This window comes from Glycine max, chromosome 12 (genome assembly GCF_000004515.6).
Source record: "Glycine max cultivar Williams 82 chromosome 12, Glycine_max_v4.0, whole genome shotgun sequence".
Lineage (NCBI taxonomy): Eukaryota > Viridiplantae > Streptophyta > Magnoliopsida > Fabales > Fabaceae > Glycine > Glycine max.
In genome coordinates this window covers 14,770,273-14,842,361 of record NC_038248.2, presented here as the reverse complement: position 1 = coordinate 14,842,361, position 72,089 = coordinate 14,770,273, and the positions used below count along the sequence as shown (strand labels likewise).

The 72,089-nt window shown below is 33.6% G+C and overlaps 5 protein-coding genes and 1 pseudogene across 5 annotated transcripts; 5 read left to right on the top strand and 1 right to left on the bottom strand.

Annotated features, from left to right (window-relative positions):
• Positions 1-14,598: 14,598 nt before the first annotated feature.
• LOC100817873 (ervatamin-B) lies at positions 14,599-17,070 on the top strand. The gene is made up of 2 exons (XM_003539966.2): positions 14,599-15,025; positions 15,238-17,070. The coding sequence occupies exons 1-2, from the start codon at positions 14,599-14,601 to the stop codon at positions 15,822-15,824; spliced, it is 1,014 nt and encodes a 337-aa protein (XP_003540014.1). The 3' UTR covers positions 15,825-17,070.
• A 14,441-nt stretch (positions 17,071-31,511) lies between these two features.
• Positions 31,512-33,369, top strand: LOC100817340 (ervatamin-B). The gene is made up of 2 exons (XM_003539965.3): positions 31,512-31,938; positions 32,151-33,369. The coding sequence occupies exons 1-2, from the start codon at positions 31,512-31,514 to the stop codon at positions 32,735-32,737; spliced, it is 1,014 nt and encodes a 337-aa protein (XP_003540013.1). The 3' UTR covers positions 32,738-33,369.
• Positions 33,370-41,746: 8,377 nt separating this feature from the next.
• LOC102665396 (uncharacterized) lies at positions 41,747-42,340 on the top strand. The gene has a single exon (XM_006593056.2). The coding sequence runs from the start codon at positions 41,747-41,749 to the stop codon at positions 42,338-42,340; it is 594 nt and encodes a 197-aa protein (XP_006593119.2).
• Positions 42,341-52,729: 10,389 nt separating this feature from the next.
• On the top strand, positions 52,730-54,264 carry LOC100817009 (senescence-specific cysteine protease SAG39). The gene is made up of 2 exons (XM_003540943.4): positions 52,730-53,243; positions 53,356-54,264. Exons 1-2 carry the CDS (start codon positions 52,799-52,801, stop codon positions 53,943-53,945), a joined length of 1,035 nt encoding a protein of 344 aa, XP_003540991.2. The 5' UTR covers positions 52,730-52,798; the 3' UTR covers positions 53,946-54,264.
• A 1,104-nt stretch (positions 54,265-55,368) lies between these two features.
• LOC100816793 (ervatamin-B-like) lies at positions 55,369-57,031 on the top strand (annotated as a pseudogene).
• A 10,637-nt stretch (positions 57,032-67,668) lies between these two features.
• LOC106795284 (uncharacterized) lies at positions 67,669-68,526 on the bottom strand. The gene is made up of 2 exons (XM_014764702.1): positions 68,318-68,526; positions 67,669-68,170 (listed from the first exon to the last, which is right to left on the bottom strand). Exons 1-2 carry the CDS (start codon positions 68,524-68,526, stop codon positions 67,669-67,671), a joined length of 711 nt encoding a protein of 236 aa, XP_014620188.1.
• Positions 68,527-72,089: the final 3,563 nt, after the last annotated feature.

Below are 72,089 nucleotides of genomic sequence, written 5' to 3'. Positions count from 1 at the left end.
CTAAGACGATTCTTAACTAAAAACCGTCTTAGAATGTCTATTTTTTTTAATATCATTATTAAAAAAATTATAAAAACATTATTACTTACCAGAGAGTAATAAGATAGCCTTATCTATTCTAGAGAGTAATAAGATAACAGTATTAAAAAAATGAAGCAATGTCTATTAGGTACTTTTCTATAATACAAATATGAATATGAATACTAATAACATACGCATTGCCACTGCCAGTTAGCCTTAGCTAATGTAGTATTGAAAAGAATACGAATATGAATTTGATTAAAAATCACGACGTGTGAAAATTAAAAAGCTAATAACATAATGCTTACAACTATTGCAAGTGATCGACAACATGACACGCTTCTGTCAGCGGCAGAGCTGCATTCGGAGTAATTGCTTTCCATTACCACTCCTTCAACCATAATCTCTATTCTTGCGTTTGACGTTTCTTCCTCCTCCCTTTGAAAATTTAATAATCTTAGCTTTATTGAAGAACATATTTTATTAGTTGCTCACTCTCAAGTTAGCAAAGTCATGAATTCACATTATGAAATGATTGATTAAATAATTAGTTATAAGTTCACTTTGATTAGAACGCGGGATATATATATATAGAAAAGTACCTAATATACATTGCTTCATTTATCTTAGACTTCTTTGGTGGAGGAGCTGTATAAAAACATTATTACTTACTAGAGAGTAATAAGATAATATTATTAAAAAATTATAAAAAAATATTAACTACAAAAAAAATTGTAACCTGAGTGGTGCATCTAGAGGGTAATTCATCCATATCCAATCTCAAGAATTTCATGTGTTTTATCTATTCTAGCCTTGATTTATTGAAGGAAAATTCTTATAAGACCTTTTATAAGATAACAACTAAAATACTAGTAATAAGATAACAATCAAAGGCACTTACTTTTTCAATCAGGAGAGATATTTTTCTCTTTTGTGCATCTTTCAAGTCTTCATCTTTATTCTACGAGATAGTTTAACAAAAAAGAAGGAAGAGTATTAAACAATGGTGCTCTAGAAATTGGAGAAATATTTATAATGTGAAATTCAGACTCAAGCATCAGATAGTTGTTGTTCTTGCCTTAAACACTGCACATGAATATGTCATTGTTTCATCCAAGAAAGTCGCAAAGATTTCATTGCTCTTAGTGTCAGCTCTAAAAAAACTATGGAATATGTATAAATAAAATGTTAACACAAAAGGGAGAACAATTGAGAAATTCAATTACACTTCTTTGTCAAGCAATATTTCTAGCTGAAATATTGTTTTATAACAAACTGTATATATGCTATTCATAATCTATAAACTGTAACTAAAGCATTGAGTATGTCTATATTCAATTTACACCAAAGCAAAAGAAAGATCCAGCCCATGTTATTCATGTATGTAGTCTACAGTCTTCATGGATCTCCTATGCATGACTATAGTCTATAACATAATCACCACCAAAAACACTAGAGACAAATATTGCAAATAATTGAAGAAAAATATAAATTTCCATAATCTACTTCTCATAATATAAGAATCCTAGGTAACATCTGATAGCTGACACTAAATGTAAGTATAAAATTTTAGTCTCTATTTAGGGCCAGCATCTCAGATAACATAATCTAGATTTTATAGATTTTTCCTTCACATTGTTTCCCTGAAAAGTGAAGACAATCAATCATTAAGCATCCAAAAAATCTTTCGTGCACTGCCAAAAGATCCAAGACGAATCTTTGATCTTCAAATTCATACAAAAATTAACCAATATAACAAGTTGACATGAATTGCAGTAACAATTTAAAAGAAAGACAGAGCCAATGAAGAAAGAAAGCATTCAAATGAAATTATAATTAAAAAAGTGAGGCAAGAAAAAGAGATGGAGCTAAAACAAAGAAAAAATAAATTCATTTGACCATCCCATGATTAAAATAATATGGTGTAGGTTGGGTTTCAAATTTAATATTGAAAAAGAATGAGAACCCTTTGCTTTGTGAGGCAAAACACAAACTGAAATAGACCTAGCAGATTAAAATCTAAAACCGATTTTCAGAATAAGGTTCAAACATTAAAATAATATGGGCATTTCCACCCTCAATGTCTTCAAGTATGAAATAAGCTTTGGGTACAAAGAAGAACAACTTAGGTTATTTCCAAAAAAATAAAAATCACAAAATGTAGCTTTTTAAATACTAATGGAACATGCTAATGTGCTAATGGCATATGGTATCAACATAATTTATGCACCCACCCCCAAGATGATAAAAATATCCATACACGACAACTAGCAAGGGAATAGAATCAGAAAACATGAAAGCATCATAAATATCAATAAGAGAAAAGCAAATAAAGCAAAGCCAAGGGAGAACGACATAATTTTAAATGATAAACTTCATTTTTCTAATGAGACAAAGTCGATGGTGAAACCAATAAACATCTTGTTAACGTTGAAGGAACACAATGTCAACAGTTGCACCACGATCAAGTAAATTTACAATGCAAGAAGTGCATATCATTCTTCAATAAGAGGAGTTGATACCGAAATACAACATCTGATGAAGCTTCTCGAACGTGATCAATACATTTATTGGCATAGATTGAAGGATGAAGTTGTGATGCGTGATCTGTTTTGGTATCACCCAAATGCAGTAAAGTTATGCAATGCATGTCATCTAGTGTTTTTTTATAGATAGTACCTACAAAACAAACAGGTACAGACTCCCACTACTTGACTTTGTTGGGGTCACACCAACGACGATGACATTCTCTGCTGGGTTTGCATATCTGGAGGCTGAGCGTGTTAATAATATTGTATGGGCTTTGAAACAATTTCGAGGTCTATTTTTAATAAACGATTTCCTCCATGTTGTTATTGTCACTGACAGAGACCTAACACTGATGACCAGAGTGTACAAATTTGTTGTGCAGGTTTCATATCGATAAGAATGTGAAGGCGAAGTGCAAATCTTTAATCAGTCAAAAAAATGCCTGGGACTATGTAATGGATAACTGGGGTACTTTGGTTGATTGTCCGTCCGAACACAAGTTTGCTGAGTCCTTTTAGAAGTTTCAAATTGCTTGTTCGCCTTGGCCGATGTTCATTGACTATGTTAGCGACACATGGATTATTCCCCACAAGGAAAAATTTATTACAGCATGGACAAATAAGGTCATGCACCTAGGCAACACAACAACAAACAAGTATTAAGAACTTATTTTTTTTGTTAGTAAGGATTATTAATAAATGGTATTTAATTGTTGTATATTTTCATGTTTGTTTTGTATTTTAAATGTAGGGTTGAATCAGCTCATTGGACTCTAAAAAGAGTATTACAAAATAGCCTTGGAGACCTGTGTAGTGTTTGGGATGCCATGAACAACATGATCATGCTGCAACACATTGAAATTAAAGCATCCTTTGAAACCAGTACGCATGTGGTTGGACATGTATTTAAAAAAACCTTATACAAGAGGCTTCTTGGGATGGTTTCATGGGACGCTTTAAATGAGATTGCTTCTGAGGTTGAGCGTCTACATTATCTCGGCAACAATCCCTCTTCTTGTGGTTGTGTGATGAGAAGCACGCACGGTCTTCCTTGTGCATGTGAGCTTTCAAGGTATACTGCTGGCAGCATTCCAGTGGAGTCAGTCCATATTTTCTGGAGGAGACTTTGGTTTTCAGACCAAGGGTTATGTGAGGCCGAAGTCAGCATCAAGGAAGAGATTGAGACCATATCTAAAAGATTTGAGGAACTTGATGTGTGTGGCAAAGTAACTCTGAAGAGTAAACTTTAAGATATTGCATACCCTGATCATAACTCTATGTGCCCTCCTTCGTCAAAGGTCAACACTAAAGGTGCACCGAAGAAACCGATGAAAAGAAGTCAAAGATCCACAAATCGTGATCCGTCTTACTGGGAGTATGTTGATGCCTTTCATTCTGTTCAAAGCAGCAACTCTTTAGTCAAATGTAGTACATCATGTTCTTAACCACCTTAGCCAACAAGGATCATCCCGATGTTGGATCAATTTGCGCCTTTCATACAAGGTTTCATTCGTGACGTTGTGGATGTGAAAGCGGATGATAATTGTGGATATCGGTCCATTGCCGCTTTATTAGGTATGGGGGAAGATTCGTGGCTGTTAGTGCATAACTAATTGATTAAAGAACTTGGCAGATGGTCGCATGAGTACATCAACCTCTTCGGTGGCATAGAGAGATTTGAACAATTAAAGTTGTCCCTACTTGTTGATGGGTTTTCCAAGGTATGTTTTTAGGTTATTCTTTTTAAGAACAAACTTTAAATAACTTACATGTGTATGTTTGCTTGATTCAGGTTAGTGTGGAACAAGTGGATGAATATAATGGAGATGGGATATGTGATTGCATCACAGTATAACGTAATCCTTGTATCGTTGTCCGGACAACAAAGCATGCCATTTTTTCCTCTTAGAAGTCAACCACCACCCGATTCTTCTGGGCACCGCATGATATGTGTCGATCACGTGTTTAAAAATCATTTTGTTCAGGTACATTGAAGATAGTTAGTATAACAATTATGCAACGACTTCCCTGGTTCATTTGAGTTAATAATGTTTGTTCATGTACAACAGGTTTATTTGAAAGACCATTGTCCTTTACTGCCTCCAGCGTTGTTGTGGTCAAGCAATTGTTATTCTCAGGCAAAGCAGTGGACAACTCCATATATTAGTAGAATGCAACAGTACACAAGCTTGATGTCATTCAAAAGACACTATGTCGACCTAAATGAAGACTAAACATGCATTGTTTATGTAATTGTATTCATTATGAGATATAATTTGTTGTAAGCCATTACTAACCAATTAATATTATTAAGTACTCGTTTCGTTAAGAAAAAAATTAGTTGGTTCGACAAAAATCAATTATTCGTGTACGATACATCGTTGCCATAATTGACAACACATAATGATATGCATGCGTATTAAAGTTTGAGCGCAACACCACATTGACTGACTTGACTACACATTTTGAAGGAAACATAAACACGAAACATGTTCACGCGTGTCTATTTTTTTTGTAAAAAAAGTGAAGCAATCTGTTGGTGAGAACCATGTATATATATGAGACACGACTAATAAATCACACATTATCTTGCTTTCACATAGTCTCCCAATTGATACACAAAGTATGACATTTTTAGGAGAAACTAGCAGTCAGACGATTGTCAACTCAAGGTTGGGTTTCATTTTTCCAAATGGATTAATTATTCACAATGATACTGGGGTTTACTTCCAAACATTGACTCCGGTGACCATTCGAGTACCAAAAAACTGTGATTTTGCAAGCCTAAAAATCAAAATACACAATACCCTTTAGCTATCCGACAAGCAATTTTTGGATGAAATTCACTACTGACAACCATTCACCCATACAAGTAACCAAATTTGTTGGATGCGCGTTTACAGGAAAAAATCCAAAGAAATTTCAAATTCCTTCAACATGTACCATCAATGAACTGAAGGATTTAATAAAGCAAGTTGCACCTAAAGGGATTCCCCCTCTTGGAATTCACGAATCACAAATGATAAGACGATTGCTTTTCCACCAACCAGATCGCTTTGAGTATTCAGATAAACTTATAAAATATGAAATTAATGAGCTGAAGACCAACGATGAAGTGCTGAAGGTGTTAGTATAGTCTAACTATTGGAAAAAATATGGGCCAATAAAAATTTTAGCTGTCTTTACTAAATATGTTATGGAATTCGAAGACGAGGTGACTGCGACATCGCTAAACGACTGAATGCAATGTTTATTTTTTTGCTTTTCATGTAACTTTTATCTGTTTATGGTGTGTTTAAATTCCATAATAAAGTTGAATGTGTTGTTTGAATGGTCCAAATATAATTTATTTTAATTGTTTGACCTTCAGACATTCGGCATACTTAGAAGGGTCTGATTCTTATTTTTTTCAATTTTTGTGCCTCTTTTTTGAGGTGTTATTCGATGGAACTAGGGTACGACATTAATTTTTTTGGGTTCTTTGACGTCCAAGCATGAGAAATAGCACCCCTCCAATGTCTTAGGCGACTCACACATAATCCAAAAAAAACCCCAAAAATGGGTACTTAAACATGTAAAAAGGGTCCGATTCCTATTTTTTTCAATTTTATGCCTCTTTTTTGAGGAGTTATTCGATGGAACCAGGGTACGACATTAATTTTTTTGAATTCTTTGATGTCCAAACATGAGAAACTGTGACATCGCTAAACGAATGAATGTAATGTTTATTTTTTTGCTTTTCATGTAACTTTTATCTGTTTACAGCGCGTTTAAATTCCATAATAAAGTTGAATGTGCTGGTTGAATGGTCCAAATATAATTTATTTTAATTGTTTGACCTTCATACCTTAGACATACCTAGAAGGGTCCGATTCTTATTTTTTTCAATTTTGTGCCTCTTTTTTAAGGTGTTATTCGATGGAACCAGGGTATGACATTAATTTTTTTGGGTTCTTTAAATTCCAAACATGAGAAATAACGCCCCTCCAATGTCTTTGGCGACTCACACATAATCCAAAAAAAACCCCAAACATGGGTACTGAAACATGTAAAAAGGGTCCGATTCCTATTTTTTTTCAATTTTGTGCCACTTTTTGAGGTGTTATTCGATGGAACCAGGGTACGACATTAATATTTTTGGGTTCTTTGACGTCCAAACATGAGAAATAGTGCCCCTCCAATGTCTTAGGCGACTCACACATAATCCAAAAAAAACCCCAAACATGGGTACTTAAACATGTAAAAAGGGTTTGATTCCTATTTTCTTCAATTTTGTGCTTCTTTTTTGAGGTATTATTCGATGGAACCAGGGTATGAAATTAATTTTTTTGGGTTCTTTGACGTCCAAACATGAGAAATAGCGCCTCTCCAATGTCTTAGGCGACTCGCACACAATCCAAAAAAAACCCCAAACATGGGTACTTAAATATACACAACTAAAATTATATAAAAAATAAACAAAACTAATTAAAAAAATATCAAAACATACACAACTTAATTTATAAAAATAACCAACTTCATTTATATAAAAAAAAAACTATTAAAAAAAAATTCCAAAACACACACAACTTAATTTATAAAAATAAACACTTCATTTATAAACAAAAACACAAATAATTTAAAAATAAATAATTAGTAAACACACACAACTTAAATTATAAAAAAGCAACTTCATTTGTCATAAAAAAACCAAATCTATTTTTTTTTTTAAAATTCAAAAACATACACTGCTTAATTTATAAAAATAAAATAACAACTTCATTTATTAAAAAAAAAAAATTCTTTTAAAAAAATTCCAACTTCCGGAAGAATCACTTCTGTGATTCTTCCGTATAATTTCCTGAATAAGTTGTTCCGGAATAACCAAATGGTCATTCGGAACAACTTCTTCCGAAAAGTTTTTGGAAGAAGTTGTTCCGGAAACTTTCCGGAAGAAGATTCTTCCGGATGACCCTTTAGTTCTTCCGGAAGAACCCTCTTCCAGAAAGTTTCCGGAACAACTTCTTCCGAAACTCTCAGAAGAAGTTGTTCTTCCGGAAAGTTTCTGGAAGAGGGTTCTTCCGGAAGAATCAACCGTTCCAGGTCCGTGTTTTCACCATTTTTTCCGACGACGTCTTCTACTCTAAGGTTCCACTATCCTAGGCTAAATGCTACAAGACCATTGAACATTAAAGGGGATGGTGGTTAGGGGAGACTAACCTCGACGGCAAAACCGCAGCAACGACGGCTGATCGGAGCAGAAGAAGAAGGCGCGACTCGCGGTGAAGAAGAAGCAGAAGAAGAAAGCAAAGAAGGCAAACAAGTGTCTTCCGGGAGCTCATTGCGCTTTTTTTAAATTTTAAATAAAGGGCAAAATGACCCATTCACAAAATTGCTGGGTGCACCTAGCATGTCCCTCAATTTTTTCAACCCAAGCTCGTCCAAATAAAAGCCCAATAATATATGGAACAAAATCAAGTAAACCTGACTTGCTGGTATAAAATATTAATACGAACATTATATATAAATAAATTGTAGAATATACGACTATAATTAAGTATAATTTACAATATATATTTTAGGATAAATAGAATCAACATAAATATAATATCATGTTAGACAAAAACATTATTCATTAATTCAAAAACTTGTATTATTAGTTTACAGTTGATTAAAAATATATTGATATTGGACCTGGTTGAGAAAATTTGAAAAGTAACCTGAACTCGTCCGCAACATACATCCAATATATTTTTTATTCTAAAATTCATCGAAATTCCCCTCTAATCAGGTCAGGTCAGGTCTTAGAATGAGACAAGTCATGAACACCTTAGTTGGTGAGTTGACATCTTAATACATAAAAGAGATATATAAAAAAAGCAAAGACGTTATCTTGCATTTTACACACATGTCATAAGCAACTTAACAATAAATTAAATAATAATATACTCTTTAATGCATTTTTAATTATGAGGATTAATATCAAATACATTATATCAACTAAATAGGGAATGAGATCTCTATAAATTTTATTTGATAAAAAAGTTGAAAAAAGTGTTTTAAGTAATGTTGCAAGTGTCTTGCTAATTTTTTTTTTTAAAAGGTTTATGATTGTGCATATAAATTGTTTCTAAAACCAATAAATTATTGATGTAAGTGAAACTGAAGTTAGATCTTTTTTTTTTTTTGTTAATCTACAAATGTTTAATTTCATTATTTGTATTATTTCGTTTCAATATTTTATGTGGGTTACTGATTATTGAGTTTTCATATTGTCTGGGAGCCATTATAAGATGGACGCCTCCTTCTTAGTGAAGCTGCTCCACGAGGCCACAATTATATAAATAATCCTCCAAGAGGGAAGACCTGACCAATTATGCTGGCAAAAGCAAGTTGGATACCAAGACATGATGAAACCAGACTAATGCAGAGCACTTGTGTTAGAAGAAGCTGAAGAAGATCAGGGAAAATGGATTTATAAATTTGTGACAGTTTCTTTTAATTTTGTGGGTACTTTTCATCTTTGGAAATTAGTTTTTGAAATTTAAATTAAAAATCGTCAGATTTGGATGTATGTGAACTTAGGACTGAGCAAACAAGTAACAGATTTTAATTTTGTGAAAATAAAAATACTATTAAAAATTTTATAGGAATAGATTTTGAATATTTTCTTTTTTATGAGAATGAAAAATATATTTTAACTTTTTTTTTTCCATCAATGACACTCAAAACCATGAACTTGTGTATGGACCCAAGTATTGTTTCACTAAAAAATATTGCATTTTTTTTCAGAAATAATAATATATATGGTTAATTCTTAAAGTTAAAAATAAGTGTTAGTTGCACAGAATTTTTAAGATACTTTTTCAAATTCTTTCATCAAATAAAATTATAGATATGTAAGTTGTTGCTTTGAAAAATGATAGCTATGTCCCTTATTTTTATATCCCTTTTATACTCGTAATAAAAATCTTAGCTAAGGTGTTCAAACGTAGTGACAAATTCCCAGTAATTTATACAAGTTCATATGTTTAAGCTGCCAACACTAACGATTGCAACTTAGAAATCAAGAGTAGTGTTTATGTTGCTTAAGGCTTGGATAATTACAATTTGTGTTTGCTTATGCTCAATTATCTTGAATAACACAATTCAAGAGAGCTTAAGACTTATTTGATTCACAAATCCATCCAGAACTCAGCACCACAACTCAACTTCATCATAGGCATCATGTAGGAACTTAGAAAACAAAAAAAAAAGAGTTCAACAACAAGACTACTTCTAGGAATTGATTTAGAATATGTTATGAACTAAATAACATGCATGAATTAGACTCAAAATTCAAAAGATAGACTAAGAATGACAAGAATAAATGAACAAATGTATCTAGAATTCAATCAACAAAAAAAAAATTCAACACAAACTTAGAACATAATGTGACAATTACTATGACTAAACATGACTCTAAGACAACATGGATTAAGTGATTTACACTTAGATTTTTGTATTTTTTTTTCTAATAAATATTTTGGAAGAAAATTTAGATCTAAGGTTTAGCACAAGAATATTATGAATGAAAAATGATAGAACCTAAAATCAACACAAAAACATGATTCAAGAGTAGATCTACAAAATTTGAACCATAGAAATGCAAGAACAAGTGTAGATCTAAGATTTAATCGATTTTTTTTTAATCTACTCTAAACAACACCAAACCACAAGACAATGGAGGATATACATGGAGAATAAGATGAAGAACAAGGAATTAAAGAGAATTCACCGAACAAAAAGATAGAGGAAGCAAAAGAACATCACCTAGATGAAGATGCTCTTGATACCACATGATGTAAGCTCCACTAGAGTTTGTAGGGCTAGGATCTTCTTCGTCAATGGATTCCTTTGCTTCTTGGAAAATGAATGGCAGCGGACTGGAGAAGGAAGAGAGAGAGGAGACGCCACTTCAAGGAGAAGATGAGTTTAGAAGAAGCTCACCACCATAGGAGGCCATGGATAAGAGCTTGGAGGAAGAAGGAGATGAATGAAAGGAGAGGGAGAGAAGAGCACGGGATTTTGTGTTCTAAAAAAGCTTTGAAATCTGAAGTTTAATATTCAAATGATCAAAGTTCAAAGAAATACACACACATGACCTCTATTTATAGCCTAAGTGTCACACAAAATTGGAGGAAAATTTAAATTTCAATTCAAATTTTACTTGAATTTGAAATTGAATTTGTGGAGCCAAACTTTGGAGCCAAAATTTCACTAATTATGATTAGTGAATTTTAGTTATGGTTCAGCCCACTAATCCAAGATCAATTCCAAGATTCTCCACTAAGGGTGCTTAGGTATCATGAGACATGTAAAGCAAGAAGGACATGCACAAAGTGTGACTATATGATGTGGCAATGGGGTGTAGTAAGAAAATGCTCACCTCCCCCTCTAAAATTTAACTGGATTGGGCTTCTACCAATTCAATTAAATTTATTTCCAACCACACACATCAAATATTCACTTAGTGCATGTGAAATTACAAAACTACCCCTAATACAAAAACTAGTCTAGGTGCCCTAAAATACAAGGGCTAAAAAATCATATATTTCTAGGATACCCTACCTACATTATGGAGCCCTAAATACAAGACCCAAAATTAATGAAACCTTAATCTAATATGTACAAAGATTAGTGGGCTCATACTTAGCCCATGGGCCCGAAATCTACCCTAAGGCTCATGAGAACCCTAGGGCCTTCTCTTGCATCTTTGGCCCAATCTTCTTGGAATCTTCTATCCAATGCCCTTGGGGAGTAGGATTGCATCACAACCCCAACCTAAATCGTGTAGTTGTTTGTAATAATCTGTTAAAAGTGAAAACCAAAAGCACTCAATGCTCTACAATTAAACAACTTGTAAGAGAAAACACAATTACAATGTGAAAAAGGTCTAAAAAAATTAAGCATCCATTTGCGATGTCCTCTAGCTAATTAACACCTCGACACCAGGAAAAGACCACGGGCTTTTTTGGGAATAGGAACTAGTAGAATAAAGTAATTACAGATGCAATCTGCCATTCAGGCCCCTCCTTCAACTTTGCCCACAATTGGTGCCTCTAGCTTGCAACAATACAAACAAATAAATCTCCCTATGACTCGAAGGATTGCCAGTGACAAAGGGAGTTATTGGCTCAATGTGACAATGTCCCATCACCAGTACCTTAAGATTAAAAAAAAGTTAGGGCTCAAATGTTACAAATAAAGCCTAATAGAGAACTATGAATAAAAAGTAAAATATCATAGAACCTACCAAGATTTGGTTGTTTTGATGTTAGATCTTGTTGTTCCAACATAGGATTTTGTTTTTTCCGACCCCAAATCTACCACAAGTAAGAAGATTCTGGAAGAGGTGGTCCTTATACCCAGAGTGGCAATGGCGAAGGAAGAAAGGTTGTCGTCCCCAACAATGGAGGCAAGAAAGCATGTCATCGCTGATAATGGAAGCAATGGGGCAGGGTTCGTGAGAGAGAACCACTATGGGCCACGAGAGAGACGACTCTGACAGTGACACATGGTATGGTTCACAAAGAGGAAAGAGCGTGAGAGAAAAAATGAAAATTGAAGTTGATAAGCCCTTTCAACAATGGTTTTTAATAAACTAATGCCAATCATCTATTAAATGATGCTGTAAACTCCTTTCAACAATGGTTTTCACAAAACCCTTGTCAATAACTTTAACATAATTTAAAAAATGCCGCCACATTTCATTTAACATTGGTTTTCAAAAACTCTATGTAGACTGAACAATGTTAAATGCAGATTTTGCAGTAGTATATATATCATAGTCTAATTCAATTTTAAGGTTGTAGATTAGATCATGTAGCATAGCTTTAATAGATGAGTAAGGAGTTTACAAAGTTGCCTATGATCCTAGACTAATTTCTTCCATTGTCTTCTCATAGCTTCAATTCTTTGGCTTTGGTTTTGACTTTGTAACAGAGAATGTTTTAATCATCGGCTTTGTAATTATCAAAACAAACTTTGAATCATATTCATTTACTAAATCCTTATGTCAGGGAGTTCAAGGTTGCTCGTGTTTACACACTTAAAAAAAAAGTAGTTAACAAGTGTCAGATGAGACAAGGAATAATAAAAATAAAAATTTCATATTTTTGGGGATGAAAACAAAAAAAGAAACAATTACCAAGACAAAAATCAAAATTCAATCATTTACATGGACTAAATATTTAAGCCTAAATGATAATTATGCTATTTTAACTCCATCTTTTCCCTATGTGTTACTAATAGGTGTGTTCATAGGATTGGTCTATCTCCTTATCTGGCAAAAAAATTTGGTCGAATCAATTTTTTGAACCCAAGCTCGTCCAAATAAAAACCCAATAACATATGGAACAAAATCAAGTAAACCTGACTTGCTGGTATAAAATATTAATACGAACATTATATATAAATAAATTGTAGAATATACGACTATAATTAAGTATAATTTACAATATGTATTTTAGGATAAATAGAATCAACATAAATATAATATCATGTTAGACAAAACATTATTCATTAAGCCAAAAACTTGTATTATTAGTTTACAGTTGATTAAAAATATATTGATATTGGACCTGGTTGAGAAAACTTGAAGAGTAACCTGAATTCGTCCTCAACATACATCCAATATATTTTTTATTCTAAAATTCATCAAAGGTCCCCTCTAATCAGGTCAGGTCTTAGAATGAGACGAGTCATGAACACCTTAGTTGGTGAGTTGACATCTTAATACATAAAAGAGATATATAAAAAAAGCAAAGACGTTATCTTGCATTTTACACACATGTCATAAGCAACTTAACAATAAATTAAATAATAATATACTCTTTAATGCATTTTTAATTATGAGGATTAATATCAAATACATTATATCAACTAAATAGGGAATGAGATCTCTATAAATTTTATTTGATAAAAAAGTTGAAAAAAGTGTTTTAAGTAATGTTGCAAGTGTCTTGCTAATTTTTTCTTAAAAGGTTTATGATTGTGCATATAAATTGTTTCTAAAACCAATAAGTTATTGATGTAAGTGAAACTGAAGTTAGATCTTTTGAAAAAGTTCACTTGTTCAAATTTTGAGGGTAAATGAAAACCTTACGGGAAAGGAGAGACTCCAATAACATATAACATATAGCAACATTGATGACAAGTCTATTTTTACTCTTTTTTAAAGGTATAATATACGGCAATATTTATTCAAATTGAAGATCATATCCTTATCCTTTACTACCTAGCTAATAATTTAATTACGACTGTTAGAAACTAGACGTGCTATGATAGGATGACATTAATAATGTATAGGATAATTAACAAATTTTTCTTATTTGAGAATGAGATATTCTAACATTTCCCTCGTGCATATAATCCAAACATGAGACTCTTTAATGAACAAAAAATGTAGCCTCAAAATACAGCACCTTAGTCCTATGATACAGTATGTGGCATCTAATTAAATATGCAAGTTAAAAAACTGTTTGATTGCCCAAATGCAACACATTACTAGTAGAATAATAGAAGACAGCTTCGACGGGTAGTATAATAGTACAGCATGGGGCATCAACGCAGAGGCAGGGAGACCTCTCTCTCTCTGAAAAATACTTATTAAATTAATTGCCAAATTTTGTAACGTCTGCTATATATTCCTTTTCTTATTCTCTGGTTTTATTTCACTCATCTTACTAATAGTTAATTTTTCTAAATAGATGGTCAATCGTCAATATTTGACCATTAAATATCTAATATTTGGGAACAAAATCCCAATTACCCTTGGTTAGTCCCTATTTTGTTTTCTAGCAGAGTAGAGATCTAAATTCTACAAAGCAACTTATATACATAACAAGTAATTAACAAGGGCCATGCATTAGAAAACAACTTCATTCTGATTCTGGTTAAAAAATTGCTCACTCCTATAAATACCATTCGAAACATTGCATTCAGAGCATACATATTACCACATTAATTCCAAACACAAAACTCAATATACAAAAAATTAATAAAGAGTTACACATTGTGAAGAAAAGACATGGCTTCCATTGGCAAAAAGCAGCACATTTTAGCTCTTGTGCTCCTTCTCTCAATCTGCACTTCCCAAGTAATGTCCCGCAACCTCCATGAGGCATCCATGTCCGAAAGACATGAGCAGTGGATGAAAAAATATGGAAAAGTATATAAGGATGCTGCTGAGAAGCAAAAACGTTTACTGATATTCAAGGACAATGTTGAATTCATTGAATCCTTCAATGCTGCCGGGAACAGACCTTACAAGCTTAGCATCAATCACCTTGCTGACCAAACAAATGAGGAATTTGTGGCTTCCCATAATGGATACAAACACAAGGGATCACATTCACAAACACCATTCAAGTATGAAAACGTCACTGGTGTTCCGAATGCAGTGGATTGGAGGGAAAATGGAGCTGTCACAGCAGTCAAGGACCAAGGCCAATGTGGTAATTAAGTAACAGAATTTCTTTTATCAGTAAGAATCGAAGGCAGATAACAGGGAGTTTACAACAACTCAGGTGTCCTGCTCAACCAACTGAGCTAGACTCCCTCGGTTAATACAGAAAATCAACCATAAATGAAAGTGATACTATTTTCTTTTCTATATATCACTGTTATGATGGCATTAATTAATATTGGTTAATTTGTAAATTAACAGGTAGCTGCTGGGCATTTTCAACGGTTGCGGCAACAGAAGGTATCTACCAAATAACTACAAGTATGTTAATGTCCCTTTCGGAGCAAGAGTTAGTGGATTGCGACAGCGTGGATCATGGTTGTGATGGAGGTTACATGGAAGGTGGGTTTGAGTTCATTATAAAAAACGGTGGAATCAGCAGTGAGGCAAACTACCCCTACACAGCAGTTGACGGAACTTGTGACGCAAACAAAGAGGCTTCTCCTGCAGCTCAAATAAAGGGATATGAAACAGTACCTGCTAACAGTGAGGATGCACTGCAGAAAGCTGTTGCAAACCAACCCGTGTCAGTTACCATTGATGCCGGAGGATCCGCTTTCCAGTTCTACTCAAGTGGGGTTTTCACAGGACAATGTGGGACTCAACTAGACCATGGCGTTACTGCAGTTGGTTATGGTAGCACTGATGATGGCACCCAATATTGGATTGTGAAGAATTCATGGGGCACACAATGGGGTGAAGAAGGTTACATAAGAATGCAACGAGGCACAGATGCCCAAGAAGGCCTATGTGGGATTGCCATGGATGCCTCGTACCCAACTGCTTAGAATTTAAGCCTTGTAATCATAATTTGTGTTTCAAGTTTACTTTCTTTTGCATTGTCATCGCTGCTTGTAATATTTTTAATTTTTTATACACTAAATTACTTCATACATTATTACATCTACCTAGTATAAATGAGTTGTTCTTTCTTTTCTTTTTTAATCCTTGCATAATTTTGAGTTGTTCTTTCTTTTTCGCAAAGTTGAAATATATTACTTTATATATGGTCTGGAGTTAGACTTGGTTGATTTAAACCTATGTGTCAATGCTGCTGCATTTACGGTGTGGAGGTTGTTGAATGCTGGTGGTGACTGCACAAGAAGAACCAATTGACATACAAGTGACCACAGATATTTTTTTATGGCTTAATTGAAGAAGGTTGTCTTAGACATGGTTTTTCTATGTGTGCTTCTCTTATCAATGAATCTGGAAACAACACGGGTGTCCCTTTGGATATCAGTACCTCTCAAAGCATGTACCTAGCATCCATACAAGAAATTATTAAATCTTTGAAATAGAGTAAAATTAATGTTTCTGATTTAGCAGGAATCAATAATGAGTGCTTCAAGTTTTGATAGCTTTTTTTTTTTTGTTAATCTACAAATGTTTAATTTCATTATTTGTATTATTTCGTTTCAATATTTTATGTGGGTTACTGATTATTGAGTTTTCATATTGTCTGGGATTAGAATGAATATGTGTAGGGATCCCTAAAGGATCAATTTTTGGGTTATTTTGGGGTGTTTATGAATTTAATTATGTTTTTATGTTTAATCGCGGATTGAGTGTGTTTGATGAACCAATTGGTGTTCTGTTGTGAGTTTGTTGTAGAATTGATGTGTTTCTGTGTTAGGTGCGTACCTTAGAAATTAGAATTCTTTATAATTAGCATAAAAATTGTGTGGTGGTGATTTTGTTTATACCAGATATGTTGGCCTTTTAATCTTGTTTTTTTTATTTTTTTTATTTTTTTTTCACACCGCAGTGTATACGTGTACATATATATTAATACTGTTTTTTTTTTCAAACTTTATATTTTATTTCATGTGAGTGATTTCTCGTCTTGAAATTCATATGTGTAGGAATAGTCATGAAATTCATATGCGTAGGGATTGTTGGATAATTGAACTGGCTAAAATCATTTAAAGAAATTAACTAAAGTTGTATTCACATTGTAATTAGGCATTTTCTTGATGTTGATAACTTAGTTGAAATATATTTAGAATATAGGTATACATGTTGTTCATAGAAATCAATAAGAGTATATATTTTATTGTTATATATAATTTGTATTTACTTAATGATATATTTGATATTATTGTGATTATTTTATATTAATATATATTTAATACTTTTTATATGTTATATATATATATATATATATATATATAATATGTACGTTTACGTTTACGTTAATATATATATATTTTACGTGTATTTTATAGTTATTTGTTTATAAGCCTTGAAGTTAAATATTGTATGTTATTATTGTTATGAGATATTGTTATTTAATTGTTGAGTATATTTTGGAATTAGTTAAAGTGTGAAATGTTAAACTCTGGACATGAAATATGGTTGTGAATGAGTGTGTGATTGATATTTGTAGTGATATTATTTGTCATGTGAGTTATGAGTTATATAGTAACCCGACCAGTGTTTACCTTGAGAGAACTTTTATGTGCAGTGTTAAAGGAAATTGTAGGATTCCTAGTTAGGATCCTGAAGGGTTAAACCATAGCGTAATGTGTTAAATATGTTTGAAATATAAGTGTGAGGTCGTGGGTATTATATAACTCATAAACAGTGTCTGCGTGCAAAAAAAGAAAATATTTTAGGGGTTGGACCTAAATCAGGAAGGTGAGGCCCAAACGGATTCTTTGGAATCTAGGCCTTGGGGGTAAAAATACTCGGTTTGAGTGCTCCTTTAAGCTCATGTTGATCCCATGTGGTTGGGGCATTCTCGCAAAACAGAGTAACCCTGAATGGTCACCTTATGATGTTACTTAGTGAGAGTGACCGAGTATACCCATTGTGTGGTGTGCTTTGTCATGTACTCCTAAGCGCCCCAGTGTTGTTTTTCACTGACATGGTACCACATTGCATATAGGCTTGAGTCTTAGTATAATTGTTGCATAACTCTTGTGTTTGAATTTCATTGAGTTAACAATTGTGGTTGATGTTATTTTATGGAGGGTATAAACTTGAATGGGTGTGAATAATGTGTGCGATTTTGTGTAGTAATGTTATTTATATACATTCAGCTTTAAGTATTATATGTTTCACATGCTCTAATGTTTTATTATATACGAATGTGATAACTCACTCCCGGTGTGTGTTTGTGTTTGGACTGATTGCTACTTTGTTTCAGGTGAGGCTTCATATGATGAGTCACATGCTAGAGATGGAGAGACTTAGTCTGTGATAAGGATATGCTCTGATAAGTGTGACATTGGGGCATAGGATTTTACTTTGCATATTATGATTTTCACATGTTATGATTGACTGAATGATATAATTGTTTTATACTTTTCTACTTTAATTTATTTCTATTATTTATTTAGAGTGAACGACCTTGTTTTGAGCCGGGATATTCTTACCTTTTATTAAAAAAATAAATTCTATTATGTTTTCACTAAGTGGATGTGAACCTTTATCCTTTTGAATTGATTTAAATTAAATGAGTTTAAAAAGAAAAATTATTAATTAATTTTGCATGTTTTTTTTTCTTTTATTATTATGTGTTTATAATCTTTTAATTAAATTTTGTATGATTTATTTAATTAGTTAGTTATAATTGTAAGGGTAGAGGGTGTCACAATTGAGGTTTCATATTGTCTGGGAATCATTATAAGATGGACGCCTCCTTCTTAGTCAAGCTGCTCCACGAGGCCACAATTATATAAATAATCCATGAAGAGGGAGGACCTGACCAATTATGCTGGCAAAAGCAAGTTGGATACCAAGACATGATGAAACCAGACCAAGGCAGAGCACTTATGTTAGAAGAAGCTGAAGAAGATTGGGGAAGATGGGTTTATAAATTTGTGACAGTTTCGTTTAATTTTGTGGGGGCTTTTCATCTTTGGAACTTATTTTCTGAAATTTAAATTAAAAATCGTCGGTTTGGATTTATCTAAACCTAGCTAGGGCCGAGCAAACAAGTAATAGATTTTAATTTTGTGAAAATAATAAAACTTCTAAAAACTTTATAAGAACGGATTCTCAATATTTTCATAGTTATGAAGATGAAAAATATTTTTGACATTTTTTTTCTTCCAATTGATGAGACCTAAAACCATGAACAAGTGCAGTTTCACTCAGAAGTATTACATTTTTTTTCCAGAAATAACAACATATATGGTTTATTCTTAAAGTTAGAAATAAGTTTTAGCTGCACAGAATTTTTAAAATACTTTTTCAAATTCTTTCATCAAACAAAATTATAGATAGGTAAGTTGTTGCTTTGGAAATTATTTTCTGAAATTTAAATTAAAAATCATCGATTTAGATTTATCTAAACCTTGCTAGGACCAAGCAAACAAATAATACATTTTAATTTTGTGAAAATAAAAATACTATTGAAAATTTTATAGGAACAGAGGATTCTGAATATTTTCATATTTATGAGAATGAAAAATATATTTTAACTTTTTTTTTCTTCCCATCGATGAGACTCAAAACCATGAACTTGTGCACGGACCCAAGTACAGTTTCACTCAGAAGTTTCCCATTTTTTTCTTTCACAAATAACAATATATATTGTTAATTCTTAAAGTCAAAAATAAGTTTTAGCTGCACATAATTTTTAAAATACTTTTTCAAATTCTTTCATTAAATAAAATTATAGATAGGTAAGTTGTTGCTTTGAAAAATGCAAGCTAAATCACTTATTTTATATTCCTTTTAGACTCATAATACAAATATTGGCTATGGTGTTCACGACTTTTCTCATTCTATTAACTTGACCTGATTCAGAAGGACTTTTGATGGGTTTCAATCTAATAAAATAGTCTGGGTGTATTTTCAGAAGGGATTCATGTTATACTTTATGTCATCCAAACCTGGTCCAATATTATATTTTTTTAAAAATTATAATTTTTAAAAAATTATGTTCTATAATAATACATGTTTTTAATTTATCTAAATAAATAATATTTTGTCTAACATATTCCTTAAGCATCCCAGCTTGCGGGACTTGAGTCTTTAGTCTTTACTAATTCCATTGATAAATACCGGGTTTTCGTAGCCAGACTTGATTCTAGCTTTATGCATTGGAGTGACTCAACTCCCTTATTTCCAAACTCAAGTTTCAAAACTCTACATGCTCCAAACTAGCTTGTTTTGTGATCCTAAGCCTATTTTAGTTTCGGTGTGACTTGTTAGACACTTCATTAGACACCATGATTCAGATTTAAGCTCGTAGATTGGATCAAGTACCATAACTTTAATAGATGAGTAGGGAGTTAAAAAAGTTACATGTGATCCTAGCTTAATTTCTTCAAATGTCTTCTCATAACTTCAATCCTTTGGCTTTGGTTTCAACTCTTTAACAGAGAGTGCACCAATCACTGGCTTTGTCATTATCAAAACAAAGTTTGAATCATCTTAATTTGATAAATCCTTTAGCTAGAGAGTTCATGGTGGCTCATGTTTACACACATAAAGTATGTAGATAACAAATGTCACATGAGAGAAGGAATGAAAAGGTACTGGTTTCATATTTATTAGGGATGCAAACATAAAAACAAGTACAAAGACCAAAATCAAAACTCAATCATTCATTTATAGGACTAAATATTTCAGCCTAAAGCTTAAATATCTTTGTCTTCTACCCTGGTGTTAGTAATAGTTTTATTCATAGGATGGGTTTACCTATGTTCTTATTTGCCACCAGATTTGGATTGGATCAACTTTTTGAACCAAACTCCACCAAATTAAAATCCAATAGCACATGGAACAAGATCAAGTCAATCTGACTTGGTGACCAAAAATATTAATATTAACACTATATGTAATTAAATACTAGAATGTAGGACTATTATTAAGGTATGATTTATAATACATACTTTGGGATAAATATAATCAACGTATATAAATATAATATCATGTTAGAAAAAATATTATGCATTAGGTCAAAAGTATTTATGATTAGTTCATGATTGATTAAACATATAATGATATTGGACTTGGTTGGGTGAACCCGAAGAATATCTTAAACTTGTCCTCAAAATACATAGGATATATCACTACTAGAAAATAGACTTTTGACATTGGTTGTTTTTTACTTTCAACATCAATTTTTAACCGGTATCGAAACTATCGACGTTAACATTATCTATGTTAATATTGGTTTTCGAAAAATGATTGTTAACATACACTACAAGACATCGATTTTTCGTCAAAACTGATGTTGTGAGGTGCAGAAAAACATCAATTTTAAAAAATGGATGTAGAAAGGGTCTTTACAACATCAGATTTTCTAAAAACTGATGTTGAATGTGCTTACAACATCGGTTTTGGTCAAAACTAATATAGAAAGTGCCCCTAAAGGATACTTTCAACATCCGTTTTACACCAACCGATGTCATTTTTTCCAAAAAAAAAATTAATATTTTGTTTGTTTTCACAATGAATCAACCAAAACCAATTTATAAAAAATATAATAATTTTAAATTAAAATATTTAAACAAATAATTAAACTTGATAAGTAGGGAGAAGAAAGATTAAGCTGACTAATTAATTCTAACTAAATTTAAAACTAAATTAAACATTTTCAAGGTAACCCCATGCCTCTCTAGTGAAAACAACAAAAGACAAGCTGCACTGAGTTCAAAAAACTATCAGCAATAAAGCTTAGAAAAAATGATATCCTCTTCATACGTGGATATCTTGCATATATAAATCAAATAGTGTATTTCATAGCTGTGAATCAAACAAGCAGTTTCCACTTAAAGGACTCAATTCCTACACATTTTCTTCTTATATATATATATATATATATATATATATATATATATAGAAAAAGCAAGTTATCTGATTGGAACCTTTTGACTTTTCTGTTTCTTCTTTGGTGGTAGTTGGAATTATATGCTGCGAAGAGGCAACAACATAAATAAAACTTATTTAGTGGTCTGAATTAAAACTTGATTCAAAATAGTATTGCTTCAAATTAAAAACTACACTATGAAGTTCTTGTCTCTAAGATACATGTGGCTTGCTAAATGTTAAACATGACAAATCAAAATTTGTTAGGGATACATGCCCATTGCTCTAGAGTAACACATTTTCCGGCTTCAAATCTTGATATATTATCCCTGTGAACTCTCACCAAACAATATCACATTAAACCTGGTTCTAAGAATGTGTCTAGCTTGTTATACATCAGAATTTTTTCCTGGCAATATTTCTAGCAAGTTGCAAGGGGCAAATTTTGTGATCGAAATTGGTAGTTTGTCAACATATGACACTTGATGACCTGAAAGGAGAATAAAATAAAATAAATTTGTTTTATTATTAGTTCTACTTTTAATAAGATATGAGAAATAAGAAATAATTAAAAATAGAAAGTTAGAAATACATATAAGACCTCAGTGAGATGGTAACAGAGATGGGAGACGAAAAAAATCAATAAAATTATTTTGAATATAATTTACGTTTTAATAATAAATTAATAATAAGATTGTTATCATGGACAAACAATTTTATTAAAGACTTAAGAAGTATTCTAACCTAATGCATTGACTCAAATTACATATATAGCAATACAAAGTTAAACACAAAGATAGGAAAATTATCTCAAGGTGGCCAAAGGGGAATTACCACAATTTGAAAGGACATACATTGCCCCATATACTATTGAAAACCGCTCTGCTATTTGAATCCCTTAGCAGCTCAAGTCCTCATGCCACTTCACTTTCCTACTCATGACAAAAGAACTAAATTTGATTGCTAGGTAGAAAACAATGAAAGTACTCATGAGTTTTCAACTTGTTTTGAATGGAAGTAAATTTAGAACAAGTAAACTTGGTAAAAGAACCTAAGACACTAATTGAGATCTGATCCTAAGATAGAAACATATAATATAACAATAGCTATATATATCAATGTTACATTTTGCTTGATGTATTTGTGCCTATAATGCGAACATAACTAATACATAAGAATAGAATATAACAATAGTTGTATAACAATATCACCTTTACAATTAATTATCTGTACAAGTCAATTTCATTTTTCATTCCCAAATTCAAGTTAAGGGGCATGGGCCTATCTCTTAATTTATGAGTTGGAAATGTCTAGCGTAAGAAGCATTTTGTTGGTATTATTTCAATTAATTTAAACGAACTGGCAAATTATTAGGAGGCAAATTCTTATTTCACAGATATATAATGAAACAAAAAATTAGACATATTTTTCAAAAGCAAAATAAACACTAGCACATTCTTGAATTCCTTCTCTTTAGTTTCTCATAAATGTATCCAGTCACACATCTTCAAAGAAGTTATGATAAAAAAATATGTCTGTTTTTAGTAGTTGGATAATAAATGCTCCTACAAAAAAAATTACTCACACCCACAAGGGATCCTGAGAACACAACAAAGATTACACCGTAGAAAAAATAATAACAAACACAAAAATTTAACGTGGTTCGACACCTCTTGTTTACGTCCACAAAACCATCACAATTATTTTCCTATCATAAAATTGATTACAAGGTTGTAACCCACCTCAAATAGTATATCACTCTACAAACTCAAGTACTACATTCAATGGTTACCAGAAATGATAATAGTCTCACACAAAGATACTTTTCTCTCAACAAAATGATTTTGTTTCACAATCTCTCTTCTCACACACTTTCTTCATGTGTATCTTCTCCACTAATTCTCTTATCTATTTATACTAAATATTGTCACCAATTATAATAAAAAAAAATACTTTTGGAAGTTGAAACAAAAATAACTTCTAATGCATCCATTCAAACAACTTCTACTCAAATGGGGTTTTCACAAGACAATGTGGGACTCAACTAGACCATGGCGTTACTGCAGTTGGTTATGGTACTCAGTATTGGATAGTGAATAATTCATGGGGCACACAATGGGGTGAAGAAGGTTACATAAGAATGCAATGAGGCACAGATGCCCAAGAAGGCCTATGTGGCATTGCCATGGATGCCTCGTACCCAACTGCTTAGAAATTAAGCCTTGTAATCATAATTTGTGTTTCAAATTCACTTTATTTTGCATTTTCATCGCTGCATGGAATATTTTTAATTTTTCGTACACTAAAATACTTCTTACATTATTACATCTACCTAGTATATGAACTTTACATTGCTTTCTCTTTTCCTTCAATTTTATCTATATTCTTTTACGTAGGAGCAGTATTTTCTGCCTATGTAGACATGTCTAGAGGGTTTGTCTAACCGATCTCAAGTAAAAAAAATGACTAAACAACATCATTTTAAATCATCGATCAATAGAATGTGGATGGTAATAAACTACATGATGTTATGTTAGTAGTAGAAAGTATTCATTGACTTTGCTTATAATTAGTATATTTTTGCCAAAAAAACTAGTGACCACTATTAATAAAGTTTTCTCTTTATATATCTGTTTTTTTTTGCTAAAATATAATTTTCGTCCTCAAAAATAAGAAAATGTTCTTGTTTAATCCTAGCATAATTTTGAGTTGTTCTTTCTTTGTCACAAATTTGAAATATATTATTTTTGGGTATGGAGTTAGACTTGGTTGATTTAAACCTATGTGTCACTCCCTCATCAGTCTCTTCATTAGCAACAAGAGTGGATGATTTATGTGAATTAAAAACTGTCATAAAATGTAGAAAAAACTGTCACAAATTTTTGAACTCCTCTTTCATAACCTTTTTCATCTTCTTCAAACTCCATTAACCACCATGGCTGTAGACAACACCTTCCTTGCCTAGCTGGTACTCAACTTCAGGTCGCTGGTGAAATTGAACACTATCCCTAAATCCCCACCACCATCCCTAACCTCACACCAGCTCCATTGCAAACAACACCCAACCTTGCCACTGCGATCAATTCAATCTGAGCAAGGACGAAGAGGAAAGATTCATCATAAAAAACTCAACCACAATTTTTGAATACAAGGAAGTTTTTCAAATTAGAGAAAAAAATGGAGAAAATGCAACGATTTGTGTGATGTCAATGCTGCTGCATTTATGGTGTGGAGGTTGTCGAATGCTGGCAGTGATGAGAAATCGAGATCAGAACTGCACAAGAAGAACCAATTGACATACGAGTGACCACATATTTTTTTATGGCTTAATTGAAGAAGGTTGTCTTAGACATGACTTTTCTATTTGTGCTTCTCTTATCAATGAATCTGGAAACAACACGGGTGCCCCATTGAATATCAGAACCTCTCAAAGCATGTACCTAGCATCCCTACAAGAAATTATTAAATCTTTAAAATAGAGTTAAATTAATGTTTCTGATGTAGCAAGAATCAATAATGAGAACTTCAAGTTTTGATAGCTTTATTTTCTTAATCTAAAAGATCTTTAATTTCATTATTTGTATTATTTCGTTTCAATACTGATTATTAAGTTTTCATATTGTTTGGGAACCATTATAAGATGGCCTCCTTCGTAGTGAAGCTGCTCCACGAGGCCACATTTATATAAATAATTCATGAAGAGGTAGGACTTAACCAATTATGCTGGCAAAAGCAAGTTGGATACCAAGACATAATCAAACCAGGCTAAGGCAGAGCACTGGTGTTAGAAGAAGTTGAACTTGTGTACGGACCCAAGTGCGGTTTCACTCAGAAATATTACATTTTTTCAAAAAATAACTATATATATGGTTAACTGTTAAAGTTAAAAGTATGTTTTAGCTGCACAAAATTTTTAAATATCCTATTTTAAATATCTTTGTCTTCTACCTAGATGTTAGTAATAGTTTTGTTCATAGGATGGGTTTACCTATATTCCTATTTGGCATCAGATTTGGATTGGATCAATTTTTTGAACCCAAACTCCACCTAATTAAAATACGATAGCACATGGAACAAGATCAAGTCAATATGACTTGGTGACAAAAAATTATTAATATTAACACTATATGTAATTAAATACTAGAATGTATGACTATTATTAAGGTATGATTTATAGTATATACTTTGGGATAAATATAATCAATGTATATAAATATAATATCATGTTAGAAAAAAATATTATTCATTAGGTCACAAGTTTGTCATTAGTTCATGATTGATTAAACATATAAGGATATCGGACTTGGTTGGGACAACCCGAAGAATAAGTTAAACTTGTCCTCAAAATACATATGATATACCGCTACTAGAAAATAGACCTTTAACATAAGTTGTGTTTTACTTTCAGCATTAGTTTTTAACCGATGTCGAAACTATCAACATTAACATTATCTATTTTAACATTGATTTTTAAAAAATCAATGTTAACATACACTACAAGAAATCGATTTTTCATAAAAACCGATGTCTTATAGCTCGGAATATACACAAAAAGCAAAAACTACAAAACCAACATCGGTTTTGACTAAAATTGATGTAGAAAGTGTCTTTACAACATCGGTTTTTTCAAAAACTGATGTTGAATGTGCCTATGACCTTGATTTAGGTCAAAACCAATGTAGAAAGTGCCTTTACAACATTAATTTTTTCAAAAACCAATGTTGAATGTGTTTACGACATCGGTTTTGGTCAAAACCAATGTAGAAAGTGCCCCTAAAGGATACTTTCAACATCATTACTTTTAGACCAACCGATGTCATTTTTTCTAATTTTTTTAAAATATTTTGTTTGTTCTCACAATGAATCAACCAAAACCAATTTATAAAAAAATATATTAATTTTACATTAAAATATTTAAACAAACAATAAGTTTTAAAATATTTTGTTTGTTTTCACAACGAATCATTTTGAATATAATTTACGTTTTAACAATAAATTGATAATAAGTTTGTTAGCATGGACAAACAATTTTATTAAAGACTTAAGAAGTATTCTAACCTAATGCATTGACTCAAATTACATATATAGCATATACAAAGTTAAACACAAAGTTAAGAAAATTATCTCAAGCTGGCCAAAAAGGGGAATTACCACAATTTGAAAGGAGATACATTACCCCATATACTATTGAAAATTGCTTTGCTATTTGAATCCTTTGACAGCTAAAGTCCTCATGCCACTTGACTTTCCTACTCATGACAAAAGAACTAATTAAATTTGATTGCTACGTAGAAAACAATAAAAGTACTCATGAGTTTTCAACTTGTTTTAAATGGAAGTAAATTAAGAACAAGTGAACTTGGTAAAGGAACCTAAGACACAAATTGAGATCTGATCCTAAGATAGAAACACATAATATAACAATAGCTATATATATCAATGTGACATTTTGCTTGATGTATTTGTGCATATAATGCGAACATAACTAATACATAAGAATAAAATATAACCCACCCCAAATAGTATATCACTTTACAAACTCAAGTACTCCTTTCAATGGTTACCATAAATGATAATAGTCTCACACAAAGTGTATTTTGAGAAGGGATTCATGTTATACTTTATGCCATCCAAACCTAGTCCAATATTATATTTTTAAGAAATTATAATTTTTAAACAATTATGTTCTAAAATAATACATGTTTTAATTTATCTTAATAAATAATATTTTGTCTAACATGTGACTTAAGCATCCCAACTTGTGGGACTTGAGTCTTTACTAATTCCATTCATGCAACCCGGTTTTTCACAGCCAGACTTGAGTCTGACGTCATGCATTGGACTCGAGTTATTTCCAAACTGAAGTCTCAAAACACTTCATCCCTTAAATGACTTGTTGTGATCCTAAGCCTATTTTAGTTTCGGTGTGGTTTGTTAGATACTTCATTAGACACCTTGATTCAGATTTAAGGTCGTAGATTGGATCAGATAGCATAACTTTAATAGATGAGTAGGGAGTTTAAAAAATTACCAGTGATCTTAGACTAATTTCTTCAAATGTATTCTCATAACTTCGATCCTTTGGCTTTGGTTTCGATTTTGTAATAGAGAGTGCACCAATAATTGGCTTTGTCATTGTCAAAACGAACTTTGAAACATCTTAATTTGCTAAATCCTTTAGCTAGAGAGTTCATAGTTGCTCCTGTTTAATTACACACATAAAGTATGAAGTTGGCAAATGTCACATGAGAGAAGGAAAAAAAGGCACTCATTTCATATTTATTAGGGATGAAAACATAAAAACAAGTGCAAAGACCAAAATCAAAACTCGATCGTTCATTTATAGGACTAAATATTTCAGCCTAAAGTATAAATATACTATTTTAAATATCTTTGTCTTCTCCCCAGGTGTTAGTGATAGTTTTGTTCATAGGATGGGTTTTCCTGTTACTATTTGCCACCAGATTTGGATTGGATCAATTTTTTGAACCCAACCTCTACCAAATTAAAATCCGATAGCACATGGAACAAAATCAAGTCAATCTGACTTGGTGGCCAAAAATATTAATTTTAACATTATATATAATTAAATACTGGAATGTAGGACTATTATTAAGGTATATTTTATAATATATATTTTGGTATAAATAGAATAATCAACATATATAAATATAATATCATGTTAGAAAAACTATTAGTCATTTAGTCAATTTTTTTTTTATCTTTATTTCATGATTGATTAAAAAGATAACAATATTGGACTTGATTGGGACAACCCGAAGAATAACTTAAACTTGTCCTCAACATACATCGGCTATATATTCTTACAGTTAAACTCATCAAAAGTCCCATCAATTTGGATGGAGTCAGTAGAATGAGAAGAGGCACGAACACCTTATTTGATGTGTTGACATTTTAGAATGCTTGCAAACGAGATATAAAAAAGTGACTTAGCTTGAATTTTTCAATCATGTCTTTTCTTTATTAGTTTTTCAAACATGTCTGAAGAAGCAACAACTTTCCCATTGATAATTAAGTTAATAAGATACTCTTTAGTGTATTTTTAAGGGTAAACTATTTTAATTTTTTTAGTTTCTAAATTTTTTTAATTTATTTTTTTAGTTGTAAACTTTTTATTTGTATTTTTAGTCCCTTAACCTTTCCCATTCTTAGTTTTAGTTATTTAACTTTTTTTAGTCCTTGCTTTTAATCTTTTAGGGACTAAATGTCAGACAAAAAAATTCAAAGACTAAAAATGGATGAAAAAGATAGTAAATTTTATTTTTATTTAGGATTAATATCAAATAAATTCTATTAAATAGGGAATGAGATCTGTACAAACTTAATAAAAAATTTTAGGAAAAAGTATTTTAAGATTTAAATTTTGTAGATAGAAGACAGACATTCTTGGAAGGCAATCGAGACCCCAATAACATAAGAATAGGGAAGCTAATCATATATATATATATATATATATATATATATATATATATATATATATATATATATATATATTTTAAAGATACATGTTAATATGTCTTTTCAAGATCCTCATTCTTTACATAATAAATTAAAAATGTTTGAAATTTACAAGTGCAGTGATAGAATAACATTAACAATCTATATAGGATGATAATCAAATAATTCTTATGGGAATCAGATATTCTAACATATATTTGGAAGCTTTAAATACACATACACAGACACATATATCAATCAACCAGACAGTTGGTGTTACTGTTGCAAACCAACCAGTGTCGATTACCATTGATGCCGGCGGATCTTCTTTCCAATTCTTCTCAAGTGGGGTTTTTGCACTGGACAATGTGGGAGTCAACTAGACCATGGTGTTACTGTTATTGGTCATGGTAGCACTGATGATGGTACTCCTTGATTGAAGTAACATCACCTTTCTGCCTCCAATCCACTGCCCAAGGAATATCAGTAACGTTTTCATACTTGAATGGTGTTTGTGTTGTTATTCTCAACCCTTGCCAATGTGAACCTTTGTATTCCTCATTAGTTTGGTCAGCTAGGTGATTGATGCTAAGCTTGTAAGGTTTGTTGCCTGCAGCATTGAAGGATTCAATGAATTCAACATTGTTTTCGAATATCAGGAAACGTTTTTGCATATTTTTCCATCCACTGCTCATGTCTTTCGTACATGGATGCATCATGGAGTTTGCGGGACTTTACTTGGGAAGTGCAAATTGAGAGAAGGAGAAGTAGAGCTAAAACTTTCAGGTTTTTGCCAATGGAAATCATCTCTTTGTTAGCAATTGATGACACTACGTACTGATTAATTGTTGCTAGAGAAACTCTATTGAGTTTAGTGTTTGGAGCTAGATGTGTAAATTGGTATGCTCCTAAGGCAATGTTTCGATTAGTATATATAGGATTATTGTCCCTTTAAGGGGAATTATTTTAATCTTAGTCAGAATGAAACTGTATTCTGACGGATGTCCCCTGTTATGGTAAATTGCTTTGTTATATAAGTTGGATCTCTTAAAAGTCAAAAGACGGGCAAGGTAAAGTTCCAAAATCCAATTAGTCGAATAAGCCTAAATAACAAAAAGGAAATATATATAAAACTACAAAAGAATCTCCGCAATAATCTAATAAGCCTTATGTATAATTAAAATAAAAAGAAAAGAAAAAAAAAAAGACTGGCTACGGTTTTGTGTTGAACAATGGATTAACTTCTTATTCCGATGCCACAAATTGTATTATTCTGAGGGCGAATTTTACAAGGAACTTGATATGACCTGAGGCCTGAGCCACCATGGTTCCGCTAAATAGCTGCTGTTCACATAAATAAGTTACTTTTTAAATATTATTTTATAGTCCTTAACATATATTAATAATTACTTGGATCGGATTATCACGTTTTTAATCACAAAGTTTTAGAATTACTGTTTTTAGTCTCAGTTTTTTTTTTACTTGCTAATCTTTCTTAATGAGATATTGTCAAATTTTTCTTATTTGAGAATGAGATATTCTAACATTTCCCTCGCGCATATAATCGAAACATGAGACTCTCTAATGAACGACAATATGTAGCCTCAAAATACAGCACATTAATAATAGTTTAATGATACAATATGTTGCATCTAATTAAAAATGAAAGAGTTAAAAAAATTTGTTTGCAAGATTGCTCAAATGCAACACATTACTAATAGAATAATAGAAGACAGCTTTGACGGGTAGTATAATAGTACAGCATGAGGCATCAACGCAGAGACGCAGAGGCAGGGACAGCTCTCTCTCTCTCTCTGAAAAGTACTTCTTAAATTAATTGCCAAATTTTGTAACGTCTGCTATATATTCCTTTTCTTATTCTCTGGTTTTATTTCACTCATCTTACTAATAGTTAATTTTTCTAAATAGATGGTCAATCGTCAATATTTGACCATTAAATATCTAATATTTGGGAACAAAATCCCAATTACCCTTGGTTAGTCCCTATTTTGTTTTCTAGCAGAGTAGAGATCTAAATTCTACAAAGCAACTTATATACATAACAAGTAATTAACAAGGGCCATGCATTAGAAAACAACTTCATTCTGATTCTGGTTAAAAAATTGCTCACTCCTATAAATACCATTCGAAACATTGCATTCAGAGCATACATATTACCACATTAATTCCAAACACAAAACTCAATATACAAAAAATTAATAAAGAGTTACACATTGTGAAGAAAAGACATGGCTTCCATTGGCAAAAAGCAGCACATTTTAGCTCTTGTGCTCCTTCTCTCAATCTGCACTTCCCAAGTAATGTCCCGCAACCTCCATGAGGCATCCATGTCCGAAAGACATGAGCAGTGGATGAAAAAATATGGAAAAGTATATAAGGATGCTGCTGAGAAGCAAAAACGTTTACTGATATTCAAGGACAATGTTGAATTCATTGAATCCTTCAATGCTGCCGGGAACAGACCTTACAAGCTTAGCATCAATCACCTTGCTGACCAAACAAATGAGGAATTTGTGGCTTCCCATAATGGATACAAACACAAGGGATCACATTCACAAACACCATTCAAGTATGAAAACGTCACTGGTGTTCCGAATGCAGTGGATTGGAGGGAAAATGGAGCTGTCACAGCAGTCAAGGACCAAGGCCAATGTGGTAATTAAGTAACAGAATTTCTTTTATCAGTAAGAATCGAAGGCAGATAACAGGGAGTTTACAACAACTCAGGTGTCCTGCTCAACCAACTGAGCTAGACTCCCTCGGTTAATACAGAAAATCAACCATAAATGAAAGTGATACTATTTTCTTTTCTATATATCACTGTTATGATGGCATTAATTAATATTGGTTAATTTGTAAATTAACAGGTAGCTGCTGGGCATTTTCAACGGTTGCGGCAACAGAAGGTATCTACCAAATAACTACAAGTATGTTAATGTCCCTTTCGGAGCAAGAGTTAGTGGATTGCGACAGCGTGGATCATGGTTGTGATGGAGGTTACATGGAAGGTGGGTTTGAGTTCATTATAAAAAACGGTGGAATCAGCAGTGAGGCAAACTACCCCTACACAGCAGTTGACGGAACTTGTGACGCAAACAAAGAGGCTTCTCCTGCAGCTCAAATAAAGGGATATGAAACAGTACCTGCTAACAGTGAGGATGCACTGCAGAAAGCTGTTGCAAACCAACCCGTGTCAGTTACCATTGATGCCGGAGGATCCGCTTTCCAGTTCTACTCAAGTGGGGTTTTCACAGGACAATGTGGGACTCAACTAGACCATGGCGTTACTGCAGTTGGTTATGGTAGCACTGATGATGGCACTCAATATTGGATTGTGAAGAATTCATGGGGCACACAATGGGGTGAAGAAGGTTACATAAGAATGCAACGAGGCACAGATGCCCAAGAAGGCCTATGTGGGATTGCCATGGATGCCTCGTACCCAACTGCTTAGAATTTAAGCCTTGTAATCATAATTTGTGTTTCAAGTTTACTTTCTTTTGCATTGTCATCGCTGCTTGTAATATTTTTAATTTTTTATACACTAAATTACTTCATACATTATTACATCTACCTAGTATAAATGAGTTGTTCTTTCTTTTCTTTTTTAATCCTTGCATAATTTTGAGTTGTTCTTTCTTTTTCGCAAAGTTGAAATATATTACTTTATATATGGTCTGGAGTTAGACTTGGTTGATTTAAACCTATGTGTCAATGCTGCTGCATTTACGGTGTGGAGGTTGTTGAATGCTGGTGGTGACTGCACAAGAAGAACCAATTGACATACAAGTGACCACAGATATTTTTTTATGGCTTAATTGAAGAAGGTTGTCTTAGACATGGTTTTTCTATGTGTGCTTCTCTTATCAATGAATCTGGAAACAACACGGGTGTCCCTTTGGATATCAGTACCTCTCAAAGCATGTACCTAGCATCCATACAAGAAATTATTAAATCTTTGAAATAGAGTAAAATTAATGTTTCTGATTTAGCAGGAATCAATAATGAGTGCTTCAAGTTTTGATAGCTTTTTTTTTTTTGTTAATCTACAAATGTTTAATTTCATTATTTGTATTATTTCGTTTCAATATTTTATGTGGGTTACTGATTATTGAGTTTTCATATTGTCTGGGAGCCATTATAAGATGGACGCCTCCTTCTTAGTCAAGCTGCTCCACGAGGCCACAATTATGTAAATAATCCTCGAAGAGGGAAGACCTGACCAATTATGCTGGCAAAAGCAAGTTGGATACCAAGACATGATGAAACCAGACTAAGGCAGAGCACTTGTGTTAGAAGAAGCTGAAGAATTAGGGAAGATGGATTTATAAATTTGTGACAGTTTCTTTTAATTTTGTGCGGACTTTTCATCTTTGGAAATTATTTTCTGAAATTTAAATTAAAAATCGTCGGTTTGGATATATGTGAACTTAGGACTGAGCAAACTGAGCAAACAAGTAATAGATTTTAATTTTGTGAAAATAAAAATACTATTAAAAATTTTATAGGAACAGATTTTGAATATTTTCATTTTTATGAAAATGAAAAATATATTTTAACTTTTTTTTTTCCAATGACACTCAAAACCATGAACTTGTGTATGGACCCAAGTACAGTTTCACTAAAAAATATTGCATTTTTTTCAGAAATAACAATATATATGGTTAATTCTTAAAGTTAAAAATAAGTTTTAGCTGCACAGAATTTTTAAGATACTTTTTCAAATTCTTTCATCAAATAAAATTACAGATAGGTAAGTTGTTGCTTTGAAAAATGCAAGCTATGTCCCTTATTTTTATATCCCTTTTATACTCGTAATAAAAATCTTAGCTAAGGTGTTTACCATTTTTCTCATTCTACTGACTCGACCTGATTCAAAAGGACTTTTGATGGGTTTCAATGTAATAAAATAGGTCGAGTGTATTTTCAGAAGGGATTCATGTTATACTTTATGCCATCCAAACCTGGTCCGATATTATATTTTTTAAAAATTATAAGTTTTAAACAATTATGTTATATAATAATACATGTTTTAATTTATCTTAATAAATAATATTTTGTCTAACATGTGCCTTTAAGCATCCCAGCTTGTGGGACTTGAGTCTACTAATTCCATTCATTAATACCGGGTTTTCACAGCCAGACTTGATTTTGGCTTCATGCATTGGACTCAAGTCCCTTATTTGCAGACTCAAGTCTCAAAACTCTTCATGCTCCAACTGGCTTGTTTTGTGATCCTAAGCCTATTTTAGTTTTGGTGTGGTTTTTTAAACACTTCATTAGACACCTTGATTCAAATTTAAGGTCGTAGATATTGGATCAAGTACTATAATAGATGAGTAGGGAGTTTAAAAAGTTACCTGCGATCCTAGACTAATTTCTTCAAATGTCTTCTAATAACTTCAATCCTTTGGCTTTGGTTTCGACTCTGTAACAGAGAGTGCACCAGTCACCGGCTTTGTCATTATCAAAACGAACTTTGAATCATCTTAATTTGGTAAATCCTTTAGCTAGAGAGTTCATGGTTGCTCATGTTTACACACATAAAGTATTATGTAGTTAACAAATGTCACATGAGAGAAGGAATAAAAAGGTACTGGTTTCATATTTATTAGGGATGGATGCCTCGTACCCAACTGCTTAGAAATTAAGCCTTGTAATCATAATTTGTGTTTCAAATTTACTTTCTTTTGCATTGTCATCGCTGCATGTAATCTTTTTCATTTTTCATACACTAAATTACTTCATACATTATTACATCTACCTAGTATATGAGCTTTACATTGCTTTCTCTTTTCCTTCAATTTTATCTTTATTCTTTTACGTACGAGCAGTATTTGCTGCCATGGATGCCCAAGAAGGACTATGCGGCATTGCCCTGGATTCCTCATACCCAACTGCTTGATTGATTAAAATACTCTGCTATGTCATACTCTTTAACATTTTCTTTATTTTTCACTTGTTAATGCATGTAAATTTTCTGTGTTAAATTAAAAATATTTCACTTGTTAATACACTTACACTGCTATGTGGACAGTCAAAATAATTAGTTTTATCATGCACATAGTCCTACATTGCTTTCCCTGCTATGTGCATAGTCCTACATAGCGCATTGCTTCCTCATACCTTAGAAGTGTAAGTGTACTTCCATCCTTGTAAAAGTTCTACATGATTTATGTTTTTCCAAGTGAAATTTAATTATATTTGTAAAATTTGTTCTAACTCCCTTGTACCCTGACTATTTTGAAAACTAACGTGTCCAAACTCGAACAAAACCCAAAATCACTAAAAATTAGAAAGAAAAGCACGTCAAAAAAACTATAGCTTGCAGAAAAATCTGAGCGATCGAATTTCATGCACATCACAATAATTAAAAACAGGGGAAATGATCCATATATCATGGGTTGTGGGAGCAATTCCATTCTCTGCTGTGGATATTTTTTGTCGATGTAATCACTGCCCCTATGATTAACAGTGTCAAATGTTTCTGCCATAGTCATGCAAAACCTTATTAGTAACAACACACAATTGTATAGGTTTTGACATGCACAATCCTTATAACATTGGATAAATCATACAATAAATGATCTCATATCGGAAAACACTTTTAGGTTTTAACCGGTGGAAATGATTTTTTTTTTTTATCTGGTAAATATCACATGGATTGTCCATGATAGGCAATCTTTAGGACCATTAGGCACGACAAATCTCTCCCTTTGAGTATCTAAGGGTGCAACTACATAGCTAAAGCTGGAACTGGAGGCAACTAGTTAAGTTGGAAAGAAGGTATTCAAACTTGAGAATTTATGTAAGTTCGGTAAGACTTGTAAATTTGTATGAGTTTAGTTCATATAAAATAATAATAATAATAATAATAATAATAAAATACCTATAAATTATATGCCAATTCCAATTCAACATCTGGGGACCTTAATCAAATCCAACCAAACAAAAGAATGCCGAAATTAGTAAAAAACAGAATGCTAAATTGCTGTTAAAATGGCATTTGAGGAGAGACAACACATAACAACCATCAGCAGGTACAAGCAAGACAACAAGAAGGAGAATGAATGGAACGAACTCATGAAGCTTACCTTCAACATCGAAAGGTTTGAAACTTGCAATGGTTTCTAATTTATGTGACCCAAAGGTAACCCACCCAGGTGCCGTTTGTTTAAAAAAATTTGGGTAAATTTGTGGAAGTATTGTGGCAGAAAATTATAATAAACAAAGGGAAGAAGAGAGACAATACGTATGTGAAAAAAATAAAATGATTTTATTCTAAATCAAATTGTTCTCAGCAGCAATACAATAATAACAAAAGATAGACAAATCAGATAACAAGATTTCATCAAAACAAAATATTAAAACTAACTTGCTCCTTAGAGATAGAAACCACCTATTGACTAGACTAATCCATTAAAATTGACTTGCTCCTAAAATATAGGAAACCAACTTATTTACTAAATCCTATTTTATAAACTGAAAAATAAAATATTATGCAGTTACAAAAGTATAACTTTAACACTCCTCTTTACTTCTAGAACTGTAAACTCCAATTCTTTGCCGTAAAAGTTCAAATTTGTTGATAGACAGTGACTTTGTAAACATGTTAGCCAGTTGATCTTTAAACTTGCAGTAAATTAAGTTCACTTCTCCACTTAGCTGCATCTCTCTCAAAAAATAGAGCTTCATGTTGAAATTTTTAGTCTTCCCATGACACACTGGATTGTTTGCAATAGCAATGGCGGCTTAGTTGTCAACAAAAATTCTAGGTTTGTTCTTCTGAGCAAATGGAATGTATGGCCTTGTTGTAGTGAGATACATTAGACATCCAATCAAGCTCCTATAATATCATTCATCAATTTTATCAGCATCATCTTCCTGGTTGAACTTCTCCTTTTGATTCATTGGTATGCTAGCAGGTTTGCATTCCTCCATTTGAAACTTCTTCAAAATTTCTTTTGCATATTTCCTTTGACAGATTAACACTTTAAGAAAATTTGATGAAGGCTTATAGCCATACCAGGCCTCAAATGGAGTTTTATACTTCAAGACTTTGGTTGGAAGATGATTTTGCAGAAAACTGTTGTGTTTGCTGGCTCCACCCAAAATGTTTTAGACAACTTCTTCTCATGCAACATGCATCTAGCCATCTCCATCATCGATCCGTTTCTTCTTTCACTAACCCTATTTTGCTCTAGAGTGTAGGGGGCTGTGAGTTGATGTTCAATTCCAGCTTCTTCACAAAATTGATTAAATTTTGCTGATGTTTACTCTTTCCCATTATCATATCTTAGACATTGAATCTTGTAGCCACTTTGAGTTTCCATCATTTTCTTGAATTTCACAAATACTTGTAGTAATGGTGTTCTTTGAGGTCCTTTTGACATGTCCCTTTTTTTCATGTTTAACATTCTTTCAAGATGGCAATGACCAAGTCTCTTGTGTCAGAGTTTCGTGGGTGTGACTTGAGTGAAATAGGTTGTATGCTCCTCCTCTGTTGGATCAAATGATAAGCTTTTACCTCTCATTTTAACCCTTAGAACTTCCCGGCTAGCAATGTCATAGATAAGGCAGTGTTGATGTTCAAAGGACACTTTAAATCCCTTTTTAATCAACTGACTTACACTTAGCAAGCTTTGGTCAATATCAGGTACATAAATAACATCTGATATTAATTTGGTACTTGAACACGTTGAAATTGCAACGGTTCCTTTTCCTTTTGTAGAAATATAGCCACCATTCCCAATTCTGACCTTTGAAACATTAGTTGGCTTCAAATCCTTGAATAAAGTCTTATCATATGTCATGTGGTTCGTACAACCACTATCAATCAACCAACATTCAGAACTACTCCTCCTCGAATAACATGTTGCAGTAAAAATATAATCTTCTTCCTCCTGCTCAACAACTTGGGCATCGGCTTCTTACTGTTGAAATTTACTTTTTACAAATTATAGCTTCGTGTCCAAGCTGATTGCACTTGCTGCACTTTGTGCCTGGTCGTCTCCAACATTTGTATGGTGGGTGACCCAATTTTCTGCAATGCTGACAAGGTGGATAATTTTTCTTTTTACCCTTACCTTTGTTTTGGTTGTTTGCACTATTTTCACTGCTTGTTGGCTGGTTCTTCTTGACATATTTCTTTCTACTGGATTAAGCATGATGGTGCTTGGCTGGTAAAGCAAATGTTAACCTAGAGAAGCTTTTACAAATAATTAGATCATAAATTTCCACTATATAAACCAAATGTTAACCTAGAGAAGCTTTTACAAAACACTTATGTTCCTTTTTCTTCTTCTGACACACAAGAACCTTAACAGAGTAATCGGAGGACGAGGTCTAGAGAGCACCAGAGACGTCACAATTGGTAACGGAGAACGTTTGAGCGACTACGTCGAGGTAAGGGATGGGTTATTCACACATGAGGATTAGAATGAATATGTATAGGGATCCCTAGAGGATCAATTTTTGGGTATTTTGGGTTGTTTCTTAGCTGTTTTCCCCAAATTTATGCTTGTCACTGTGATTGAATTTCACTTTTTACAAATTTGATTTATTTACATATATTGAAAGTTTTGATTTCATGTGAATTATTTTCTTGTTTCAATGTTTTGATTTCAATTCAAATTACATAATAGTGATCATATATGTAGGCACATTATATGAATTGCTTATCCACGTTTGCCCGGATGCGTATATGACTGATTTTGAATTATATCTAATCACCTAATGAAATCAGACTTTTTTTAGTAGATACATATATTACTAAATATTAACGTGTATAGTTACTATTATTATTAGTTATTATTATTATATCACCAAGGATGGATAAAACACTGGTGTGTTTTGTTTCTTTTTATTTAATTTTAATTTTAGTTATTTGATTATTGTAAGGTAATATTTTGAGTTGCACACAAAATTTTATTGTAAGAATTGAAGCTTGATCATTTTTTTTGGTGAGGGAATGGGGTTAAGCAATTCCTCTGTTGTGGTTTGATTTTAATTTTTTTTTTTTTGAAAAGAAAAAAAAAATGAGAAGATTGACGCCCACCTTAATTGAGATGTTTTTTTTTTAAATAAAAGCTTTTGAATGTACTAATTAATGGATTTAATTGATTTCATTTTGTTGGTACCTAATAAAGTGGGCATTAATTTTATATAACAGATTTTATAACCACGTCTTTTGCTTTTATTTTGGAAACGGCAGGTACAAATTCTTTTCTTTTTAGTTACGTGATTCAAATATTTGTTTAGCAAATACAATTAATAATAAAGCAAGTTTTTTGCATAAACTGATATGTTTAATATTATAAATTAAATATTGTTGTTAAACTGTTGGTTATTGCTTTTCAAAAATAAATTAAATAGTGTTGTGAAATTATCAGTTTATTTCTTTTCAGTTATATATGTTATATCTGTATAATAATAAATTAAATATTGTTGTAAAATTATTGCTTAATAATATTTTTTTTTATTTTGTTGAATTAATATATTTGAGCATTAAGAAACATTTGGAAGCATAAAAAAATGGTTTGGTACTCTATTTATTTTTGTCTTAGAGTATTCCAAGTATGCACTTTCACTTTGATGTGTAATAATAATAATAATAATAATAAATAAATAAATAAAAAATAAAGTTATAGACATTATTGTTTCATAGTGATTATTGTTGTGACTTTATAGATTAATTGTTGTAGAAGTTTTTTTTTTCATTTTATTGAATTAATATATTTCGGTTTAATTTATATTTATATTTTTATTGTATAAAGTAAATGTTACTATTGAATAATATGTGTAGGATGTATGAGATGCGATAAATTATTTTACTATGAAAATGTGATTGAGATGATGTGTAAGTGATAATCATTTGATATGTAATGGATTGTGAATTACATTACTCTTGAGATGTTGTATATTTTGAGTTGTGAGCCATGAATTATGTAATCACACAACTGTAGGACCCTTTAAGGGCGACGAGTTAATGCGCGATGAGTTGTGATGGGATCCATTGTGGGAACCCGACGAGTTTAATCACTTCAAGCGCACTGAGTTAAAATATATATTTTTTTTTTAAAAAATATATATACAATTGAGATTTTGAAAACAATTGAGTAGTTGTGTGCATTACATAATTCATAGGTAGAGTTTGTGTGTTCAAATGTTTTTTTTTTGGGTTGGACCTAAATCAGGAGGGAGAGGCCCTGACGGACTCTTCAGAGTGTAGGCCTTGGGGGTCATCCGGTTTGAGTGCTCCTTTAAGTCTGTGCCGATCCCACATGGTTGGAGAGTTCTCGCAAAACAGTGTGACCTTGACTGGTCTCCCTATGATTTCACTTAGTAAGAGTGACCTGACTTACCCATTGTGAGGCATGTTCTATCATGTACTCCTAGGCGCCCGACGAGATTTTTCACTGAAAAATAGTACCACATTGCATGTAGGCTTGAGTCTAGAGTATTTATTGCATAACCCATATGTTTGACTTTCATTGGGTTAAACATTGGGGTTTGATGTTATTTTCTGGAATGGATGAACTTGAATGGATGTGCATAATGTGTGTGATTTTGTGAAGTGATGTTAATTATATAAATTCAGCTTTAAGTATTATATGTTTTACATGCTCTAATATTTTATTATATATGAATGTGATAACTCATTCCCGATGTGTGTTTGTGTTTGGGCTGATTGCCATTTTGTTTCAGGTGAGTCATCATATAATGAGTTCCATGATAGAGTCGGAGAAACTTAGTCTGTGTTAGAGACATGCTCTGATAAGTGTGACATTGGGGCATAGAATTTTACTTCGCATGTTATAATTTCTGTAAATGATATAATTGTGTTATGTTTACTATTTTAGTTTTTTTTTTATTTTATTTTATTCAACATGGAAGGCCTTGTTTTGAGTCGGGATAACTTTGTTGTTTTTATTCAAACAATTTCTACTATGTTTTCATTAAGTGAATGGGAACCCTTTATCTTTTGAAATCAATTTAAAGTCAATGTGTTTTAAAAAAAATTCTGCATGATTTTATTTCCTTTTATTTGTTATTTGTGAGGGTAAAGGGTGTCACATTTAGTGGTATCAGAGCAGGTCGAACCTTTCAGCCATGTGTGTTGTGAGCTTTCTGTGTTTCCTTGTGTACTCTAATGCGTTGTGTTTGTTTTGTTTGATTAGAAGTGTACTCTTTGTGTTGGTATATATTTTTTTTCTCTTTTCAAAGTTTTGTTGCTTGTGTGACATAGGAAGTATTGGCTGGGAGAAATGAGCGAGAACGACTCCTTACCGAGGCCTTGAACAACTTGGTGCAAGTTATGGCCAATCAGGGAGGCGGTGGAGGAGCAACTATGTATCATGGTTTAGATCGCTTTTAGAGGAACAACCCACCTACCTTCAAAGGGGGTTATGATCCTGAAGGTGCTAAGACTTGGCTGAGGGAGATTGAGAAGATCTTCCGGGTGATGGAATGTCAGGACCATCAGAAGGTGTTGTTTGCTACTCACATGCTAGCAGATGAGGCGGAGTATTGGTGGGAGAACACTCGCCCACGTTTGGAGGGAGTAGGTGGTGTTGTTGTCCCATGGGGTACCTTCAGACAAACTTTTCTGGAGAAGTATTTTCCAGAAGATGTGAAGAATAGGAAGGAGATGGAGTTCCTTGAGCTAAAACAAGGGAGTATGACGGTGGAAGAGTATGCAGTGATGTTTGAGAACCTTGTAAGGTATTTTCCTCATTATCAGGGGGAAGCTGGGGAGAGGTTCAAATGTGTGAAATTTGTCAATGGCCTTCGACCAGAAGTAAAGATGATGGTAAACTATCACAGTATTCATAACTTTGCACAGTTGACCAACATGTGTAGAACCTTTGATGAAGATCAGTGTGAGAAGGCTGCTTTTTACAGGAATGCCAATGCTAGTCATGGGAAAGAGAAGAAGCTTGTGACTCACAGTCGTGCTAAGCCATATTCTGCCCCTCTTGGGAAATATGGTAACCATTCTGGGGGACAAAGGACCAGTGGAGGACATCACCTAGCTTGTGGGAGTTCAACCAGTTAACAAAGTGTCTCAGCCTGTTGGTAGAGGTGGTGGTGGTACTCCTGCTACACCTGCTACGCCAACCCGGTGTGCTAAGTGTGGTAGGATGGGTCATTTTGCTCGTGAGTGCCCAGATAGTGACGTGACTTATTTCAACTGCCGAGGTACCAGTTGCCCACGTCCGAGGAGGGAGAAAATGAGTGGAAGTCTGAATAACCAGAACAGACGACCAAAGACCACAGGGAGAGTGTTTGCTCTTAGTGGTGCCAATGCCGCACAGTCTGATGATCTCATTCAAGGTATGTGTTTCATAAGTCAAGTTCCCTTGGTTGTATTGTATGATTCAGGTGCGACCCATTCATTTATTTCTCATGTCTGTGTTGAAAAACTTGTCTTGCCTGTGTCTTCTTGAAATTTGACTTGATTGTGAATACACTTGCTAGTGGGTCTATTTTAACTTCTGATGTGTGCTTGCAATGCCCTGTCTTAATTTCTAATAGACAATTTCTGATTGACTTAGTTGTTTTACCTTTGAGTCAGATTGATGTTATTCTTGGTATGGATTGGTTATCTTCCAATCATGTCTTATTAAATTCTTTTGAGAAATCTGTTGTTTTTCTTGAGTCTGGTGTGAGTGAAGGCGATATGTTTTTGTCTGCTAACTAAGTTGAGGCATCTTTAAGGGAGGATGCAGAGGTATACATGATCTTAGCTAGTACAAATGTTGAGACCAAAACCATTGGTGAGAGAGTTTCCAGAGGTGTTTGAGGAGGTGTCAGGATTACCACCTGAGAGAGAGGTCGAGTTCTCTATAGACCTAGTGCCCGGTACTGGACCCATATCCATAGCACCTTATAAGATGTCCCTTGTAGAGTTGAGTGAGCTTAAGAAACAGTTAGAGGAACTCTTAGAGAAACAATTTGTGAGGCCTAGTGTGTCACCCTGGGGAGCACCGGTGTTGTTAGTTAAGAAGAAGGATAGGACTATGAGGCTATGTGTATATTATCGTCAGTTGAATAAGGTAACGATTAAGAATAGGTACCTTTTGCCTAGGATAGATGACCTGATGGACCAATTAGTAGGGGCTTGTGTGTTCAGTAAGATAGATCTTAGGTCAGGTTACCACCAGATTAGAGTGAAGCCTGAAGATGTTCTGAAGACTGCCTTTAGGACCCGTTACGGTCATTATGAGTACTTGGTTATGCCTTTTGGTGTGACCAACACCCCTGGTGTGTTCATGGATTATATGAATAAGATCTTTCACCCCTACCTAGATAGTTTTGTAGTGGTCTTCATAGATGATATCTTAGTGTATTCAAAGACTCTTCAGAGTGTAGGCCTTGGGGTTCATCCAATTTGAGTGCTCCTTTAAGCCTGTGCCGATCCCACATGGTTGGAGCATTCTCGTAAAACAGCGTGACCCTGACTAGTCTTCTTATGATTTCACTTAGTGAGAGTGACCTGACTTACCCATTGTGAGGCATGTCTTGTCATGCACTCCTAGGCGTCCGACGAGGTTTTTCACTGAAAAATGGTACCACATTGCATGTAGGCTTGAGTCTAAAGTATTTGTTGCATAATGCATGTGTTTGACTTTCATTGGGTTAACAATTGGGGTTTGATGTTATTTTCGGGAGTGGATGAACTTGAATGGATGTGCATAATGTATGTGATTTTGTGAAGTGATGTTAATTATATAAATTCAGCTGTAAGTATTATATGTTTTACATGCTCTAATATTTTATTATATATGAATGTGATAACTCATTCCTGGTGTGTGTTTGTGTTTAGGCTGATTATCATTTTGTTTCAGGTGAGTCATCATATAATGAGTTCCATGATAGAGCCGGAGAGACTTAGTCTGTGTTAGAGACATGCTCTGATAAGTGTGACATTAAGGCATAGGATTTTACTTCGCATGCTATATTTTCCGTAAATGATATAATTGTGTTATGTTTACTATTTTAGTTTTTTTTTATTTTATTCAGCAAGAACGACCTTGTTTTGAGTCGGGATAACTTTGTTGTTTTTATTCGAACAATTTCTACTATGTTTTCATTAAGTGAATGCGAACCCTTTATCTTTTGAAATCAATTTAAAGTCAATGTGTTTTAAAAAAAAAAATCCGCATGATTTTATTTCCTTTTATTCGTTATTTGTGAGGGTAGAGGGTGTTACACTAAGAAGTTTGTTTGCATACTACTTGATTGTTTCAGACTCCTTTATTTTTTGCATCTCAAATTCTCTAATCAGATTCATGGCTTGTATTCCCTTGATCCTTTCATCTCCTTCATATTCATCCTTGAGAAAATTTCAGACTTCAAATGCTGATTTGATTGTCATGATTATGGTGAAAATATCCTGCGATACAGCAGCAAACAAGGTAGCCTTCGCCTTTGACTTTCTAGCTTTCCTTTCCTTTTGATTTTTAATTTGAGCCATAGTTGGATTGGCTGGTAAAGGAAAAACTTCATAGTCTTCCTCAACAACTTCCCAAAGATCATTTGCCTCCAGATGAGCCTCCATTCTTGCTGCCCAGATGTGATAATTATCACCATCAAACACAGGCGGTGCTAGTGCTATGTAAGGAGTTTCAGAATCCATCTATTTGATGAATTGAAGCAAAATTTATAGGCTTTTTTTGGGTGGGTTGTACTGGTTCACTCACAGGTCCCTCTAAGAAAAAGGCTCTGATACCAATTGTAAGTTTTGTGGTAGAAAATTATAATAAACAAAGGGAGAAGAGAGACAATACGTATGTGGAAGAAATAGAATGATTTTATTATGAATCAAATTGTTCTCCGTAGAAGTACAATAAATAGTAAAAGATAAACTAATTAGATAACAAGATTTCATCAAAATAGATTATTAAAACTAACTTGTTCCTTAAAGATAGGAACCACTTATTGACTAGGCTAATACATTAAAACTGACTTGCTCCTGGAATATAAGAAACCAACTTATTTACTAAATCCTATTTTATAAACTGAAAAATAAAATATTATGTAGTTACAAAAGTATATTGTTAACAATTTGCACCTAGTCAACTGCATGAGTTTACTAAAATCCCAATTTGCTTAGTTACCCCGTACAAGTGGATTTGTAAACTCATCCGAGTAACTTGCGAGTTTTGTAATCATGTTTGGAATAATTTCATACCAATTAATGCATACGCCTAGTAGTAATTGACGGAGATGATGACTATTTGTAGGATATATTTATGTTACACTAAGAAGCCACAATTTTATAACTATACCTTTTGTAATATTGAAATAGATTTAGACTATGTTTGACAAAACTAGTTGAAAAGCTAGCAAGAAATTGAAAAGCTAATTAGTAGCTAAAAGCTGAAAGACTACCTTATTAAATTAAAGTGCTCCATGAAACTAATTGTTAAAGTAGTTAAAAATATAAAATAACAAAAATAGACATTTATATTTTATTATATTATGTTACATTTTTTTCATATTAAATATTTCTATTCATCTTATACTATTTCTTAAAATATTTTAAATAAAATTTAAAATAATATAAAAACAATAATACACTTAAGTAGACAATATACTTTTATTATGTTAATTCGTGTAATAGTTAAATAAATTACCTTATATAAATTTATTCAAAAAATAATAGTAGAGTAAACTTATGATCTATTATTTCGTATAAAACTAGCAATATTGGTGCACACTTCTTTCATCTCATTAGATGTATCCTCCATATTTTCGTTGTCTTTGTCACTACTAATGACGGTACATGTTCTTCACCAGGTATGTAATCTGGATGTTGCTTCAACATAGTAAACATGATGTCATCTTTTGAATTATTTAGGATATAATTAATTATGCAATGCAAATGTAGCAATTATAACATGAATTTGGTTTTGAACACTAAATTTTGGCATTCTACTAAGTGTCTTCCATCTTTTTTTTCAACACTCTAAATCACCTTTCAGTATGACTTCAAAGAGATGCATGTGTATGATTAAAAGCTTCTTGAGCATTAGTTGTGAGTTCTTGCTCAAATTGGGATTGATGATACCTTGTCTTAGGATAAGGTACTAAATATCCTTGTGTATCAGGATATCTTTTATCCTACCAAATAGTATCTGCCTATCAAGAAGGGAAAAATATTGCATATATGATTGTTTTATATAAAACATTTTTGTAACAAAAAAAAATATAGATAACAATACCTTGTGGAGGCTTTGGAAAGTTCAATGCTGGAGTGTTAATTGTGTGAACAAAGATACGTGTTTCATGTGCCGATCCTTCCTCTCCAACTGATAAAAACGTAAAGCACATATCAAAGTCACAAGTGGCCTCATTGAAGGTAGGGTTTCTCCCCCTATAACACAATTGATCTTCCTCGGGAATACAAGCATTTATGTGAGTGTCATCAATACATCCAATACAATCCTGCAATAAGAAAAAACATAAAGCAAATTTCATAGACAATCAAATAATAAAAATAAAAGAAAAAAAAAACATGTCCATTAAGGTTATAATAAACATAAAAAAATTAAAATATGAAAAGGTGATCATTCATTTCTGTTAGGCACGCATATACATCAAGCAAGCTTTCCTGAAATCATCATCCTCCATGTGTACAAATAATTCACGTCTTACTTCAGTTTCAAACAAAGAAACCACAAAACAACATAGTTAACCACGCTTTTGCAAATAACTTTCATCAATCATGCGACGCATAATATTCATTGTTGATACAATGCTAGAACTAACACATTTTGTTTTACTCGCATTATCATCTAATCTAACTGCATTATTTTCAATGCTCGCGTAGAATTTGATACCAAGGTATCTATCTGACCTAAAAAATTGATTAACTTCAAGTAACATTTTAAAAAAATACTACAAACTATTAAAAAAGTTACTAATAAACTTATTTATTGAATAATAAAAGAAATCTTTCAACTAATAAAAAAAGTTAAAAGATAACTGAAATACCTTATCAAATATAACCTCAGTTTACTTAAAATTTATGCAAAGATCGAAAAATACATATAAGTTTTGTTATCTGGTTAGGGGTGGGTAGGAGTCTAGATCAACCCAAAGGCTCAGTCAACCCTAATTAAATTGAAGGAACATTTCAACCGCCAAAAAACTTCTGATGGTTTAACAAATTATCAAAATTTTAGAACGATTTTACATGTCAATTTTAATTTTGTGGCATTAACAAATTTACTTGACAATTGATATGAAGGACTAAAACCTAAAAGAATAATCAATTGGTTATAAAAAAAATTGATTAATTAAACTTAAAACTGCTTATAAAAATGATTAATTAAACATAAAAATTATAATCCTTCATCCACTCTCTTTTATTTCTTACTTCAATTTGTTATCTATATCTTTCTTTCCTATCACATTATTGATTATACTTATCACTTTGTCTCTCTAGATTTTCTCTTTTCTTTCTATATCTCTCCTATTTCTACTCCATTTTGAAATGAACATTTTCAAAAATCCTTTTATTATAGCATATTCCTAATTTCAGTCATGACTAATTCTTAAAGGATGGAATCGTGGGGGAAAACAAAGTGAGGCAGTGATTGTATTAAGTTGTGGCTTTAGCTAGGCAAAGTGGAGACGTAGACAATTATGTGATTTCCCTTTCCATGTATAAAAATTTCCATGAAATGCACGCACAAAGCTTTCCGCATTTCAGAAACATAGATAACTATAGTCTATAGAAAAGCTACTTTAACTATTCGTTGACTGGCCTACATAGGTCTGTAGTCCCACGTCGAATTATTTAATTAAAATATAGTGATTGTTACCGAAAAGCTATCACTTAATTATCTATATGCCATTTGCCAAACTCCATTATGAAGTTATAACATTATGGCTATAGGTTTGTTTAAGCTATTACTTTGTTTATGCCCACTCCATTATCAAGAGTATACAACATTATATATACAGTCAAAATCAGTTAGGTTAAGCTTCCTGTAATTAATTAAATGGATCAGACTGAATTAGGTTAAAAATTAACGTGTCAAGAATTTAAATGGTTGGAAGGGGGGAATGGAGGTATGGGAGGGGAAGGAAGTAGGGATGTCATTTTGATAAATGTTTCGTCTTGTTATTTGGATGGTAAAAAGACACTATGGAATGAATTGAAGGTCTTAATTAATGAAAGACAACATCGGCTAAGATGTTTACCAACAGAACAGCAACACATTCTAGATGGTCCAAAAAGGGATCATGAGGCCATCTATATCCAATAAATTAATCAATTGGATTGGAGCCTATAAAGACATCAATTGGATTAGAAAAGAATATTGTCCATAAGAAACAATAGTAAGATGACTAGTTGACTTAGGTCAATCATGGTACACGTGGAATAGAAATCCAAAGTTAATAGTTAGTGACTTAATGTAAGACAGCTATTTGATTTGATGCACTAAATAAAAAGGCGTGTGACGTGTGACATTATAGAGAACATAGTGTGTATACATAGTTTTTTTTTTTAAAGATAAAAGGAGTTTTAGAGATTGGGAATTATTTTAATGTTAAAAACAATATATTCATTTGGTTGTTACAACTACTATTTTAAGGAAAAGTGAATATTGTAATTTTTAGATTTTATAACAGAAAATCTTAAATTTTAGTCTTTATATATGTATAAAAGTTATCAAATTTTGGTCTCTATTAGAACATCAAAGCTTTTTTTTAAAAAAGTTTTAAGCTATTTATTTTCGCTGTGATAAGTTGTCACAAAATACTGTATAAGAATTAAAACTATTTAAGAACTACAAAAGCTTAAATTGAGAACAACTGTAGAGATTAAGTAAACAATTTAACCTAGCTTTTAATTCAAAAAAAGTTTTGTAAAAGAAAATAAAAAATACACAAATTGGAGAAAAAATTTAAGGATTATGACAACAAAATATTATGTAATCAATACTTAATAGAAATTTAAAAATGTTAATTTTCAAGGATTTACTTATGTTTTTTAAATATATAGAAGAACCACACACACTTAACATCGATTCTGAAATGCAGATAAATATAATATTAAATGCATGTATATTCAAAGTTAGTTCAAAATCAACTTAGAATCCACACATTTAATTAGCATCAATTCCTTTAGAAACGTAGAAAGTGAAACATTCTACATGAGTCAAGTCACACATAATCGATATTAAAAGTTCTGCTTACTCTATTGGTTTTATTATTAACTGAAGTAGAATGTTTTACATCAGTTAGAATAAAAAATAATGTAAAAGATAGCTTTGTTAGAAAAGAAATTTGGCATTCTATTTTGTATTTATCATCCCGTATTTTATTACTACAATTATTTATCTTTTTTTTATTTATTTTTAAGCTGTTAGTTTTAGGTTCTTATATATACACATAAATTACAAATTAAAAGTTAAAATCAATAAAATTATAAATTAAACAAAAGTTCAGAATAGAGACAGATTTTTAATCCCTTAAAGAAAATCCAAAAACCACATGCCCTCGGGACCAAAAAAATAATTTTACTATTATTAATAAATAATTCAAGAAAGTCTTCACATGCACAAGCAATACATACAAAGATTAAAATGAAACCAAACATAACTTTTAAAATGACATACAACATAAAATTAAAATTTCAAAAAGTAACTTGTACTGCAGATAGGTTTTCTTCCTCTCCAATCCTCCAAATGATGATCCAATGCAAGCAATTGATTTCTTACATGTATTTCTTTTTACTATTTTTCATCTCTTGCATAACACTTCTATAGTTAATATACTAAAGGTATCAATAACAATGCTCAGGACTCAGTTATGAAATTAGAGTCATACATATACGTATCAATAATAATGCTAAGGATTCATATATTATCATAATGGTAGTCTTTGTCTAGCTTTGCTTACCACTAAAATTTATAGCATGAAGATGAAGTTGATACAATGACAAATGATTGATTCATCAGAACAAATATTTCTTGGCTTTTGAAGGTGGATCAAGTTGCTAAAAAAGAGAATAAACTTGGCATAAAAGAATTAGAAGAGATCAAGGTACTAAACGATAGACAACAAACGAATCTTACTTAGGAGAAGGAACAAAGTTTCTTATGAGTTAGCTTCTTTTGCTGCATATGGATCAGTACCTTGTTTCTTCAATTTTTATTATGACAAGTTAATTGAAGAAAATTAATTGATCTTCACAAAGCCTAGGAAAAAGCTACAAGGAATCATAAAAAAACCTTGTAACGCAAGGAAGACCATTAATGATATGCAACACACAAAAACTAAATCTAACTATAAAAGAATCCAAAATCAATTTTACTGTCTGATATGTTTTTCATGATTATAGTGTGTCAGACAATAAAATTATTTTTGAATTCTTTTGAGTTAAAATTGTTTTTTTTACATATCATTTATGTCATTTCTCACATTATAACATTGTTTTTATGATTCTTCCTAATTCTTTTGAGACTTATAAAGATTCATCAATTTTCTATAATAATCTTATTGGGAAGAATGTGAAAGAAAGGTTTGAGAGGATATTGTGATTTCAATATATAAGAAGTGTTAGTATAATATTTTCAAATTTAAAGAAAAATAAGTGTAAGAAAATAAAAAATAATATGCATAATTGGATAAAAGATTAGGAGATATTGCTATAATTTACTTCATAAATATAAAATAAGAAAACAGGGAAGTTGGCATATAGTTTATCATTTAGCGGTGTGTATCCGTGTATTCACACGTGTATTCAAAAAGCCAGATTTTCCATATTTGACCAGTAATTGGTTGTTTTGAAAGACATATCCATTAACTATTAAAAAGAATTACAAGATTCCGTTCTGGAATATAATGCGCTTGGGTTCCTCCCAGAAAAGCTAGCGTCACTATTATTCGTTGACTGGTATACTACCCAATCACTATGTAGGGCCTTATGGAATTATTTGAAACATGGAATTTGCAGGAAAGCGATCTTTTCATCTATAGAATGCTCCATTAACATCAGACTATAACATTGTAGCCGCATATTGTCTGATATATGGCGTGTTTCTTATCCGCATATATGCTGTTCTTTAAGCCCATTCGCAGCTTTAAATATTGAAAACATTACAAGATACCCGAGGAAAAAAAAGTTTAGGTACTTTAAAGGAAGCGATAATTATTCTGCCCTTATATTATTATTATTATTGAAGTTCAAGATCCGAAAGTTACTATATACCATCAAAAGAAGTGTATTACTGGTGATAGATCGACCTATTCTAACTTAAAACAAGTGGTTTTCTATTGAAGTATTGAAGTGATAAACACAAAAGTTCACAAATAGTGATTTTTTAGTATGAAGGAATACGTATATTTAATGTAAGCATTAAATATTCCAATGACCATAATCTAAATCTTTATACTGGAACTCAAGGGAATAAATTTATCTCAGAGACAACAAACACTTGTTAAAGAAGACTTATAAATATCAAAGGTTTGAAAGACATGGTTAAGAACTTACACCCTCATTCAAATTCTTTTTGCAAATTATTGTATAGTTCTAAAAATCTCTCAAAACACCTTAAACGCATTGAGAGAAAAGACTAAGTATTGATATTATATATTCATCTATAAGATGATTAAGAGTTAGTCATTGCGCAAACAAATAATAAATTTGTTTGATTTGTATAGTGTCAATAATGGGATTTTAGGGTGAAGAATATTGGATTCTAACTAGCTTGGTGTAGGACTTTTGTTGTAGAACCATAAGTGGTAATGAATAATACTTGTAACTTGTTAAAATTAGTAAAACTAGATGATTAGTGAAGAACTGAAAGTAGTCTCATGTGTTTTCATTTAAATCCAAGGCTTACAGCAGAGAATAAATGAAAACACATAACACAAAGATTTATACTGGTTTACCTTCACCACTGTTGAACAATGTGGTGTGTGTTTGTAGAGGCGTCAAATTGAATGCAATAGAAAAGCAAGTGCATTTTTGCATTGAAACATGTGATTTTTCCGTTTAAAGCTTTTCCAAACAAAGTCGTAATATTTTGTACACATTTCTTTACTGATCATACATATATAACTGGCGTCATTCAGGGCTGGCGTAAGCAAAAGCTCAAACCCTTTTTTTTCAACATATGAAAAATGGTATATATAATTTGTTTTATTAGATTAAATTGCCACACATTCTGGCTAGAGGGATTTAGCACCTGTGGTCGTCCAATTCTAAATAAATTTGGACTGGAAAAGGATCTTTCGTCGAAAGCAATATGCTGAATAAATGACTCAACAAATTAGCATGACGTACGTTATTCAGTGCGGTGGAGAATCTGAGCAGAAAGTCATTGCTGACCAAGTTGTGGTACCAACTATTTCACGCACTATGAAACAACTTTTGAATAGCCCTCTCCACTATAAATTAATTGTAGTTGTCATTGCCTTCGCTGCAAAATAACTTAAACCATTTTTTCTTTGTCTATGCCACAAAGCTAAACCCAATAGCTCTGATTACAACATGTGTTCATTTAGCCAAAAAAAAAATATTTTAGTTGTGTTCCTTGTTCTCACTGTGTGGACATCCCAAGTAATGTCTCGCAGGTTGTCTGAGGCCTACTCATCAGTGAAACATGAGAAGTGGATGGCACAGTATGGTAAGGTTTACAAGGATGCTGCCGAGAAGGAAAAACGTTTCCAAATATTTAAAAACAATGTGCACTTCATTGAGTCTTTCCATGCTGCTGGGGACAAACCTTTCAACCTTAGCATTAACCAATTTGCTGACCTTCATAATGAAGAATTTAAGGCTTTACTAATTAATGGTCAGAAGAAGGAACATAACGTGCGGACAGCAACAGCAACAGAAGCATCGTTCAAGTATGACAGTGTGACTAGGATTCCTTCTAGCTTGGACTGGAGGAAAAGAGGTGCTGTTACTCCAATCAAGGACCAAGGAACATGTCGTAAGATTCTGTTTCCCACCTTCACTAGTTCAATTACATTATTTATTTGTGTTTTTATTTTTAAAAAAAAGTGCTAATTAATATCAACTTGGTTTTGTTTGTGTGAAAACAGGAAGTTGTTGGGCATTTTCAACTGTGGCTACAATTGAGGGTCTCCATCAAATAACTAAAGGTGAATTAGTGTCTCTATCAGAGCAAGAACTAGTTGATTGTGTTAAAGGTGACAGCGAAGGATGCTATGGTGGATATGTGGAAGATGCCTTTGAATTCATTGCCAAGAAAGGTGGAGTAGCAAGTGAAACACACTACCCCTACAAAGGAGTTAACAAGACTTGCAAGGTTAAGAAGGAAACTCATGGTGTAGTCCAGATTAAAGGGTATGAGCAAGTTCCTTCAAATAGTGAAAAGGCTCTCCTAAAAGCTGTGGCACATCAACCAGTGTCAGCTTATGTTGAAGCTGGAGGATATGCTTTCCAATTTTACTCAAGTGGGATTTTTACAGGAAAGTGTGGAACTGATATAGATCATTCTGTTACCGTAGTTGGTTATGGAAAAGCTCGTGGTGGCAATAAATATTGGCTGGTAAAGAATTCATGGGGCACTGAATGGGGTGAGAAAGGGTATATAAGGATGAAGAGAGATATACGTGCCAAGGAAGGTTTATGTGGAATTGCTACGGGTGCCTTATATCCAACTGCTTGATTGCTGCTATTAATTCATATATAAATCTTAAAGAGTTTAATTTGGTGTATGCACGTTGTATCTCTAATCATCATTTTCCTTATATTTTCGGGCTAGTATATATGCAACCTATTAGTGTTCCAACAAGAGACTCGACCCTTCCAGACCACTGGTTCTCGGTCAGATTAGTCCGGCTTTTAAAATTATGTCTTCCATTGCAAGCTAACCTTATAACTCAAAATATATTCCATGCTTTCTTTTTTTGTTGTTGTTTAGTATATTTATATAATAGTGTTTTTTTACTGAAATTAATATAAAAGTTATTGTTCATTATTATTGTTAGTTTTATTGATACATGTTTTATTTTTAATCAAGATTTCAATTTTAAGTATTGTGTATGAAAATAATTAGTTTCATCATATTATTGATGCTCATGACTCAAACAAGACTTATATCGCATAAAGAATTATGTGGTTCAAATAAAAAATAAAAGTTATTATTCTCTATAAAATCAATCTATATTGTGTATGAAAATAATTAGTTTCATCATATTATTGATGCTCATGACTCAAACAAGACTTATATCGCATAAAGAATATTGTGGTTCAAATAAAAAATAAAAGTTATTATTCTCTATAAAATCAATCTATCTATATTTAATAACTTAATTGATTTGCAAAGAGAAACTGTGGTATGTTTATTATAATCTACTCACACTTTAATTTTTCTAATGCATTAAACACATTGAAAAGTTGGGATAGGGAACTCTAGACAAAATAGAATATATCTAACGTGTAAAATGGACTTGCAAATTAGGGTCCGTCGTATTCTTTAACAGGCACCGCGCGTCGGATATAATACTAAACCATGTAATGGCTGAGATTATTATTCTTTTAATTTGTGGAAACATTCACAGTGCAAATTGGAATCACAGGCATGAGCGTAATAATGATTCTTCAGCATCCACCAAATTGACACATCACATCATCTAGTTAATTAGCTACTTTGTCCTTCTTCTTTGAGTAATGTTTTCCATAGGAAAATATGTATATTTTACAGCCTGATTGCATCCTGAAAGCTAAGAGAAGGAAAAATATGAAATCAAGGATTTAAACATAATATATAATGAAATTTTTGGATCAGATTAATTAGGATTTACTATCCTTATGATCCTTAAATTTTTTAGAATTTCTTTTATTAATCCTTGAACTTTTTTTAATTGCTTTTAGATTGTCTTTTGACTTTTTTTTTCAAGGGACTAAATGTAAGAATGCAAAAAATTAATTAAGAAAGATTAGCAAGTAAAAAATAACTGAGACTAAAAACAGTAATTCTAAAACTTTGGGATTAAAAACGTGATAATCCGATCCAAGTAATTATTAATATATGTTAAGGACTATAAAATAATATTTAAAAAGTAACTTATTTATGTGACCAGCTGCTATTTAGCGGAACCGTGGTGGCTCAGGCCTCAGGTCATATCAAGTTCCTTGTAAAATTCGCCCTCAGAATAATACAATTTGTGGCATCCGAATAGGAAGTTAATCCATTGTTCAACATAAAACCGTAGCCAGTCTTTTTTTTTTCTTTTCTTTTTATTTTAATTATACATAAGGCTTATTAGATTATTGCGGAGATTCTTTTGTAGTTATATATATATATATATATTTCCTTTTTGTTATTTAAGCTTATTCAACTAATTGGATTTTGGAACTTTACCTTGCCCGTCTTTTGACTTTTAAGAGATCCAATTTATATAACAAAGCAATTTACCATAACAGGGGACATCCGTCAGAATACAGTTTCATTCTGACTAAGATTAAAATAATTCCCCTTAAAGGGACAATAATCCTATATATACTAATCGAAACATTGCCTTAGGAGCATACCAATTTACACATCTAGCTCCAAACACTAAACTCAATAGAGTTTCTCTAGCAACAATTAATCAGTACGTAGTGTCATTAATTGCTAACAAAGAGATGATTTCCATTGGCAAAAACCTGAAAGTTTTAGCTCTACTTCTCCTTCTCTCAATTTGCACTTCCCAAGTAAAGTCCCGCAAACTCCATGATGCATCCATGTACGAAAGACATGAGCAGTGGATGGAAAAATATGGTAAAGTATACAAGGATTCTGCTGAGATGAAAAACGTTTCCTGATATTCGAAAACAATGTTGAATTCATTGAATCCTTCAATGCTGCTGGCAACAAACCTTACAAGCTTAGCATCAATCACCTAGCTGACCAAACTAATGAGGAATTTATGGCTTCCCATAAAGGATACAAAGGTTCACATTGGCAAGGGTTGAGAATAACAACACAAACACCATTCAAGTATGAAAACGTTACTGATATTCCTTGGGCAGTGGATTGGAGGCAGAAAGGTGATGCTACTTCAATCAAGGACCAAGGCCAATGTGGTATGTAACACAAAAAAAAAAAAAAAAAAACCCATGCTAGTGACACTACTATATGTTTTCTTTGTGAACACCGCCATGAAACTAAGCAAATAGGTTTGTAGCTGTTGGGCATTTTCAGCAGTTGCTGCAACAGAAGGTATCTACCAAATAACTACAGGAAACCTAGTATCCCTCTCAGAGCAAGAGTTAGTGGATTGTGATAGTGTAGATCATGGATGTGATGGAGGTCTCATGGAACATGGGTTTGAATTCATTATAAAAAATGGCGGAATCAGCAGTGAGGCAAACTACCCCTACACAGCTGTTAATGGAACTTGTGACACTAACAAAGAGGCTTCTCCTGGAGCTCAAATAAAGGGCTATGAAACAGTACCTGTTAATTGTGAGGAGGAACTACAGAAAGCAGTTGCAAACCAACCGGTGTCGGTTTCCATTGATGCTGGAGGATCTGCTTTCCAATTTTACTCAAGTGGAGTTTTCACAGGACAATGTGGGACTCAACTAGACCATGGTGTTACTGCTGTTGGTTATGGTAGCACTGATGATGGTATTCAGTATTGGATAGTGAAGAATTCATGGGGCACACAATGGGGTGAAGAAGGATACATAAGAATGCTACGAGGCATAGATGCCCAAGAAGGCCTGTGCGGCATTGCCATGGATGCCTCGTACCCAACTGCTTGAATAAAATGCTCTGCTATGTGATATTGTTTAACATTTCCTTAGTTTTCCTATTGTTGATGCATGTAAATATAAATATTCAATCACTAATTGATGTTTCACAAATGTACTTCCATGCAAGAAAAAGTTTTCAAGATTGATGTTTTGCAAAATGATAATTTGAATATATATGATCAGGGACCTAATTAAAAAAATATAGTTTAGAAATCTATTTGAAAATTTGCAAATAATTTATGAACCTATTGAGAAATTTGACCTAATGTTTTTGCAAGTCAAATTTATATTAGTAAAAGTTGTTCTTACTACCTTGTTCACATATTATTTTAATATCCACAGTCAGTTAATTTTATGACTTTTATCCAACAGGGCGGGTGATAGAGGGCTATTGTAATGATCCATTTTCCACCACGACCAACATTGCTAGCTGCACAAACTAATATACAACTCAAGCTCAGCCTCAATCACTGCCTTATCACACTCAACTAACTAAACAAACTACCAAACTTTACAACTAATATTCTAAATTACAACTAACACACCTCCTTAATTCAAAATCTCCATAGGTGAAACACCAAGCTTAACTCTTAATACTACAAAGCTATTCACCTTTAATCCTTTTGTAAAAATATCTGCCAGCTGCATTTCAGTGCTGCAATACCTCAAATCCAGCTGCTTCTTGCTCACCTTTTCCCTCAGAAAATGAAATCTAGTCTCAATGTTTTGATCTTCCATGTGCTACTGGATTCATGGCCAAACTGATAGTAGATTTGTTGTCTACATACAATCTAACTGGCCTCTGAATTTCCACCTTCAATTCTTTAAGCAAGGAGTCCAACCGCAAGGCTTGACATGCAGCATAGCAAGCTACTATGTACTCTGCCTCACATGAGGATAAAGCCACCACTTGCTGTTTCTTGGAACACGAACTTATTGATGTACGCAGAAACTTGAAAAGATAGCCTCTAGTGCTTTTCCTTTCCACCTTGTCTCTACACCAATCAGAATCTGAGAAGCCAATTAATTTTGAAATTTCCACCTGGTCTGTGAAAGCATCTTGATCAGCTTCCTTAGTAAAAAAAATACCATAATTGAGTGTGCCTCTAAGGTATCTCAGGATCCTCTTGGCCGCAGCCCAATGAGAGGCCTTAGGATCGTCTGAAAATATGCTAATTAGACCCGCCACAAATGAGATATCTAGTCTTGTATTACAGAGATATCTCAATGACCCTACAACTTGCTTGAATAGGGTGCTATCCACTGATTTTTCTGACTCATCCTTCACTAACTTCAAGTCTGGTTCAACTGGAGTGGATGTTGGATTGCAGCTCATCATCTGGAATCTTTTGAGCAGATCAGTTGTATACTTTTGTTGGTGCATGATCAACAACTCCTTTGCTTTCTTGAATTCCATTCCTAGAAAATATGAGAGCAATCCCATATCTGTCATTTCAAATTCAAGCTTCAATCTCTCCTTAAATTTCTCTATAGCCAGTGGATTGCTTCCCGTGATCAGCAAATCATCAACATACAGGCACAAAATTATCATGTCTTCTCTGCCATTCTTCCTTACATATATTCCATGTTCCTTTTCACACTTGTGGAAGCTTTCTTTTATCAGAAAAGAGTCTATTCTCTTGTTCCAGGCCCTTGGAGCTTGCTTTAGGCCATACAATGCCTTATGCAATTTGAACACTTTATCTTCCTTGCCTTTGATCTCAAAACTAGGAGGTTGTTTAACAAACACCTCGTTTTCCAAGGTACCATTCAGGAAAGCTGACTTTACATCAATCTGGTATAAGGACCAATCTCTATTATGGGCTTGTGCTATTACCAACCTTATGGTTTCTAGCCTAGCTACTGGAGCAAATACTTCAGAATAATCCAAACCAGATTTTTGGAGGAAACCTCTTGCAACTAACCTTGCTTTTCTACAAATCCATTTGGCTTTAATTTCAGCTTGAATACCCACTTCACATTAATGAGAGACTGATTTGAAGGTAGGTCAACAAGATCCCAGATTTGATTTCTTTCAATTGCCCTCAATTCCTCTTCTATTGCAGCCTTCCACTGATCTTGCTGCAGTGCATCTCTGAAATCAATTGGTTCAACATCTGCCAGGAAAGAAAAATGTACAAACTCACTTGCATTTCTCTTTGCTTCTACTTTTTCTTCATCTTCAGTTACTGCTACTTGGCCAAGAATGTTAGGCAACTCCACATGATAGTCTTTAAACTTCAAAGGAAAGTGCCTATCTCTTTGTGGTCAGAGATGCACATCTATAGACCTATCATTTTCAACTTCAATTCCAGTTTCTTCAATGATTTCTGCCTTAGTATTCTCCTCTTCAACTAGGGTACTGATTGTAGATTTCTTCTTCCAATCCCATGAGCCATCTACATCAAGTACCACATCTCTACTTATGAAGATTTTCTTAGACAGTGGTTCAAGCAGCCTGTAGGCACCAGTTGGGTGATATCCAACCAGTATCATAGGTACACTCTTGTCTTGAAGCTTCTTTCTCTTCTCATCAGGTACATGTTTGAAGCATAAAGACCCAAACACCCTCACATGCTTCACTGTTGGCTTCCTTTGTGTCCATACTTCTTCAGGAACTTTATCCTTTAGCTTCTTAGTTGGACTCTTATTCAGTATATAGACTGCAGTGGACACAACTTCTCCCCAAAATTCTGATGGCAGGTGTTTCTCCTTCAGCATACATTTAGCCATGTTCATTACAATCCTATTCTTTCTTTCACCCAACCCATTATGTTGAGGAGTATATGAAGCAGTAACTTCAAGAACTATGCCATGCTGGATACAGAAAAATTCGAAATCCTTTGATGTATACTCCCCTTCACCATCTATTCTAATAACCTTGATTGATTTTCCACTTTGTTTTTCACTCAACACTTTAAACTCCTTGAATATAGAAAGCACTTCACTCTTGGCTTTTATCAGGTACAGTGATATGAACCCTCATGGCACAAGGGCTGACTTAGGATCATCTAGGATTAAACCTTGATGGAAAATGCGGAAATTGATTAAGGAAAGGATGGAAAATAAGGTGGTTAATTTCGTGGGTCTTAATAAGGTGGTTCTTGGCATAAAATGGATGAATGGGATGGTAAAACGTAGGTTAAGTAGTGGCTGGATAGAAATATAGAAATGGCAATAACTGAAGCTACAAGGCTCCAAATGAGGTGATTCCAAAACGAGGTGAAAGGTCTCGTTTTGAAATTCAATTTAGGCTCAAGAATCACTTAATTTGACTGCGTAAAACGAGAGTTATGGCCACGAGATAATTCTGGGCAGAAGTGGATTTTCTAGAATTGTGGTTTGAAAGAACAAGGTTGAAGATTAAAGGAAGGAAAGAATCACTCTTTCCGGCGAGGGCAACACAGAAAGGTTGTGAAAGTCCTTTGATACAGCCAGGGTGTTCTTGAATCACTCAAGAATTTAGGAGAATCACTCTCACTAAGATAAAAGAGATAAACTCTAATTTTCTGAATAAAACTCAACTTGTGTTTATTGATAAAATGGTTCAGCTTATATAGAAGCTTTACAGCAGATTTTAGTAATGACCCACTAACCTAGAATTAAAATAACTTAATGCCATTAACCTAGGGAATTAAAAAAAAAACTTAATGGCTGAGTGTAACTGAAATTGTGGCAACCAAAAGTCACCCCCAACAGCCAACAAGTCAGCCACCATTTGGTCTCCCAAAAGGCTGATGCCTAGGTTGCCAATTGGGCCCTTATTACAACTTGAACTAAACCTACTAAAGCCCTTTTAGTTGATTAACCCAAAACATATTTTTGGTTAGCCAACTTTACAAGGATTGGGCCATTATTTAGACAAACTAAACACTCTAAAATTGAGACAAAGTGGTGCCATTTAGTCCTCCTTCATTTGGGCTATGATACAACTCACAACCTTGGACTTTTCTCCTTGAAACTTGGGCTTGTATTCAAATAGTATGGACAACACTTGTTGAAGAGCTTCCTTGGCTTTCCTTGCTCTAGCCCTTGTCATAGGCCCTCCAAGTCCTTCAAGTGGATCCTTGCCCTTGCTCTTGGTCATGTCCTCATCATTCTCTCCTTCTTGAGAAGGATTTGTCCTTAAATCGGATTCTCCATCTGCATCAAAAAGAGATAAAGCAGAGACATTGAAGGTGGAACTAACATTATACTCACCGGGCAGCTCAACTTTGTAAGCATTGTCATTGATTCTTTCAAGCACTTGAAATGGTCCATCTCCCCTTGGTTGAAGCTTTGATTTCCTTTGTTCCGGAAACCTTTCTTTTCTCATGTGCACCCAAACCCAATCTCCGGGGTTCGAAGACAACCTTCTTTCTCCCTTTGTTGGCTTGTTTAGCATAGCTTTTATTTTTCCTCTCAATTTGATCTTTGACTCTCTCATGAAGCTTCTTCACATAGTCCGCCTTTGCTTGACCTTCTTTATGCTTAAAAACAGAAACATTAGGCATAGGCAAAAGATCAAGAGGAGTTAGTGGGTTAAAACCATAAACAACTTCAAAAGGAGAACAATTAGTGGTGCTATGAACAGCTCTATTGTAAGAAAATTCAACATGGGGTAAACAAGCTTCCCAAGTTTTTAAGTTCTTCTTCAAAACTGTCCTAAGCAAAGTTCCCAAAGTCCTATTAACAACTTCCGTTTGCCCATCGGTTTGTGGGTGACAAGTGGTTGAAAATAACAATTTAGTGCCCAACTTGCTCCACAAAGTCCTCCAAAAATGACTTAGGAACTTAGAGTCCCTATCACTAACAATGCTCCTTGGCAAACCATGGAGTCTCACAATCTCCTTGAAAAACAAATCAGCCACATGGGAAGCATCATCAATTTTTTTACATGGAATAAAATGAGCCATTTTAGAAAACCTATCAACAACCACAAAAATGGAATCTCTACCATTGCTTGTTTTTGGCAGCCCCAAAACAAAATCCATGGATAAATCAATCCAAAGATACTTCGGAATTGGCAATGGAGTATACAATCCATGAGGCTTTACCTTAGACTTTGCCTTTTTACATACAATGCAATGTTCACAAAATTTTTGCACATCCTTTTTCATATGAGGCCAATAAAAATGTTCTTGTAATGTTTCTAGAGTCTTTTGGACCCCAAAATGCCCCATTAAACCTCCTTCATGTGCTTCACAAACAAGCAAATTTCTAGTAGAACATTTAGGCACACACAATTTGTTTTCTTTGAAAAGAAAGCCTTCATGTCTAAAGAAACCATTTTCTGAAAAATTTTCACAATTTTTAAAAATTTCTCCAAAAGTTTCATCATTTTCATACATGCTTTTTAAACATTCAAGACAAATCAATTTTGTTTCAAGCATAGAAAGTAATGCATGATGCCGAGAAAGAGCATCGGCTACAATATTACCTTTTCCCTTTTTATGTTTGATAACATAAGGGAATTGCTCCAGGAATTCCACCCACTTCGCATGCCTTTTGTTAAGCTTGCCTTGCCCCTTGATATATTTGAGGAACTCGTGGTCACTATGAATGACAAATTCCTTGGGATAAAGGTAGTGTTGCCATGTTTTCAAAGCCCGTACTAAGGCATACAACTCCTTATCATAAGTTGAATAGTTAAGGGTAGGACCACTTAACTTTTCACTAAAATAAGCAATTGGATGGCCTTCTTGCATCAACACAGCCCCAATCCCAACATTTGAAGCATCACACTCAATTTCTAAAGATTTTTGAAAGTTTGGCAATGCAAGTATGGGGGCATTAGTTAGCTTTTGCTTAAGAACATTGAAAGCTTCTTCTTGTTTCTCTCCCTATTTGAAACCAACATTTTTCTTGAGCACTTCATTGAGAGGTGCTGCCAATGTGCTAAAATCCTTCACAAATCGTCTATAAAAACTTGCTAAGCCATGAAAACTCCTCACCTCGGTCACGGACTTAGGTGTAGGCCATTCTTGAATAGTCCTAACCTTCTCCTCATCAACTTGCACTCCTTTTGAACTCACAACAAAACCAAGAAACACAACATGGTTTGTACAAAAGATGCATTTTTCAAGATTGGCATACAATTGTTCTTTTCTAAGCACAGTCAAGACAGATTTTAAATAATCAATATGCAAATCAAGTGAAGTGCTATAGATAAGAATATCATCAAAGTACACCACAATGAACTTTCCTATGAACTCTCTCAAGATATGGTTCATTAGTCTCATGAAAGTGCTAGGAGCGTTAGTTAGGCCAAAAGGCATAACCAACCATTCATACAAACCATATTTTGTTTTAAAAGCAGTTTTCTATTCATCCCCTTCTCTAATCCTAATTTGATTGTATCCACTTTTTAAATCGATTTTAGAGAAGTAACATGCACCATGCAATTCATCAAGCAAATCATCAAGCCTAGGTATAGGATGCCTATATTTAATGGTGATGTTATTAAGGGCTCTACAATCAGAACACATGCGCCATGTCCCATCCTTTTTAGGGACCAAAATCACTGGGACAGCACAAGGACTCATATTATCTCTTACCCAACCTTTGCTAATGAGTTCATCCACTTGCCTTTGAATCTCTTTGGTTTCTTGTGGATTACTTCTATAGGCTGGCCTATTGGGCAAAGAAGCTCCCAGAATGAGATCAATTTGATGCTCAATTCCCCTCAAAGGTGGTAGTCCACTTGGCACATTTGATGGAAACATGTCTTGAAAATCCTGCAAAAGAGTTTTAACACTAGAAGGTACTTCAAAATCATCAAAAGTGTTAGTGGTCAAAATCTGATTTTTGCAAAACAAGATATATAGTGACTGTTTAGCACGAAACAACCTCTTAAACTCACTTTTTGTGGCTAAATAGCTCTCCCTCACTCCAAGTGTTTCACTCTTCTTTTGTTCACTCTTTTTCCTCTCAAGTGTTTCCCTCTTTTTCTCACTCTCAAGTGTTTTGTTCACTTTTTCTTTTTCTCTTTTCTCTTGAAGAAGTTTTTCTCTCATTTTCTTTTGATCCTCACACATTTCTTGTGGACTCAATGGCTTGAGCACAATCTTTTTGTCTTGGTGCATGAAAGAGATCTTGTTGGTGTAACCGTCATGATTGGCTCTTTTATCAAATTGCCATGGTCTCCCCAAAAGTAAGTAACTGGCCTCCATAGGAACAACATCACAAAGTACCTTATCATTGTATTTCCCAATGGAAACGTCCACTTCAACTTGCTGCCTCACTTGCACCTCCCCATCCTTACTAAGCCATTGAAGTTTGTATGGCCTAGGATGTGGTTTAGTAGCTAAATTTAGCTTTGACACTAATCTAGCACTAGCCACATTGGTGCAACTACCTCCATCAATGATCACCATGCACACCTTGCCATTGATTAAACATCTAGTGTGAAAGATGTTTTCTCTTTGGCTCTCCTCCTCATGGTTCAATTGACCACCAAGTAACCGCCTAATCATCAACAAATCTCCCTCCGGAGCCTCCTCTTCCTCTACGTACTCACTCTCCTCTTCTTCTTCAACATCGGATTCACTTATATATTCTCCATCTCTAAGAACCATGGACCTTTTGTTAGGGCACTCATAAGCATAGTGTCCTAGGCCTTGGCACTTGAAACACTTCACATCTCTACTCCTTTTAGAGGGTTCCTCTTGGGACTTTGAGCGAGTTTTTGATGGGATAGGTGAGGAACTACTAGAAGTAGCAGCCCCATCTTTCTTACCTTTGTCTTTCCAACTAGAAGAACCAAAGTTGGTAAAACTCCTCATAGCCACTCCTTTCCTTTTTAATTGTTGCTCTACTTGGATTGCTTTGTGAAGCAAATCATCCATTTCAACAAACTCCTGCAGCTAAACAATATCACAGATATCATTAGTCAAACCATTAAGAAATCGAGCCATAGTTACCTCCTCATCTTCTTCAATCTTTGCTTGAATCATGAGCACATCCATTTCCTTGAAATACTCCTCAACCCCCTTGTTGCCTTGGGTTAGTTTTTGGAGCTTTAATTTCAAGTCCCTTGAGTAACTAGCCGGCACATATCGCTTCCTCATGATCTTTTTCATCTCCGTCCATGTATCAACCATTGGCTCTTCATTTCTTGTTCTCTTCTTTTGTAGCTTGTTCCACCACACAAGAGCATAGTCGGAAAACTCCATGGCAGCAAGCTTCACCTTTTGGTCCTCCTCATAGTTGTTGCATGAGAAAACATGATCTATTTTCATCTCCCACTCCAAGTAGGCCTTCGGATCATTCTTTCATTTAAATGGAGGAATGTTGAGTTTAATACCATCAATTCGGTTTTGTCTAGGAACACCATCATTCCCTCTTCTCCTCCTTTGTTCTTCATTATGATCTCTATTCTCCATTTGATCCAACCTCTCATGGAGCGCATCATCTCGTTGTTTCATTAACCTCTCCAAATGTTGCATCAAAGCTTGCATTTGGAATTGCGAAAGCCCCACTCCATCATTAGGATTAGTACCTGACATCTCAAACAAACAAATCAAACGTAACAAGACAATTATAGTTGCTGTTTGAATACCTCACCCACTCAAGTGTATCATACAATTATGGCTTTCTCTAATGAAACACTCTTGCCTTTTACCACTCTAATTCCCCTTGAGTTCTTAGGAAATTCAAGAGATTATGGCCACAACAAAGAACAATTCACCAATATGTGTAAGGTAAGGCTAGAGAGACAAGGAAAAGGTTAACCAAGAAAAAGGCTAACAATGTTTTTAGGCACAAATGAAGGAAATAAAATTCAGAATTTAGGAATTCAAGTAACAATCCTTCATGCAACCAATATATTACCTTAAAGAGATTTTTTTTTTAAGATCTTCAAGCATGAACCATTCAACCCAATTTTTTTTTTTTAATGTTGCTTATACGAAATTCTGCTTTTTTTTTAACAAAGAGATCAAAAGGCTTAACTTTTGCAATGGTTCAGCCTAAAAAAAAAATATGAATAAGAAGGTAATATAAATGGCAAAGAGAATAAAGAAGGATGTTACCCAATATTTCCTGCAAAGGAAGTGTTGATCCTAGAACCAGAGCTCTGATACCAAATGATATGAACCCTCATGGCACAGGGGCTGACTTAGGATCGTCTAGGATTAAACCTTGATGGAAAATGCGGAAATTGATTAAGGAAAGGATGGAAAATAAGGTGGTTGATTTCGTGGGTCTTAATAAGGTGGTTCTTGGCATAAAATGGATGAATGGGATGGTAAAACATAGGTTAAGTGGTGGCTGGACAGAAATATAGAAATGGCAATAACTAAAGCTACAAGGCTCCAAATGAGGTGATTCCAAAACGAGGTGAAAGGTCTCGTTTTGAAATTCAATTTAGGCTCAAGAATCACTTAATTTGACTGCGTAAAACGAGAGTTATGGCCACGGGATAATTCTGGGCAGAAGTGGATTTTCTAGAATTGTGGTTTGAAAGAACAAGGGTGATGATGAAAGGAAGGAAAGAATCACTCTTTCCAGCGAAGGCAACACACAAAGGTGGTGAAAGTCCTTTGATACAGCCAGGGTGTTCTTGAATCACTCAAGAATTTAGGAGAATCACTCTCACTAAGATAAAAGAGATAAACTCTAATTTTCTGAATAAAACTCAACTTATGTTTATTGATAAAATGGTTCAGCTTATATAGAAGCTTTACAGCAGATTTTAGTAATGACCCACTAACCTAGAATTAAAATAACTTAATGTCATTAACCTAGGGAATTAAAAAAAAACTTAATGGCTGAGTGTAACTGAAATTGTGGCAACCAAAAGTCACCCCCAACAGCCAACAAGTCAGCCACCATTTGGTCTCCTAAAAGGCTGATGTCTAGGTTGCCAATTGGGCCCTTATTACAACTTGAACTAAACCTACTAAAGCCCTTTTAGTTGATTAACCCAAAACATATTTTTGGTTAGCCAACTTTACAAGGATTGGGCCATTATTTAGACAAACTAAACACTCTAAAATTGAGACAAAGTGGTGCCATTTAGTCCTCCTCCATTTGGGCCATGATACAACTCACAACCTTGGACTTTTCTCCTTGAAACTTGGGCTTGTATTCAAATAGTATGGAAAGCACTTGTTAAAGAGCTTCCTTGGCTTTCCTTGCTCTAGCCCTTGTCATAGGCCCTCCAAGTCCTTCAAGTGGATCCTTGCCCTTGCTCTTGGTCATGTCCTCATCATTAGTCACATCATCCTACTAAACTCATCAATGAAGGTCACAAAATATTTGTTACCTCCCATTGAACACACTTCTAGTGGGCCACATACATCAGAGTATACAACTCCTAGCACTTCAATTGCTTTAGTAGGTGATTCAGATTTGAAGGAGTTCCTAGGTTCCTTACTTGTCAAGCATCTTTCACAGATTCTGTGAGGAATTCTGATTCTGGGCAAGCCATCAACTAGCTTTTGTGACTGGAGTTGATGCAGACCCTTGAAATTCAAATGCCCAAGTCTAGAATGCCAAAGCCAACTCTCATCTTCATTGGCAGTTGATGCTAGACACTGCACATCAGCATTATTCATATTCACTTGAAAGGTTCTATTTCTGGACAATGGAACTTTGAACACTCTTACATCACCTGGGTCTAGTAAATCCATAAAGTTGTTCTTCAAGGATGCTGAGAAACCTTTTTAAATAAGCTGACCCAAACTCATCAGATTACACCTCATATCTGGCACATACATCACTTCTTCTATTATTGCTAGACTTCCATCACTCATTCTGAAAGCAACATTTCCAACTCTCATGCTCTTCACAGTACTGTTATCTGCAAATTTTATGGTGCACCTCCTGCTGTTATCAAGATTCACAAGCCAATTTAGATTGTAGGTCATGTGATTTAAACATCCAGTGTCCAAATACCATGTTTCTGGATCCACATTGCTACTGAAATTGCATATGGTTGTCATCAACACAACTGCTTCCACATCTGAACCACTTTCACTTTCATTTTGTTGCTTTGCTTGTGCCATATGAGCCTCATTTTTGCTATATTTTTTCTTCTTTTCTCTTACATCTGCACTTCCATATTTATTTGCAAAGTGACCCCAGCCTTGACAATTGTAGCATCTGATCTTGCTCTTGTCAAACCTTCCTTTTTCAGCCTTATTACTTGAACCAGATTCTCCTTTTCTTCCATATGGCACTGAGTGAGCAAAGTTAGTTTGGTCATTCTTGCCTTGAAATGAAGGATTCTTTCGTTCATGCTTGTTGCTATATCTCTTAGCATTTCCTCTCCACTTCTTGTTCTTCCAACCTTGCTTCTATTTTGAAGCATACAAGGCCTGATCTTGCAATCTTGCTGGGCTCCTCTCATTCATCTTCAGCTCATGAGCTTCTAGAGAGGCTTGTAGCTGCTCGATTTTCATCTCAGACAGGTCCCTTGCCTCTTCGATAACAACAAATCTCCCATCAAATCTAGGGGTTAGAGTTCTCATCACCTTTTTTACCAAATCTTGATCCTTGAATCTCTCACCACATTCTTGCATTTGATTCACAATTCAGAGCAATCTTGTGAAGTAATCATAGATCCTCTTATTGTCTTTCATCTGGAGCAGTTCATATTGTCTCTTCAAAGTGTTTAACTTCACTTTCTTCAACCTGTCATCACCGGAACAGGCTTTTGCTAGGATATCCCATGCCTCCTTCGAAGTTGTGGCAGCTACAATTTTTTCAAAATGTAAAGAGTCCGCACATTGATGCAAGAAAAAGAGTGCCTTACAGTCTTTCTTCTTCAAATCCTTCCAAACTTGTCTTTGAGCATCTGGTGTGCTGGCTGTAGGCTCTTCAATCCCATTCTGAACCACCTCATAGACATCCTGAAAACCAAAGAGGGCTCACATCTGCACACTCCATTTGGACCATTTTTCCCCATCAAGAATTGGTAAATTTCTAGGTGCATGGCCATTCATAATGCTATCTTGATCAATCCACACTCAAGCTTTTCCAGCAATCACCAAGATTCTTTTGCAAGATCCAGAATCTTCCAAATCTTGATTCTCAATGCCTCACAGATTGCTTCACTCACAATCTCACAAGTCTCAATTGTTTCACACTCGAAGGATCCACACTATTTGAATCTCTCACCACTCTTTCTCAGTTCACAGCTCTCTTATCCCACCTAGTCCCAAGACTTAGTGCTCGTGATACAAAATCTATTGGGGAGAAAGAGAAAAAACCAGGAAAAAGCATATACTAAAATGAGATGAATTGCATTATGAATTGAATTATATAGAGGCTATTTATACAGCTCAAGTTCAGCCTCAATCACTGCCTTATCACACTCAACAAACTACCAAACTTTACAACTAATATTCTGAATTATAACTAACATATAATAGTCTTGATTGAACCTGATCATTTATCTTTGTTGCCTGACCCTCTCTTCTTTTGTTCTCTCGATCTCACCCGTTTGAATATATTCATAGGAGAAGTTCTATTAATGTTGATCAATCAGATTTTTTTATCAAAATTAATCTTAAGCAAAGATGATGAATACTTTCTACTAATAATAATAACATATAGTTGGCTATTGTCAACATTCTATTATCATTTAAAATGAAGTTGTTTAACCTCATTTTTTACTTAAGATCATTTAGACAAATCCTCTAGACATGTCTACAAAGGCATGGAAAGCTTAGATCCTGCATTGTTGAGGTGTTTGGCAAGTGTACCAAATCGCTCTAAGTAGTAATCCTCGGAAGTTCGAGTATCGTTTCCACAGGGATTTTATTGCACTTTATTGAATACTCTTTAATTTGCAAGTAAGGAATAAATAGTAAAAACAGGAATAGGCGCAAGAGTAAATTGCTATTACTAGATTAAATAGTTTTAGAAAGACAATTGATGAAAATGCCAAGACCAGACAAACCCAATTGGCCTACGATGCATGTAAATATGATATTCATTACCAATGCAATTGTATTAGTTCTACCCACATCTATTAATTTTACTTGCCCCTGATGCCTCACGATGACAAGCCTATTTTAACTACCTATCTCCCAAATGCCTTTGCGAAGATTCAATAATTAAAATGCATTAAGGTTAAATTCTAGATGTTGCTAAATGCATGGGCATTGAGTTATCATTATATGCCTAGCAATGCTAACCCAATGATCCTTTACTTAAGATGTTCTATTAGGTGTTACCCTTTCCCAAGCGTATAACCCCTAAAACTAATGCGTGCATTAATTCTTAAACCCTTACTAGGAATTACCCTCTCCCGAGTGAATAAAACCCAAAAGAAATTTAAGACATAAATGCAAGATAAAAAGAAAGGAATTAGAACATGAAACCTAGAATGAATCCTCTTTGCATTGATAACTCTTGAAGTACACCATACATCGTTGGCTTTTTAGGCCTGCCAGGCCCTAGCTTGGGGATTAGCCATTCATGGCCATTGAGGGCTATACAACTGGGGGTGAAAGAAAGAATGAGGGTAATAAAAACAAAGAATATAGAGAGAAAAGGGAGAGCTCAGGCTTGGAATGCTGCGAGAATTGCTCTGAGGCGAGGTGTCTTGTTTCCCTTGGACTGGCTCTCTATTTATAACTGCTGAAGTGGACTTTGGGCCTTTGTAAGTGCGCTTAGCACGACACCTCGCGCTTAGCGTGTTCAGATCGCACGCTTAGCATGCGATGCAAGCTTAGCGTGTGTTTCTGTTGGATCACGTGCTTAGCGCGTGGCTCGCACTTAGCGCGCGTAACGGACTTTGCATCTTCGAGCTTAACGCCTCGCTTAGCGCTTGTATTGCTTTGCACGCTTAGCGCGTGTTGGGCTGGGCCTGCTTCAGACTTCTTCTTTTTCTTCACTTCCTGTTGCCTTTTTGCTTAATGTCACTTCAGTTTTCGTATTTGCAACCAAAAATTCAATTTAATTAATTTTCTAACTTTTAATCACAAATAACTGCTAAATAATTAATTTCAGGCCAAAATTTGACTAATTCTCTACCATTAGTTTACAATTATTTAGCAGTTATCAAAATCCCTCAAATTAAACTTTGCTTGTCCCCAAGCAATCCAAAATTAAAAGCAAGTAAATTCTCAAGCAAGTTTTTAAACGTTCCAACACTATCAATGGCTTCAGTTCTTCCTTCTTTCGCTGGTCCTTTCCGCATCTGTCAACATCTCTAGATGAAAGCATAAAAACACAAGATTTGAATTAGTTAGTCATCTGGACTCAGTCAAATTTGGCTTGCCTTACTTTCCTCACAAGGCTGGTGTTTCCCTCTGCTCACAAGTGTTTGGTTTAGTGTTTACAATTTAATAACAACCTGCAAGTAAGACTCCAGAGTTTTGCATTTCATCTCAGTTAAAGTTATCTTTAGTTACCTTTGGTGGATCACTAAGGACTTTATTGGCTTGTATCGGGGCCTGGCTTACAAAAAATCATGGTTTTTCTTGGAAATTCAAATTTAGGATTATAAGAGAGCAAAATTTCCAACTCTGCCCAGCCCTTTTTACTTAGCCCTTTTACTTCCCCACAACACTTTTCTTTTGAAACCTCTCTTGCTCTTTTGTTTCTGCCCTTTATTTTAAAAATTCTCTCTTCTTTTTCTTTTTCATTCATTTTTCATTTTTTTTCTTTTCTTTTCTTTTTTTTTTTGAAATTGGGCCTACAGTTTGTAAAAGGTGTCTTACTTTGTGTGCTGTACTATTGTCTTGGCTACCTATTTCCCAAAATCCCCCAAATTAAGACCTATATAACCCATTTTGCTCTCTTAAAATCCTAAAGGGCCAGGATTATCATTTTACTGGTTCAAGGGTTAATTCAAAATAATATGTTGGCTCAATCATGGGTGCAAGGGGTAAAATTATGTTGGGTTGGCTTTTTGGCTAAGTAGCTAAACAAAACTAACATGGCCTTGATCATATCCACCTTAAGTAACTATTCTAACAGTCTAAGAATGATGCAAAACTAAGAACTTAAAAACAAGTGTTTTTCTCTCACAATTAAGTTCACAGTCTCACCGGGACTAAGCAAGTATTTGGCGTACCAGTTATGACCTTGTTCCATCAAGCTAACCTTTTCCACTCTATGCTATTCATGTTCC

What these genes read in the sequence shown, in the direction of transcription:
- LOC100817009 (XM_003540943.4), top strand. Translation starts at nt 52,799, where the DNA reads ATGTGTTCATTTAGCCAAAAAAAAAATATTTTAGTTGTGTTCCTTGTT. An exon ending in CAAGGACCAAGGAACATGTC is followed by an intron (nt 53,244 to 53,355) that starts GTAAGATTCTGT and finishes GTGTGAAAACAG; the next exon opens with GAAGTTGTTGGGCATTTTCA.
- LOC100817873 (XM_003539966.2), top strand. Translation starts at nt 14,599, where the DNA reads ATGGCTTCCATTGGCAAAAAGCAGCACATTTTAGCTCTTGTGCTCCTT. An exon ending in CAAGGACCAAGGCCAATGTG is followed by an intron (nt 15,026 to 15,237) that starts GTAATTAAGTAA and finishes GTAAATTAACAG; the next exon opens with GTAGCTGCTGGGCATTTTCA.
- LOC100817340 (XM_003539965.3), top strand. Translation starts at nt 31,512, where the DNA reads ATGGCTTCCATTGGCAAAAAGCAGCACATTTTAGCTCTTGTGCTCCTT. An exon ending in CAAGGACCAAGGCCAATGTG is followed by an intron (nt 31,939 to 32,150) that starts GTAATTAAGTAA and finishes GTAAATTAACAG; the next exon opens with GTAGCTGCTGGGCATTTTCA.
- LOC106795284 (XM_014764702.1), bottom strand. Translation starts at nt 68,526, where the DNA reads ATGCAAGAATGTGGTGAGAGATTCAAGGATCAAGATTTGGTAAAAAAG. An exon ending in AGATTGCAAGATCAGGCCTT is followed by an intron (nt 68,171 to 68,317) that starts GTATGCTTCAAA and finishes GCCATATGGAAG; the next exon opens with AAAAGGAGAATCTGGTTCAA.
- LOC102665396 (XM_006593056.2), top strand. Translation starts at nt 41,747, where the DNA reads ATGGAATGTCAGGACCATCAGAAGGTGTTGTTTGCTACTCACATGCTA.